This window comes from Triticum urartu, chromosome 6A, assembly GCF_056163025.1.
Source record: "Triticum urartu cultivar PI428250 chromosome 6A, HENAU_Tu73, whole genome shotgun sequence".
Classification (NCBI taxonomy): Eukaryota; Viridiplantae; Streptophyta; class Magnoliopsida; order Poales; family Poaceae; genus Triticum; species Triticum urartu.
The window spans coordinates 521504705-521575133 of NC_141878.1; the positions used below are offsets into that span (position 1 = coordinate 521504705).

General features: G+C 50.2%; 4 protein-coding genes across 4 annotated transcripts; 1 reads left to right on the plus strand and 3 right to left on the minus strand.

Moving 5' to 3' along the window:
- The first annotated feature begins 10625 nt into the window (after positions 1-10625).
- LOC125528742 (cullin-3A) lies at positions 10626-13986 on the plus strand. The gene is made up of 2 exons (XM_087528598.1): positions 10626-10963; positions 11770-13986. Exons 1-2 carry the CDS (start codon positions 10794-10796, stop codon positions 13808-13810), a joined length of 2211 nt encoding a protein of 736 aa, XP_087384724.1. The 5' UTR covers positions 10626-10793; the 3' UTR covers positions 13811-13986.
- A 2126-nt stretch (positions 13987-16112) lies between these two features.
- LOC125528741 (putative hexosyltransferase MUCI70) lies at positions 16113-19833 on the minus strand. The gene is made up of 8 exons (XM_048693181.2): positions 19553-19833; positions 18864-18957; positions 18723-18772; positions 18017-18372; positions 17609-17820; positions 17054-17310; positions 16799-16977; positions 16113-16662 (listed from the first exon to the last, which is right to left on the minus strand). Exons 1-8 carry the CDS (start codon positions 19722-19724, stop codon positions 16549-16551), a joined length of 1434 nt encoding a protein of 477 aa, XP_048549138.1. The 5' UTR covers positions 19725-19833; the 3' UTR covers positions 16113-16548.
- Positions 19834-24920: 5087 nt separating this feature from the next.
- On the minus strand, positions 24921-27342 carry LOC147966047 (sphinganine C4-monooxygenase 1-like). The gene is made up of 2 exons (XM_087528599.1): positions 26741-27342; positions 24921-25799 (listed from the first exon to the last, which is right to left on the minus strand). The coding sequence occupies exons 1-2, from the start codon at positions 26969-26971 to the stop codon at positions 25239-25241; spliced, it is 792 nt and encodes a 263-aa protein (XP_087384725.1). The 5' UTR covers positions 26972-27342; the 3' UTR covers positions 24921-25238.
- A 742-nt stretch (positions 27343-28084) lies between these two features.
- On the minus strand, positions 28085-33380 carry LOC147966048 (uncharacterized). Its single transcript, XM_087528600.1, has 5 exons — positions 33211-33380; positions 31911-32917; positions 30042-30158; positions 29578-29939; positions 28085-28564 (listed from the first exon to the last, which is right to left on the minus strand). Exons 1-5 carry the CDS (start codon positions 33344-33346, stop codon positions 28351-28353), a joined length of 1836 nt encoding a protein of 611 aa, XP_087384726.1. The 5' UTR covers positions 33347-33380; the 3' UTR covers positions 28085-28350.
- Between the last annotated feature and the right edge of the window lie 37049 nt (positions 33381-70429).

Below are 70429 nucleotides of genomic sequence, written 5' to 3' on the forward strand. Positions count from 1 at the left end.
CAAAATGAAAGCAACAAATATATTGACACTTCATTGCATGTGAGGGGTTACAAGGTTTGGAATATCTCCAACTCTTATGCCACGAGGGCACTGAATCCATGCCCTAAATCCTTTCTGACTTCACTACTTTAGGCGGTTCTGTAACGCGACCCACTTATGGTTTGGGATATCCCCAACTCCATCTTCGCCATTACAGCGACTAGGCCATTACAGATTGGTGGAAGACTACTATATCGTTTGGCAAGAATTGGGTGGAACGGTTCGCGTTCCATGGTCATCCTGGTGGCATGGGAGCTCTAGAAAGAGTGAAATGCCCGAGTCCTTCAAAAAAAGTCTTCCATGTTGTTGACCCTAGTTAGTGGTGTTAGGGGTGAGGTATCGGCTTGGATTATAGTTAGAGCAAAAGATCTCACTGGCTTATCAAGTGCTTTGTAACGTGGTCGTTCCTAGCGTCCCTGCAGCCTAGGGTGATTTTTACATTGACTTGCAATGAAAACTTATATACCATGAACACTTTGGCTTATGTTTTATCTGGGATTCACGGAGTTCTTAGGTCTGTCACTGCCGTGGAATGTTGGCTTGCCATGACAAATTGGTTTATTTGGTCTACGAAAAGTTCTTGGTTCGTCACTACCGTGTAATATTGGCTTGTCCTAACAAATCGGTTTTCTCTCTGCAATTGTTACCTCTAGACATATCTAAAATTCTGCTCTATTAATGAACGTAATGAGCCAAACTTTGACTTCTTAACGAAAAAATATATTGTATAGGATCGATTCTTGTATGAGCTATATTGTCATAATTTGAAGTTGATACTTATTATATTATAGACATATGTTAATTCGCCCCCACAAACACATAATTTGTACATGTAATAATCTCTAAACGAAAGCAACAAATATCCTGGTACTTCGCTGCATATGAGATGTTACGTCAGCGTCGTTGAGTTATGAACTATCAAAAGGGACTCTACCTATAAAGATTGTTAAACACAACCGAGAGTGATACCACATCTATACGTGGCAAGAAATCAATAATACACATGGCCAGTGCAATGTAGAGACATGACTCTTTGCTTCCCTTACCTGGCCATGGGCAGCCCGGCCCGACCCGACCTTGCCCATGGGCCGGGCCTGGGCCTAGATTTTGAGCCTGATGCCAGGCCATGCTCGGACTTGTCATTCTTGCAATTTAAGGAAGAGGCCCGGCCCAAGGCCCAACGGGCTTTTTGGCTGATGGGCCGGTCTTGGGCCTGAAAACTAGGCCCGATGTCTGGCCTAGGTCTGGGCCTAGGTTATCTACTTCGGGCTTTGTTAGGCCCGACCCAAAACCCGGCCCGACCACACCATGGCACGATGAACATAAGTATATAACAGAAAATTGTTGGGGAACGTTGCAGAAAACAAAAATTTTCCTACGGTTTCACCAAGATCCATCTAGGAGTTCATCTAGCAACGAGTGATTGGATTGCATCTGCATACCTTTGTAGATCACACGCGGAAGCATTCAAAGAACGGGGATGAGGAAGGCGTACTCGACGTGATCCAAATCACCGGAGATCCTAGCGCCGAACGGACGGCACCTCCGTGTTCAACACACGTACGGTCAGCGTAACGTCTCCTTCTTCTTGATCCAGCAAGGGGGGAAGGAGAGGTTGAGGAAGATGACTCCAGCAGCAGCACGACGGCGTGGTGGTGATGGAGCTGCAGTACTCCGGCAGGGCTTCGCCAAGCTCTATGGAGGAGGAGGATGTGTTGGAGAGGGAGAGGGAGGCACCAAAGGCGTGTTATGAGAGGCCCTCCTTTCCCCACTATATATAGGGAGTCCAAGGGGGGGGCACCGGCCCTAGGAGATCCAATCTCCTAGGGGGGTGCGGCCAAGGGAGGAATCCCTCCTCCCCAAGGCACCTAGGAGGTGCCTTCCCCCTTTGGGACTCTTCCCTTCCTTGAACCCTAGGCGCATGGGCCTCTTGGGGCTGGTGCCCTTGGCCCATATAGGCCAAGGCGCACCCCCTACAGCCCATGTGGCCCCCCGGGGCAGGTGGCCCCACCCGGTGGACCCCCGGGACCCTTCCGGTGGTCCCGATACAATACCGATGACCCCGAAACTTGTCCCGATGCCCGAAATAGCACTTCCTATATATAATTCTTTACCTCCGGACCATTTCGGAACTCCTCGTGACGTCCGGGATCTCATCCTGGACTCCGAACAACATTCGGGTTACTGCATATACATATCCCTACAACCCTAGCGTCACCGAACCTTAAGTGTGTAGACCCTACGGGTTCGGGAGACATGTAGACATGACCGAGACGACTCTCCGGCCAATAACCAACAGCGGGATCTGGATACCCATGTTGGCTCCCACATGCTCCTCGATGATCTCATCGGATGAACCATGATGTCGAGGATTCAAGCAACCCCGCATACAATTCCCTTCGTCAATCGGTATGTTACTTGCCCGAGATCCGATCGTCGGTATCCCAATACCTCGTTCAATCTCGTTACCGGCAAGTCACTTTACTCGTACCGTAATGCATGATCCCGTGACCAGACACTTGGTCACTTTGAGCTCATTATGATGATGCATTACCGAGTGGGCCCAGTGATACCTCTCCGTCATACGGAGTGACAAATCCCAGTCTTGATCCGTGTCAACCCAACAGACACTTTCGGAGATACCCGTAGTATACCTTTATAGTCACCCAGTTACGTTGTGACGTTTGGTACACCCAAAGCACTCCTACGGTATCCGGGAGTTACACGATCTCATGGTCTAAGGAAAAGATACTTGACATTGGAAAACTCTAGCAAACGAACTATACGATCTTCTGCTATGTTTAGGATTGGGTCTTGTCCATCACATCATTCTCCTAATGATGTGATCTCGTTATCAATGACATCCAATGTCCATAGTCAGGAAACCATGACTATCTGTTGATCAACGAGCTAGTCAACTAGAGGCTTACTAGGGACATGTTGGTGTCTATTATTCACACATGTATTACGATTTCCGGATAACACAATTATAGCATGAATAAAGACAATTATCATGAACAAGGAAATATAATAATAATCCTTTTATTATTGCCTCTAGGGCATATTTCCAACAGTCTCCCACTTGCACTAGAGTCAATAATCTAGTTACATTGTGATGAATCGAACACCCATGGAATTCTGGTGTTGACCATGTTTTGATCTAGGGAGAGGTTTAGTCAACAGATCTGCTACATTCAGGTCCGTATGTACTTTACAAATATCTATGTCTCCATCTTGAACATTTTCACGAATGGAGTTGAAGCGACACTTGATGTGCCTGGTCTTCTTGTGAAACCTGGGCTCCTTGGCAAGTGCAATAGCTCCAGTGTTGTCACAGAAGAGTTTGATTGGCCCCGACGCATTGGGTATGACTCCTAGGTCGGTGATGAACTCCTTCACCCAAATTGCTTCATGTGCTGCCTCCGAGGCTGCCATGTACTCCGCTTCACATGTAGATCCCGCCATGACGCTCTGCTTGCAACTGCACCAGCTTACTGCCCCACCATTCAAAATATACACGTATCCAGTTTGTGACTTTGAGTCATCGAGATCTGTGTCGAAGCTAGCATCGACGTAACCCTTTACGACGAGCTCTTCGTCACCTCCATAGACGAGAAACATTTCCTTAGTCCTTTTCAGGTACTTCAGGATATTCTTGACCGCTGTCCAGTGTTCCTTGCCGGGATTACTTTGGTACCTTCCTACCAAACTTACGGCAAGGTTTACATCAGGTCTGGTACACAGCATGGCATACATAATAGAACCTATGGCTGAGGCATAGGGGATGACACTCATCTCTTCTATATCTTCTGCCGTGGTCGGACATTGAGCTGAGCTCAATTTCACACCTTGCAACACAGGCAAGAACCCCTTCTTAGACTGATCCATATTGAACTTCTTCAATATCTTATCAAGGTATGTGCTTTGTGAAAGACCTATGAGGCGTCTTGATCTATCTCTGTAGATCTTGATGCCTAATATATAAGCAGCTTCTCCAAGGTCCTTCATTGAAAAACTCTTATTCAAGTAGGCCTTAATGTTGTCCAAGAGTTCTATATCATTTCCCATCAAAAGTATGTCATCTACATATAATATGAGAAATGCTACAGAGCTCCCACTCACTTTCTTGTAAACACAGGCTTCTCCATAAGTCTGCGTAAACCCAAACGCTTTGATCATCTCATCAAAGCGAATGTTCCAACTCCGAGATGCTTGCACCAGCCCATAAATCGAGCGTTGGAGCTTGCACACCTTGTCAGCATTCTTAGGATCGAGAAAACCTTCCGGCTGCATCATATACAATTCTTCCTTAAGGAATGCCATTTTGACATCCATTTTCCATATTTCATAATCATAGAATGCGGCAATTGCTAACATGATTCGGACAGACTTCAGCTTCGCTACCGGTGAGAAAGTCTCATCGTAGTCAACCCCTTGGACTTGTCGATAACCCTTAGCGACAAGCCGAGCTTTATAGATGGTCACATTACCATCCACGTCTGTCTTCTTCTTAAAGATCCATTTATTTTCTATGGCTCGCCGCTCAACGGGCAAGTCAGTCAAAGTCCATACTTCGTTTTCATACATGGATCCTATCTCGGATTTCATGGCTTCTAGCCATTTGTCGGAGTCCAGGCCCGCCATCGCTTCTTCATAGTTCGAAGGTTCACCGTTGTCTAACAACATGATTTCCAAGACAGGGTTGCCGTACCACTCTGGTGCGGAACGTGTCCTTGTGGACCTTCGAATTTCAGTAGGAGCTTGATCAGAAGTATCTTGATCATCATCATTAACTTCCTCTCTTGTCGGTGCAGGCACCTCAGAAACATTTTCTTGAGTTGCGCCATTTTCCGGTTCAAGAGGTAATACTTCATCAAGGTCTACTTTCCTCCCACTTACTTCTTTCGAGAGAAACTCTTTCTCTAGAAAGGACCCATTCTTGGCAACAAAGATCTTGCCTTCGGATCTGAGGTAGAAGGTATACCCAATAGTTTCTTTAGGGTATCCTATGAAGACGCATTTTTCCGATTTGGGTTCGAGCTTTTCAGGTTGAAGTTTCTTGACATAAGCATCGCATCCCCAAACTTTTAGAAATGACAGCTTAGGTTTCTTCCCAAACCATAATTCATACGGTGTTATCTCAACGGATTTCGACGGAGCCCTATTTAAAGTGAATGCGGCAGTCTCTAAAGCATACCCCCAAAAAGATAGCGGTAAATCGGCAAGAGACATCATAGATCGCACCATATCTAATAGAGTGCGATTACGACGTTCGGACACACCATTACGCTGAGGTGTTCCAGGCGGCGTGAGCTGTGAAACTATTCCACATTTTCTTAAGTGTGTACCAAACTCGTGACTCAAGTATTCTCCTCCACGATCTGATCGCAGGAACTTGATTTTCCTGTCACGTTGATTCTCAACCTCACTCTGAAATTCCTTTGAACTTTTCAAAGGTCTCATACTTGTGTTTCATTAAGTAGACATACCCATATCTACTCAAGTCATCAGTGAGGGTGAGAACATAACGATAGCCACCGCGAGCCTCAACACTCATTGGACCGCACACATCAGTATGTATGATTTCCAATAAGTTGGTTGCTCTCTCCATTGTTCCTGAGAACGGAGTCTTGGTCATTTTACCCATGAGGCATGGTTCGCACGTGTCAAATGATTCGTAATCAAGAGACTCTAAAAGTCCATCAGCATGGAGCTTCTTCATGCGTTTGACACCTATGTGATCAAGGCGGCAGTGCCACAAGTATGTGGGACTATCATTATCAATATTACATCTTTTGGTACTCACACTATGAACATGTGTAGCATTACGCTCGAGATTCATTAAGAATAAACCATTCACAATCGGAGCATGACCATAAAACATATCTCTCATATAAATAGAACAACCATTATTCTCGGATTTAAATGAGTAGCCATCTCGAATTAAACGAGATCCTGACACAATGTTCATACTCAAAGCTGGCACTAAATAACAATTATTAAGGTTTAAAACTAACCCCGAAGGTAAATGTAGAGGTAGCGTGCCGACGGCGATCACATTGACCTTGGAACCATTCCCGACGCGCATCGCCACCTCGTCCTTCGCCAGTCTCCGCTTATTCCGCAGCTCCTGCTTTGAGTTACAAATGTGAGCAACTGCACCGGTATCAAATACCCAGGAGCTACTACGAGTACTGGTAAGGTACACATCAATTACATGTATATCACATATACCTTTCGTTTTGCCGGCCTTCTTGTCCGCTAAGTATTTGGGGCAGTTCCGCTTCCAGTGACCACTTTCCTTGCAATAAAAGCACTCAGTCTCGGGCTTGGGTCCATTCTTTGGCTTCTTCCCGGCAGCTTGCTTGCCGGGCGCGGCAACTCCCTTGCCGTCTTTCTTGAAGGTTTTCTTACCCTTGCCTTTCTTGAACTTAGTGGTTTTATTCACCATCAACACTTGATGTTCCTTTTTGACTTCTACCTCCGCTGATTTCAGCATTGCAAATACTTCAGGAATGGTCTTTTCCATCCCCTGCATATTGAAGTTCATCACGAAGCTCTTGTAGCTCGGTGGAAGCGACTGAAGGATTCTGTCAATGACCGTGTCATCCGGGAGATTAACTCCCAGCTGAGTCAAGCGGTTATGCAACCCAGACATAGTGAGTATGTGCTCACTGACAGAACTGTTTTCCTCCATCTTACAGCTGAAGAACTTGTCAGAGACTTGATATCTCTCGACCCGGGCATGAGCTTGGAAAACCATTTTCAGCTCTTCGAACATCTCATATGCTCCGTGTCTCTCAAAACGCTTTTGGAGCCCCGGCTCTAAGCTGTAAAGCATGCCGCACTGAACGAGGGAGTAGTCATCGGTACGTGCCTGCCAAGCGTTCATAACGTCTTGTTCTGCAGGGAGAACAGGTGCGTCACCCAGCGGTGCTTGTAGGACATAATCTTTCTTGGCAGCTATGAGGATGATCCTCAGGTTCCGGACCCGGTCCGTGTAGTTGCTGCCATCGTCTTTCAGCTTGGTTTTCTCTAGGAACGCGTTGAAGTTGAGGACTACATTGGCCATTTGATCTACAAGACATATTGTAAATATTTTAGACTAAGTTCATGATAATTAAGTTCATCTAATCAAATTATTCAATGAACTCCCACTTAGATAGACATCCCTCCTGTAATCTAAGTATAACATGATCCGAGTTAACTAGGCCGTGTCCGATCATCACGTGAGACGGACTAGTCAACATCGGTGAACATCTTCATGTTGATCGTATCTTCTATACGACTCATGCTCGACCTTTCGGTCTTCTGTGTTTCGAGGCCATGTCTGTACATGCTAGGCTCATCAAGTCAACCTAAGTGTTTGCATGTGTAAATCTGTCTTACACCCGTTGTACGTGAACGTTGGAATCTAACACCCGATCATCACGTGGTGCTTCGAAACAACGAACTGTCGCAACGGTGCACAGTTAGGGGGAACACTTTCTTGAAATTATTATGAGGGATCATCTTATTTACTACCGTCGTTCTAAGTAAACAAGATGCAAAAACATGATAAACATCACATGCAATCAAATAATAATAGTGACATGATATGGCCAATATCGCATAGCTCCTTTGATCTCCATCTTGGGGCTCCATGATCACCGGCATGACACCATGATCTCCATCATCGCGTCTCCATGAAGTTGCTCGCCAACTATTACTTCTACTACTACGGCTAACGCGTTTAGCAATAAAGTAAAGTAATTTACATGGCGTTTCTCAATGACACGCAGGTCATACAAAAAATAAAGACAACTCCTATGGCTCCTGCCGGTTGTCATACTTCATCGACATGCAAGTCGTGATTCATATTACAATAGCATGAACATCTCATACATCACATATATATCATTCATCATTCATCACAACTTTGGCCATATCACATCACAGAACACTTGCTGCAAAAACAAGTTAGACGTCCTCTAATTGTTGTTGCAAGTTTTACGTGGCTGAAATAGGGTTCTAGCAAGAACGTTTTCTTACCTATGTGAAAGCCACAACGTGATTTGTCAACTTCTATTTATCCTTCATAAGGACCCTTTTCATCGAATCCGCTCCAACTAAAGTGGGAGAGACAGACACCCGCCAGCCACCTTATGCAACTTGTGCATGTTTGTTGGTGGAACCGGTCTCACGTAAGTGTACGTGTAAGGTTGGTCCGGGCCGCTTCATCCCACAATACCATTGAAGCAAGATAAGACTAGTAGCGGCAAGAAAGTTGACAACATCAACGCCCACAACAAATTTGTGTTCTACTCGTGCAAGAGAACTACGCATAGACCTAGCTCATGATGCCACTGTTGGGGAACGTTGCAGAAAACAAAAATTTTCCTACGGTTTCACCAAGATCCATCTAGGAGTTCATCTAGCAACGAGTGATTGGATTGCATCTACATACCTTTGTAGATCACGCGCGGAAGCGTTCAAAGAACGGGGATGAGGAAGGCGTACTCGACGTGATCCAAATCACCGGAGATCCTAGCGCCGAACGAACGGCACCTTCGTGTTCAACACACGTACGGTCAGCATAACGTCTCCTTCTTCTTGATCCAGCAAGGGGGGAAGGAGAGGTTGAGGAAGATGACTCCAGCAGCAGCACGACGGCGTGGTGGTGATGGAGCTGCAGTACTCCGGCAGGGCTTCGCCAAGCTCTATGGAGGAGGAGGATGTGTTGGAGAGGGAGAGGGAGGCACCAAAGGCGTGTTATGAGAGGCCCTCCTTTCCCCACTATATATAGGGAGTCCAAGGGGGGGGCACCGGCCCTAGGAGATCCAATCTCCTAGGGGGGTGCAGCCAAGGGAGGAATCCCTCCTCCCCAAGGCACCTAGGAGGTGCCTTCCCCCTTTGGGACTCTTCCCTTCCTTGAACCCTAGGCGCATGGGCCTCTTGGGGCTGGTGCCCTTGGCCCATATAGGCCAAGGCGCACCCCCTACAGCCCATGTGGCCCCCCGGGGCAGGTGGCCCCACCCGGTGGACCCCCGGAACCCTTCCGGTGGTCCCGGTACAATACCGGTGACCCCGAAACTTGTCCCGATGCCCGAAATAGCACTTCCTATATATAATTCTTTACCTCCGGACCATTCCGGAACTCCTCGTGACATCCGGGATCTCATCCGGGACTCCGAACAACATTCGGGTTACTGCATATACATATCCCTACAACCCTAGCGTCACCGAACCTTAAGTGTGTAGACCCTACGGGTTCGGGAGACATGTAGACATGACCGAGACGACTCTCCGGCCAATAACCAACAGCGGGATCTGGATACCCATGTTGGCTCCCACATGCTCCTCGATGATCTCATCGGATGAACCACGATGTCGAGGATTCAAGCAACCCCGCATACAATTCCCTTCGTCAATCGGTATGTTACTTGCCCGAGATCCGATCGTCGGTATCCCAATACCTCGTTCAATCTCGTTACCGGCAAGTCACTTTACTCGTACCGTAATGCATGATCCCGTGACCAGACACTTGGTCACTTTGAGCTCATTATGATGATGCATTACCGAGTGGGCCCAGTGATACCTCTCCGTCATACGGAGTGACAAATCCCAGTCTTGATCCGTGTCAACCCAACAGACACTTTCGGAGATACCCGTAGTATACCTTTATAGTCACCCAGTTACGTTGTGACGTTTGGTACACCCAAAGCACTCCTACGGTATCCGGGAGTTACACGATCTCATGGTCTAAGGAAAAGATACTTGACATTGGAAAACTCTAGCAAACGAACTATACGATCTTGTGCTATGTTTAGGATTGGGTCTTGTTCATCACATCATTCTTCTAATGATGTGATCTCGTTATCAATGACATCCAATGTCCATAGTCAGGAAACCATGACTATCTGTTGATCAACGAGCTAGTCAACTAAAGGCTTACTAGGGACATGTTGGTGTCTATTATTCACACATGTATTACGATTTCCGGATAACACAATTATAGCATGAATAAAAACAATTATCATGAACAAGGAAATATAATAATAATCCTTTTATTATTGCCTCTAGGGCATATTTCCAATAAAAATTGCATGGCGCCATGGAGACAGGCGTTATTTTTATCATTTCTTTGTGCGTGCAATCGTACTGCCATCATGCCCTTATTAGTTCTCATTAGTGGTACCAAATTCATTCTGAAATGCCAATTTTATACATGCACATACACTTACTTCTTATGAAGGCGTGCACATATTGTTTATCCCTACGAGTATCCCACATATTTTAAGTCTGACGAAGTGATCATAAATACATCATAGTGGATAAACACATCGTACCATTGAAAAAATAGCGCCAGAAAACTTGAAATAAATTCAGGAAATGGAATGCCAAAACAAGCCGTGCCTCTTTTGAGTTTGTCCCTGCAGCTGTCAGGGTTCGGTGGATTCGGTAAAATCACTTCTCATCATGGGTGTGTATAGGATTACCAAACTGTCTGTAAGACTGTAATAACTGACTGACCACTGCAGTGAAAATCCCCCTCCTTCCGAGGGGGGGAAATAACCCACCGTCCCTCCCTGGAAACAAACCCGAATCAGCACGGGACGGCCAGAGAGGCAGGAACGCCCTCGTTTTCTTTTCCCCCTTTTCCTCCGTCCATCGCCTCTGCTCCCCCACTCCCCCCGTCCCGTCCACCCACCCCGCGGGCCCGAAAACCCTAGCCAGCCGCCGGCGGCGAAGCGGGCGCACCGGCGGCGGCGACGATGAGCGGCGGAGGCCCGCCCAGGAAGCGCAACTTCAAGATCGAGATGTTCAAGCACCGGGTGGAGCTCGACCCCAAGTACGCGGAGCGGACATGGAAGGTCCTCGAGCACGCCATCCACGAGATCTACAACCACAACGCCAGCGGCCTCTCCTTCGAGGAGCTCTACAGGTCGGCCCCCAACCCCCCTTGCCCGCCCTAAGCTAGCCTGATTGATCTTGCCGGCGCTCGCTCTCGCTCCCGCTTGGTTAGATGATGTGCATCCGTCTCTGCCCGCGTGAATTCCGAGGAAATGCGGTTCCAGGGCAGATCGTGTGTGCAATTCGAACTGGCGCGTGATAGTATCGTGTGAAGAAAAAGGCTGGATGTTCGTATCCTGTGCAGTATACTCAGGAAGCGATCTATCAGAGAGGATTTCGTTCCAGTGTTTGTTGTCCTACCAATGTTACGGGAATAATTAGCTTCTTTTGTGGCCGAAGACCTTAGTTAACTGTTGATGCTATGCTCCACTAGGTGAGCAGTCAAGTAACAAAGCTCTTCTTAACTAGGAATTTCAAGGCAAATTTACTCTCCACCGTTTCGGCTATGGGCGTTCCATTTAAAACATGGTTTTCTAGTCTTTCATTTTTTGTTCTTCCCCGGAACATAAAATAGGGCAGACATGTTTCTGTCTGTATCAGTCTTTGCTGTCTCTGATGGATCAGCAAGCCGCAAGGCAGATTGGATCAGCATATTGTTAGCAGTTGATAGATATTTGTATGCAGATATTCATATGATTGATAATTGCTTGTCATATAAACGTTGAGTCATAGTGCTTGTTGAACTCTCATGTCGCCGAATTTGGATAGTTGGTAGTAAATTACTATTCTGCAAGAGCACAGGGTGCAGGGGGGGGGGGGGGGATCTAGTATAAAACCTACTAAGGGCTATTGTGTTGTCGCCTTACTCTAATTTGTGAATTCATTTTCCATGTGCAGGAGTGCCTACAACATGGTGCTTCACAAGTATGGCGAGAAGCTCTATAATGGCCTTGAGAGCACTATGACATGGCGATTGAAGGAAATATCAAAATCAATAGAGGCTGCACAGGGTGGTTTGTTTTTGGAAGAGCTGAATGCGAAGTGGATGGATCACAACAAGGCATTGCAGATGATCCGGGATATTCTAATGTACATGGATCGGACTTATGTCCCAACATCCCATAGGACACCTGTTCATGAGCTTGGTCTGAATTTGTGGAGGGATCATATAATTCACTACCCAATGATCCATGGTCGGCTGCTTGACACCCTTCTAGACCTTATTCACAGAGAAAGAATGGGTGAAGTGATCAATAGAGGCCTGATGAGGAGCATTACAAAGATGTTAATGGATCTTGGTCCTGCTGTGTACCAAGATGATTTTGAGAAACCATTTTTGGAAGTTTCCGCTAGCTTCTACAGTGGGGAATCTCAAGAGTTCATCGAGTGTTGTGATTGTGGTAACTACCTTAAGAAGGCTGAGAGGCGGCTCAATGAGGAAATGGAGCGTGTCTCACACTACTTGGATGCTGGCAGTGAGGCAAAGATAACTAGCGTGGTGGAGAAAGAGATGATAGCCAATCACATGCATAGATTGGTCCACATGGAAAACTCTGGCCTTGTTAACATGCTTATAGATGACAAATATGAAGATTTGGGTAGGATGTACACCTTATTCCGAAGGGTTCCTGATGGTCTATCAACAATCAGAGATATGATGACTTCATACCTGAGGGAAACAGGGAAGCACTTGGTGACAGATCCGGAGAGATTGAAAGACCCAGTGGAATTTGTTCAGTGCTTGTTAAATGAGAAGGATAAGCATGATAAGATCATCAATGTTGCTTTTGGCAATGATAAAACCTTCCAAAATGCTCTGAATTCATCCTTTGAGTTCTTCATCAACTTAAACAACAGGTCACCTGAATTCATATCACTGTATGTTGATGACAAACTCCGGAAAGGACTGAAAGGGGCAACAGAAGAGGATGTGGAGGGTATACTGGACAAAGTCATGATGCTGTTTCGGTACCTTCAGGAGAAGGATGTGTTTGAGAAGTACTATAAGCAGCATTTGGCAAAAAGGCTTCTGTCTGGCAAAACTGTTTCTGATGATGCTGAGAGGAGTATGATAGTCAAACTCAAGACGGAATGTGGGTACCAGTTCACCTCCAAATTAGAGGGCATGTTCACTGACATGAAGACATCTCAGGACACCATGCAGGATTTCTATGCCAAGAAATCCGAAGAACTTGGTGATGGCCCTACACTTGATGTCCACATCCTCACAACTGGCTCTTGGCCAACACAACCCAGCCCTCCCTGCAGCCTTCCACCTGAAATCCTTGCAGTATGTGAGAAATTCCGTGGATATTATCTTGGAACTCACAGTGGGCGGAGGTTAACATGGCAAACAAATATGGGAACAGCTGATATAAAGGCCACGTTTGGGAAAAGCCAGAAGCATGAGCTGAATGTATCCACTTACCAGATGTGTGTTCTGATGTTGTTTAACACCTCTGATGGACTTAGCTACAAAGACATCGAGCAAGCTACTGAGATACCTTCCACAGACCTAAAGAGATGTCTCCAGTCTCTTGCTTGTGTCAAGGGGAAGAATGTTCTCCGTAAAGAGCCCATGAGCAAGGACATATCAGAGGATGACACATTCTACTTCAATGACAAGTTCACAAGCAAGCTTGTTAAGGTGAAGATCGGGACCGTGGTGGCAGCAAAGGAATCTGAGCCAGAGAAGCAGGAGACCCGCCAGCGAGTTGAGGAGGACAGGAAACCTCAGATTGAGGCTGCCATCGTCAGGATCATGAAATCTAGGAGGGTCTTGGATCATAACAGTATTGTATCTGAGGTTACCAAGCAATTGCAAGCACGGTTCTTGCCGAACCCTGTTATCATAAAGAAACGCATAGAATCTCTGATCGAGCGCGAATTCTTAGAGAGGGACAAAGCAGATAGAAAATTATACCGCTATCTTGCATAAAAAGCCAGCATGTGAATGTTAAGAGATATTTCATGAGCAGGTGGCTTCCTTGTATTCCTGTAAACATTTCCCCTTGTGCTTGAGTTCAGTTTTATTTGTTGGGCACTGTCCACTGAAATCATAGCAGTTGTTGAATTTGGTTATCAACGGATTGAAATGGAGACTTTACCCAATCACTGCAACAGGTCTACTAGCCAAGCATTTATGTTATGCACACTTGTTCATTCAGAATTTCCTTCTCTTCTCTTTTCTTGGATATTGGATGTTGCATTCTCCTTCTCTTCTCTTGGATGCCGTGTTTCCTATAAAAAATCATTTGAATCAAGGAGGCCCTATTCTTTGTTCCACCAGCCATTTCACCTAGAAGATCTGCTAGTTTCTTAAAGTATCTGCAATTCTGCATCTAGTATTTGTATTGTACATGTAACTTTGACGGACCTGAATGCAAATTGTGTATGCTCCTGCACGCTAAGATGCACACACATGAGTGTGTGCACGCTTCTGTTCTGCCTCTGTCAAGATTCATCCCCAGCTTAATGATGTGGAATCTTTTTGCCAAATTGTTGAAGATAAACAGTGTGTCTGGATTCTTCTCTAAACATTTCCCAGTTGTGTCGCGGTTAATGTTCTGAACCATAAAGAACTGCATCAGGCTGTGATTTTTCTTCCAAAACGAAATGAAAAAAAGGCCAAGTTCTGGATTCAGTTTCATATGCACAATGCCATCTACATTGAACTGGTACTGGAACGGGAAATGCAGGCTGAATCTGAAAGAGATTACATAAGCTATGTTGAATCTGGGTAGTAATCAGTTTCATATTACATAGGCTATGCATAATTGGTTCAGAAAATATTATTGCTCTCTGCTTCTTCTGGAATTCAGTTTCATATGCACAATGCCATGTACATCGTTTTTTGTACCCAATCCATGATGCATTTATGTTATTGATCGGCTGAAATGGGGATTTTACCCAATCCATGATGCATTTACGTTAGGTTCATTCCGAATTTCTTTTCTCTCTTCTTGGATATTGGATGTTGTGTTTTCTTTCTCTTTTTTTGGATGTTGTGTTTCCTTGTCGGTTCTGATGCATGTGAAGAACGCCAGACACTATCAACGTTTACATTCGCTGCTTGTTTCATTGCGCTAGCATTTTAACACTAAAATTGGTTACTGTTGCTTCCAAGTTTGTTTAGAATAACAGAATGTACTGCCCATCCGACTGATCTTTGGCAAAGATCGGCCGGGCCGCAAATCGTCTGATGCCCGCCGTGTGATTGCCCCTCTCCTCTAGCCATCCCTCTCTCTTTTTATTTATTGGAATAAGGGATCGGGTTTGGCCATAGGAGTGGGTGTTGAACTGTTGACCCCACATTTCAATAGGAGTTATTTTTATTTATTAATTTTTTTCTGGATATTCATTGAGTTGCCCATGACCAAAATTTCATACTCATGTCCTACACATATACAGTATTATTTTATGGGGTCCATTACCCATGAATACAAAATCTTGTCATGTCTTACGCATGGGCAAAGCTGTCATCTTATGTGTGGATAAGGATATGCTGAGCGCGGGTGCTTTGAAAGAGCAGTGTGTGCGATTGATGCCCATCCAATGGCAGTGCGAGCACTTGATGTTTTTCGTGGATCAGCTGGCTGAGGAGAAACGTTTCCCACATCCAAATGCTACCTTTCGTGGAGCTGAGGCGCTTACATAAAATGGAAAACCAGTGCAATATTATACTTGTTAAAAGGTTTGCAATTGGCGCATGATTTTTTCCTGTTGAATACGACCAACAATCACTGATCCAAAAATTAGAAAGTACTTCCTCCGTTTTAAAATGTAAGACGTTTTTTAACACTAGCATAGTATCAAAAAAGGCGGGACGGAGAGACTACATACATTGATTAAAAAGAAGAAGATACAACTTCCGTCGTACTAAAAATAAGGAATCTCCAGGAATTATCTCTTCGTACACTGAAAATGATACCTGCTCTCCTACTCATACTCCCGTTCTTTGACTGAGCAATGACTATCAGAACATCAGTGAGTTGAAATTCACAACATTATCCTGCGGAAGTGAACGTTTCGCTCTTGGATGTAATTACACCCTTTTTTTAAGAAAAATAATAATTTGTAAGAAATTCAAAAAATCTGAAACATTTTGCAAATAAAGGAGATTTATTGTTGCCTTGTATAAAATCTTTCGTGAAGAAATGACTTTCATGTTGTTGTGGACGTAAAAAAAACAAATTTGTCGCTATATACGAGATACTGTTCATGCTATATGTCCAGGGCAATTTGTCATTTTTGTCAGAGAATATTTCATTACAGAATATTTTGGTACGACAGAAACGACAGCTCAAATTTGTTGGGAAGAAGTTTTGGAACGTTTTGACTTTTTCTGAATTTTTTAAAAATAAAATCATTTATCAGGTGTAATTACCACCATGTTCCAAAGGGTATTTTCCCCGATATGTATTTCTTCCACCAACGACTTTGCGAGTAAAAGCCTGCATGGTTGGAACCTGAAACTGCCCGTTTTCTGCTCCTCTGATCGCAGCAGAATACAGTGCTGCTCTGTAAGATTTCTCCCGCGTCTGGAAACTGTGGAAACCAGGAGGCAGCAGCGAAAAAGAATTCCATGTAGGGATGCAGGCGGCGGCCCGCTTCCTGTCTGCTAGCATCGAGATCTTCCATTAAAGGAGTTTAGCTTCTAGTTCGTCAATGGCAGTCTTAGCTTGGCATCGATGAATGATTTTTATCCGTACGAAGGTTTGTTGGGGGTGGATCTGTAGATCCATTAGTTCGGTGATGGAACAGTTTAGCTACTGCTCTTCTTTCACAGTCCTGTTTTAACAATAAGATGAAAAGAACCATATTAAGATTCTATGTACCCTGTGTAGGAATGAACTACCATTGACAGTAATTATTATCAAGTACGTATTAACTAAGATAAAATACAGCATATCAGGACATTTATTACCTTAAACATATTTAGTTGAAAATATCTTCCAGCGTTCATTCTCCTGAGCTTCAAGTAAGTGTATGTAAAACTCAATTGATCACGTGAAGTGAAACGGTTGACCTCATTGAACCAAAGGCATGAAAATAAATTAGACATTGGTGTATGGGCACGCACGATGAAAGATCCTTCGGGCACATCTGCAAAATTGTTATACACTCGATCAACTCATTTACTCATAGGAGAATTTATCAAACATAAGTAAATGCTACTTACAACTCGGTAGAACAGGATCGTGGCCAGAGGCATTAAACTTCACAAGGCCGTCAGACTGATAAAAGTAAAATTGCTCATCGATAGCAGTGTGATTGTACTTGTTTAAGCGCTTGTTCTGAAGCACCTCCTCCCAGACACAGGTGCGATCATAGTGCACTGAAATGGCGTACTCTGCTTTCTTTCTCCATAAGAAATACTCAATGATAAGCATTGGATCAGCATGAAGACGCAATTTGCTATCCAACCAGATGGAGTACCTAACAGGTAAAATGTGTTATGTTAGCCATGGAGAAGAAAATGCATGTAGTGGTAATATGTATAGGAAAATACATATATGTGCCAGTTAAAAGAAAGCTAATAAAAACTAAGATCCTAAACTACATTAGTAGTTGATGAGATGACATACATCAGCAATCAACCAGCTAATAAGTAGTAACGAACTAACTCCGCGTGCTTTAGAATTTATATAATTTTATTCTGCAAGGAGTATAGAGTACTATACAGAATCTCCATGCAACTAGATATTATGGACAAATACATCAGCAAAAAACTTACAAGGCAGATGGGAAGAGTCGGTGAGCCAGAAGTTTTGGCACCTTTCCTGCTCTCCGCATATCTTTGTAGGGTAAATTCTTAACTACAACAATTCTCCAAAGACCAATGGATCCATTTTCATCAGGGACGTGTCCTTCAGAGGAAAGGGTTGTCAACGTTAGCTCATCCAGGAACATGATGAAGCACACATTCTTCTTAGAGTATGAGCCAATCTGTGAGATTTTTAAACTGGTAAATGATAATGTTTCTGAAACAGTGTAATAAAGAGAGAAAAGCATGCAATCACCATGAGATTGAAAAAACACAAAGAGATTGCCAAGGAGGAAATGATGGTGACTTGCCATTTTGCATCTGAAAAACATGGTACTTGTTAAGAATGCATGCACAAAAAAGGAACAAGAACATTACTCTGCTTTTAGTTGGTCTCCTTAAGTAATCAGAGCCTCCAAAAATGCATGATGACACCACCACACGGCAGGTAGCCATATAAGCCCTGTCATGTTCATCCAAATCAAATCCACTACTGGGGTAACCCTCTGGACCATCTACAAAACCACAGTGAAGACTTTGGTTTTTTGCATAATATGTTTCCTCTCTTTCCCGAAGACTCTGGTGCCCAGCAAACAATGGTTCAAAAAATCCATTACCAATCAAATGTCCCTCATTCAAGATATACTTCAACAAGAACTGTGTAAAATTGCTGTAGTCAGCAGGCTCCACAAGATTGTCAACCGACGGCAAAAACTCAATTTCACAGGGCCCATCTGCAATATTACATTATGTATGTAAGTTGACAACAAAAGTAACTAATATAGAACCGAGAAACATGCAAAAATTAATATCATTTACATGGTTCCATTTAGCAAATAAATAGGTTAGGAAATGCCTAGTGTCAGGCTTTGTGTCAAGTTTGAGCTATGAACAGCATTAATCAAGGTAGAAAATATGAGAGTAGATATTTTGAATGTAGAACCATGAGATCTTATCAACATGTTTGTTCCAACTGAGTACATCCAAGATAAAAATTGGATAACAGATTTATCTTACAAAGGTTTAAAATGACAATGTTGTAGGAACTCAACGTTTAGAGAGTAGAGTCCAGAGTATCTCTTACAATGCTTTTTCTTTCTTCCTTTGATGAAGGGTTCTGACTTGTCTATAGTCCTGACATAAAGGCAAATCTGATGATACCCGAAGGTATGCGCATATACACAAGTACATATTGACATATGGAAAATGGTAAATGTGCACTTACATAGAGATATTTTCCTTGACAGTGGTATTGCGTTTGTCTCTCTTATCCATTCCCTTTCCAACATTCTCCCTGTTGGCCGGACCTTGGTGTATCGCTGCATAGCAGAACATTGTCGATTTGTGAGAAGTTTGGAAATATTGTTAACCAAAAATGCCTGTGTCACTCCAACAAGTATCTGAGTTACACGAAGATTCTAGATAGCGGGGTTCAGCAGTAAAATTCCTCATTACACAATTTTGTTTTTCTTAACTGAATTACTCAATTTTGCCGCACTTAAATCACATGATGACAATGGATAATTTCATAACCTGGTAAGTGACAACACAAAGAGGTGGAGCCAGTTGCAATTTATTTCGTACAATTAAGTACACCATGTAGCACTGAATTTCACCACACTTCTACTGACTTGACCGCAACCTTAAGAGCTAGACATGATACAAATATTTAGTACTCCCTCCGGCCCATAATATAAGATCGTTTTGCAAGCTAAAACAGCTCGTACATCTACGCCTTGACGAATCCGAGTGTATATCCAAAACTCTGATGCTGCCCATGCCATCAGATTGTCTAATTGCTTCCCCGCAATGGCAAATTATAGAGAACAATGATCCCGTGAATTATCAATCGCGGTCTGTTCGCCTACATTGCAGCAAACCGCACTTGTGCAGGGTGGCGGGAGGAGAGCTTACTGTGGAAGGGGAGGCTGGCGTGGGAGGAGAAGGAGAGGTAGGCGAGGGAGAGGAGCGCCAGGGCGAAGGTCGGGGGGAGGAGCAGGCGGCAACGGCGCCGCGGCCGTCGGGAATGGCGGCGGGGCCCGGCCGCGGGGGGCGGGCCGGTTGTCGGCAGGCGGTGCTCCGCCATATGCCCCAGCGCGGCGCTCGCTCCGGTGGGTCGCGAGCGGCGGCGAAATCCCCTCCCTGCGCGTTTCTCTTGCGGCTGTTCCCGTGTCTTCCGCCCTGTTTCTCCCTATTTTGGGGGGCGCGACAGCGCGCCCGATTTCTCGTCAACAGATATTTTCGGATACGATAATGTGCATGTAACTACTTCCTCCGTCACAGTTTAGAAGGCGTGTTTAGAAATCCTCTGAAACCTAGGTGGTTATTTATTGGTTGTGAGATGGGCTAAAAAATAGTATTCACATTACGCATGCATATAGAAATAGTATATCGGAGTACTAATTAACTATGAGAAATAAATGCAATGCGTCCTAAACCTTATCTACTGTGGAAACGCATATAAATTTAACTGTACTTTCTAAACTGTGACGAAAGGGAGTACTTGCTCTGATTTTCCTTTTGGGAAAAGCTGTATGCTCTGGTATGATTTGGCCTGATGTTTTTCTTTTCCGATCTCACGGTGTTACAATACGTGACAATTTATTTATTTTTGAAAAAGAGGCAAAAGATTTGCCTTATTTATATATTGAATAAGAAGAAGAAGAGTTTGTTACAATACACACCTATGTTACGACATGACAATTATTCTTGCAATAATAAAAGACCCTAATTTCTTTACCCTCGCTTTGATCCAAAGGTTTGCGTCGTCGACAATGATGTTGAGCAAAATTTGCGGAGGTGCGCTCTTTTGCCTGAACACTCTTACGTTACACTCATTCCAAATGACCCACGATGCCAGCATGATAATCGATGCCTTTGCTTTTCGGTCGGCGATGCCCACAACCAGGGCCGGCTCTAGGATTCCAGAGGCCCTAGGGCAAACTACCAGTGGGCCCCATAGTGAAAAAAGTTGACTGAATACATGAGTGCATAAAATAATTGTAAAGCCATAAACACTGATAAACTTTAATTAGCATCAAATATTTGATAGGTATTCTTGTCTCTTTTCTAAAGACTATTCGAATTGGAGACAAAGCCTTCATTTTTGTACTTCTCAAAACATCTACTGCGAGTGTGCGGCAGTGCATCATTGCGTGCTTGCAATTTTTTTCAGGTTCCGTGCGTATTTGCTACAGACTTGAACCTTGCCGTGCGTGTATAATTGATAGATGGGCCTTCTTTTCTCTACTTACGTAGCAGATATGGGCCCCTAGTTTGTCTGGCCCCAGGCCGTCGCCCCTCTTGCCCCGGGCCAGAGCCGGCCCTACCCACAACGCTCGTGCTCGCCCACCACGCATGAACAGAGTCGAAGAAGTGCCATGCAGACGTGTCCATGTCGTAGATGCGACATTTTTCTAAATAACCATACTCCAAAGCCTGAGAGTGAAGCGGCATCCAAACCATTTGGTCCATGGGGGAGAGGACCAAGCCCAAAAACTGCGCCCTGTAAGCAAAGGCCGCAGAGTAGTGGCCAGATTCTATGTGCTTCCATATGATCTCATCCTCAACAAGCTCATCAAGGGGCACCTCATGAAGTAGCATCCAAAAGGTTGAAGAATTGTGTGACATGCTCGATGGAAAATGATGCGGTTAGTCTAATTTTGGGGATCCACGCGTTTTCGTCTGATTTTGAGGATCCACGTGTTTTCCTTGAGGGCCCCCGTATCTTCCAGTGCTTCCGGGAGGAAGCCTCGTAAATGAGCGGAGCAATGTCTTTGAACTTGTGTCCAAGAAGCCAAGAGGAGCCCCAAAAAGGAGTTATCGTACCATTCCCGATCGTGATGGTGGTACATGCATAGAAAAAGTTGAGGTCTTCCTCATCACACGGGTTCCTCTCCCGACCCACAACTTTGTGGGCTCCTTCCACTCTTACCAAGGCCATCGCAAACGCAAGGCCCGCGTGAACTTCTTGGTGTTGAGGGCACCAAGTCCATCATAGGCAAGCGGTCGACTCACAATGTCCCAATTGACCTTGTTTTTGCCCCGATTGTCTTATCCGACCATGACCATAGGAAGGCCCACTCAAGCTTGTCGATGTTTTGCAGGATGGTGGGTTGTATGACAAGCAGCGCGATGAAGTAGACCACTTGGGAAGCGAGAACCGACTTGACAAGTGTTGCACGCCCAATGGTAGTGATGTTTTGACCCTCATATGTTGTCAATCTGCTTGCCACCCTATCCACAAGAAATTGCAGGTCAGCGAGCTTCAGTTTCCACACACAGAGCGAAGTCCCCAATAACAAAGCAGAAAGGAAGCCCTAATAGCTGGTAGCCCTTGCATGATGCGGCCCAAGTCGAGATTGCTGCACTGAATGGAAACCATCGAGCTCTTATGGAAGTTAGTGCACAGGCCGGTGACTTCACCAAAACCTCTCAGAATGGCCGCGAGGTTGTCCATATCTCTTTTGATCGGCACTACAAACACAGCTGTCGTCCGCATAGAGAGAGGTTCGCACCATGACTCCTCTCCCTCGAATCTTGAGCAATAGGCCCTTCCTTCACTAGTAGAAAAACGGAGCTTTAAAACCGGTTCGTAAGGGCCTTTAGTGTCGGTTCTGTAACCGGCACTAAAGTGTGGGCGCTAAAGGCCCCCCCCCCATTAGTACCGGTTCGGCGCGAACCGTCACTAAAGGCCCACCACGTGGCGTGAGCTCACGTCGTGGCATGGGGGACCTTTAGTACCGGTTGGTGTTACCAACCGGTACTAAAGGTTTTTTTTTTAAAATTTGGAATTTTTTGATTTTTTTTTTCGATTTTCAATTTTCTGAATTGAATTATTTGATGATTTAGTGTCTAATCACCCCTCTTAACTGCTCAAGTGTGGATCACTCATTCCAAATCGTCTAACTTTCCGGTCGGTCACCCATCCTCTCACTCCCCCAGCCTGAGCACGCTTAACTTCGGAGTTCTATTCCCCCTACTTTCCAAGTCTGCACTTGTTGTTTTCCTGACAAATGTAAGCTGTCAATCCTATTAACCCTCAACAGTTTAGCTTGAGCATTAGGTCACTCGTTTCACCATTTGAGTTTGAAACTATTATTCTAAAAAACAGTAATTATTTAGCAACACTAATATTTCTTGAATAAGTTTGACCATAGTTTGACCAGATTTGACCAAAATTCAAAAAATTGAAATAATTATTTAGTAACACTAATATTCTTGAATAATTACGTAGTAACATTAATACTTCTTGAATAAGTAGTTTGACCATAGTTTGACCAAAATTAAAAAAACTAAAATTTGAGCACATCTTTTTTTCCTTTTGGAATTTGAGGATTCTAAAAAATTGCAAACAAGCCGTAGGCGGTCAAAATCGGATGCGGATTTTCGTGCTGAATTTTTTGATATATTATATATTTTTTTCCGACATCGTATGCAAAAGTTATAGCCGTTTTACATTTTCCCTACACTTTTTGCAAAACATGTCCAAATTTAAGTTTTCAAATTTTCATAACTAGTAGGTGTAGTAATATAACTACCTCTCGAAAGATTTTATTTTCTGAAGTTTTTATCATTTTCTTTTGATTTTTTCAAAACTAAAATGGCGATACACGGGGGGGGGGGGGGGGGGAGGGGTGGTAGAGTTTGAAAATTGCCCTATAGTCCCGGTTTGTGTCTCCAACCGGGACGATAGGTCAGAGCCCTTTAGTCCCGGTTCATGGCATAAACCGGTACTAAAGGTTAGCCCTTTAGTACTGGTTTGTGTCACGAACCGGTGCTAAAGGGGTGGTGGCAGGCTGGCGTCAGGCCGGGGCCCCATGGTGCTAAAGGTGATCATGGGGCCCCGGCCTGACGCCAGCCTGCCACCACCCCTTTAGCACCGGTTCGTGGCACGAACTGGTACTAAAGGTTCAACACGAACCGGCATTAATGCATAGCCGTTCGAACCGGCACTAATGGTGCCATTAGTACCGGGCCAAAATCAAACCGGGACTAATGTGTCTCACATTAGGTCCTTTTTCTACTGGTTCTTGTCGCCACGTCGAGGATTTGCTTCAATGGGTCAATAGCTATGACAAAAAGGAGGGCAGAGGTAGGGTCCCCTTGCCGTAGTCCCTGGCCATGCTTGATGGGAGTACTAGCTAACCCATTCAAGAGGAACCTCGAAGATAAGGAACATAGAAGAGCCACAATTCATTCTTCAAATTTGCTTCGAAAAGCTACGGAGGTCAAGCAAATACTCTTATTTGACGGAGTCAAAGGCCTTGCGAATGTCTAGCTTGAATAGGAAAGACTGAGAGAGGGAGTCTTCTCTTGTGCAGGCGACGCGCAAGGTTTCTAACCTATGTGACAATTTATATGTTTGATGTAGATGACGCTTCCAAGTTGGCGTCGATGATCCGGTTGTGTTTTTTTTGGCGAGGGGATGATCCGGTTGTGCTGTTATCGGTGTCGATGATCCGGTCGTGTTGTTATTTGTGCCAAGATCTTGTCAGTGGTCAGGTCACTCCGCGGTGCGCTAGCTTTGTAAATTATAATCTACTACTCCCATTGATCAGACAAATCTTTGCCTCATTGAAAAAAAAGCTTTTATGAACTTCTCACACTGGCGTTAACCAAGGTTTCAGAATTTCAGAGCATTTGCTCGACTTTCTGGTTCATGTTCTAGGCATATTTGGGTTGAGGTTTTGGCTCAGATGATCGTAGTCATAGAGCACACACGTTTCAGCTGCCAATAGATTAATCTTCTAGTAAACCTGCCACTTCATGGCAAGAAGTATGCGTAGTAATTAGATTGTGAAACTGTGATGTCCTGTAAGCAGTAGTTAGTTCAGCTATTTACAGATAAGCTTCTGTTGCAACGAACAAACAAAATTCAGTTTAGTCCTGGACCGGCGACGCCACAACATAGCCCGAGTGCCTGACAGCAGAACTACATAACTGAAACACTAAGCTGCAAGGGCATCCCCGCACGCTTTACAGATGTTTCTGTGGTAAAAAAAAAGATGATGATGATCAGCAGAAACAAAACTACTGTATTTCAGCACAGCTCACTGGTGGATCACCTCCAGAAACAAAACTATATTTCAGCACAGCTCACCGGTGGATCATCTCCAGAAACAAAACTATAGTTCAATAAAGCTCACTGGTGGATCATCTCCGCAGGTTATTATACACAGCAGAAAGAAGGCTTATATGTCCAACATTCATCCAACACAACACACGAATGAAAAAGAAGACAACGAAATGAGCAGGACAACACGATGCTGCATACTGCGTGTAGTGTTAATATCATCCTTCTTTGTTAACATCACCATGTGGATGGAAGTACAGACCGATCCAGAGGAGACAAATCCAAGTGGATGCCGAGTATTCTTTCGTACAATACAATATTTTACCCGCTATACCTTACCTTGATACAAGATGGGACTCCCAAACCAAATCAAAAGAAAGAAGTATCAGAAAACACGAAAAACCCTCACTATATGAACCAGGACATAAGACTTCTACAGCATTTTCATAGTTAGAGAATCAGGCGGCGTGATAGGACAGTGTGTATCGGATCTAAGCAGAACGAGAATCAGATAATATGCACGTATTAATCAGCCTTGGTCTGCTCTACTGACTTAACTGGCCGGGACTCGAACCCACCCCCTTTCCGGTTCTCGAGAGAGTAGGGCATGTATGTCCCCAGAATCTTATCCCAAAGGACGAAGAAAGGTTGCGAAAAGTTGTATTTATTGCCATAGAGCTGGTGGTGGATATCATGGTAAGCAGTGTTGTTGTTGAACAACGCATGGAGGATGTTACCGGGAAGCCACAGCCCGCAGTGGTCATCCACCGTCTTGATGGTCGCAAAAGAGAAAAAGAATATGGATGTTCGTGGTGTCATACCAGAGAGGAGGAAGGAGAGAGCACCGCCGATAGTGTCCAGAATAAGGCCCTCGAGAGGGTGGTTGTAAAGAGCCCCAAAGGAATAAGGGACTACAAGAGTGTGGTGCTTGGAATGGATGTGCTTATACAGAAACTTGTTGATGTGCATGTATCTGTGCATGAAGTACTGCCATGTGTCCATGACAAACATGGCGATGATAAATTGCAGCACTATCACCACAGCAGAAGGCTGCTTCGGTGCAATACCACTCTCATCGCCGATAACCTGCAGTTCATGGAAATTTAACCGTGTTAGAAACTTGTGTATAAATGAAGCTATCAGGTAAGCTCCATAAGAATTGTTAAGGCCTGGTATTACTTCAAAAAACTGCTCGTTAAATTGGGCATTCCTGCATATCAAATTTTCCCCATGAGAAGCTATGTTGTTATACTTTCAGTCAACATAAAGTGTAGCTTGTGTTGCATCAATTTTGAGGTTTGTAACATGTTGTATGCTATTGTACAAATATATAACTGCTTCTCAGCAGCAATACTAGAATCAGCTCCTCACTACTATAATTCAGAGGGTCAGATTTCTTTGTTAGCAATGGTCAGCTTCTTATCTTCCATAGCAACTATGTTTTTAAGGCGACGCCTTACCGCCTTAGGGAGGGGGGGGCGCTTTGGCGCCTAGGCGACGCCTAGGCGGGCGCTTTGGTCGATTTTCCAAAGCGGAGGGGGAGCGCTTCGACGCCTAGGCGTCGCCTTAGGGACGCTTTAAAAACATAGCATAGCAAGTATAAACGCAAAAACGTAAGGCTGAGCAACTCTCCAGCAACCAAACTGCAGTTATAAGCATGGCATGCTGATTTCCTTTACTTAATATTTCATTTCATCACAGATAGTCAGGTCCCAAAAGTTTGCTCTATGTGGAATGCGGTAGTTACATGCCAAAACAATCCAAGACAAGGTCGTCCTAAGCCAGTCACTTCAGCTCCAAATCAGGATAGATAGCTTATCAAGCGTCTCTCTATCTAGTATCTACTAGTGCCATTTATGGAGAGGCAAAGAGAAAAGGCACTTTGCAGCTCAAAATCATGGTTGCCAATACAGCAAAGGCCTTAAAATCATTGTTGCCACTACAGCAAAGGCCAAAGCTACGTATTCAGGTGGCCTATCTGCAGACCAGAAGGGATATAGACAGGAAAGGGCGAGGAGGAGGATTACCGCGAAGAGCGTGAGCGCGACGACGACCTGGAAGGCCTGCTGGACGAGGACGCCCCTGACGACGGCACCCCTGGAGACGACGTTCCGGGCGGCCTCCTCGCCCCTGGGGTGCAGGCGGTAGGCGTCGAGGCGCTCCACGCCGTCCAGCGCGACGTAGAGCCCCGAGTAGAGCCAGTAGACGGCGATCGGCACGAAGGTGCCGAGCAGCTCGTCCGACACCCCAATCGGCATCCCGCCTCCCTCCCTCGCCCCCTCCCGAATCCCCGGCGAGGCGAGACGAGGCGACGGAGGAAATGCGCGCGCGCGGGCGCGAGGCTTCTTCCGCCCGACGCCCGTGGACGGCGCGCGGATTCGGGGGCGGGGGGCGGCGGGATTGGGGGCAGGCGGCCCGGATCTCTCCGACGGGCAGGGAGAGGGGGGGCTCTGGGGTTGGAGGACTTTTCAGCGGAGGCTGGCGGCTGCGCTGGGGGAGGCGGGTGGAGGCTGGAATATAGGCGCGGTGGGCGGTGGCCCGGCGGGCGGGGCCCGGCCGTCGCCGTCGGTCCGTGCGACGACAGGGAGGGAGGGGGGAGGAGACGAGGGGAACGGCGCTGGCCGCATCCTCGCAGAGGGGCCGGAGGTTATCAAACGGCCCGCGCGAGCTAGCGAGCACGTACGTGTACGTGTACGCCACCGTGTGGATCCACGGCGCCAACGGTGGCGATGTTGTGGCGTACCCCGTCACGGGAAGTTTCTGTGGATCTTCGTGTCAAATATCGTGAAGACCACGACAGTAGATAGATTTTCCTTCCTGCGCAGTAGAGCGGTAGCCTCCTAGCCCGAGTCCATTCCTTTTCGCGGCGTTGCTCGTTTGACCCAAGGCTGGCTTTAGCCGGCGGGTTTGTCTAAAACACATCTAGATGTGACATAGTTATATTACATCGACGTGACATAGTTATGTCACATCTAAACTGATTTTTATTCTATTTGTGATCTATTTTTTTTGTCTTAGTTTTTTTTGTTTCTTGTTGATGTATTTTATACTTGTGAGAGCTTAAATGTGACATCCTTAAAAAATATCTAGATATGAATTAGACAAACTGTTAGCCGGCCGCCCAGAAGATTGCGACGGAACTTGAAGGCTCCTTCCTTCCTGCCGGACTTGACCAGGAACCACTTTCTTACGGAGGCATGTGACCAGATTACGCTTAAAAATCAGCTAAAATAGTACCACCGCTGTAAACTAATGTAAGACGTTTTAGATCACTATATCTAAACTGCAGATTTCGAAGATGGATCAACCGAATTTCTACGCACTACCAGCTACCGACATTCATATCATATAACAAACAAAACAGACCACACTTGCAAGACCACGGCAGCACTTGTCAGGAAAGTCACTTGTTTAACAGCCAACGACACGTTCCAGCACCACACTTGTGGCAAACGACACGTTCCAGGTACCACACTTGTGGCAAACGACACGTTCCAGTACCACACTTGTGGCAAACGACATCCAAGTCAGGGATCCAACAAACGACTACAGTATGTATCAGAAGACGACGCTAGCTACACCACCAACCAGCGAATCATGCTGGTCAGGACCGGTTTCAGAGCAGGCGCTGCAGCGTTCATCTGTACGCCGGTGCGCCGGCGAAGGAGTAGAGGGAGGACACTGGCACCCTTGAAGCAGCAGGCCCCTGGAGGTTTGCCGGGTAAGCAGCTGGGTAAGCACCACGGTAGATCTCATCAGCGTAGCTTGGGGGTGCGGCGACCTCCTGTGGCGGCACCCTGTAGTCTCTTGGAAGGAATGGATCCACCCTGTTGGCGGCGTCAGCTAGAGCCCTGGGAGCAGAATTCAAGTTCAACAAGGTCAGAAGTCATCAAGCATCCGAGCATATGTGTATGTATGATTAGATAACAATTAAATCAAAACATCTTTTTGTGTTGTTGTAATGCACGCTTTACACTTGTCGAAGACCGCGGTTCATCAAGACAGCGTGCTATAAACCTTGAAGCATGCTCCGTGTTATTTCCACAGATGTCAAAAACACCCTCAACTACATGTTCAAATATTAATACATGCCAATTTTGCTTTTTGTTCCTAAATGTTTTAGTCTGTTCATAATTAATTGCCAAACAAATATGCAAATTCTAGAATCATGACGGAAAGGTTCTGACAAGAGGGTAAAATTCTTATTTCTAAAAAAGAGAAAATTGAGGGCCATGAGCATGTAATGAAGTGCCAGTAAGGTGCCTAAACTGTAGGGGCCTCCAGTGCATTAATCCTTTCTTTGATGAGTCAGACAAACTTTTGGAAAGAATGAACAGGTCTCCTAGATTCAACAGTTCTTTTCTTCTGAAATGAAATCCCAGATTCTCATAAAACAGCTTTTACTAGGGTAATCAGCACTCCTATATGAATCATAATAGTCTACAGCTATTATCGTATATTTTTTAGAAACAGGTGAATTGGTTAGCTATCTTAAGACTCAGCACCAAACTAAAGAATCCACAGAAACAGCCCATTGAACAAATAGTTTGTGGGAAGGAAATTCTGCATTCAGAGTAACAAAGTGCCCCACTAAAGGATTACAAAAGAATTACGACCTTCTAATAATTTCACAATTAAACATCAACGGACACAACTTATCAAACATACTTCCATAAAATGGACGAAAATATGGTGAAAAGCTATGTTCACTGCTCATAATTCAATTAGGAAGCAGCCAAAAAGTTGTACTATTAAATTGACAGCCATGCTTGAAAATATATTGATTAAAAATATTGTCTGTTATAATAAATGAAATTAGCACACAAATTACAGTATATGAACATATAAGATAATGACAACTCACCTTTCATAAATGATATTAGCTTGATGTGGATGGTATGAACCGTGAGGAGCAGGAGCAACATAGTATGTAGGTGGCTGAGCTTCTTCAACAAACTGTGGGCGTCGAATTTCTTCAACATGGAGTGATGGTCTTCTTTCTTCATAATCATAGGCTAATCTCCTTTCTTCAGCAAATTGTGGGTGTTGCATTTCTTCACGATATCGTGGCAGCCTCCTTTCTTCATAATCATATGGCTGTCGCCTTTCTTCAACATAGTGAGGCATGCGCCTTTCAACACGGTTTGTCCGAGGAACTTCTTGAACATGTTGGGAAGATGGCTGTTGTATGTTAATTGGCTTGTATAGTGCCAGTAGCTTACGGACCTACAAAATAGAACCATAAATTACATCATGAACATGCAAAATGTTATTTTAGTTTTGGATACATTTCAAATTGCACAATTTAGAATAATTGTCATGGCTTACTTGTCTCGAATTGAGCTCTTGGGTGAATTTTCCCTTTGAATTGTAGTTCTCCTTAATGGCATGCTTGAAACTACTCTCAGGAAGCGGAAGACAATCTTTATCAATCCTGAATTTGACCTGCATCAAGTGCACGAATTAGTTAAAATAATAAAATGTCCTTAGCATCATCTCCTTTGACCCATCATTCATCTTCATGAAATATGAAAACAATGCTAAAAGAAGCTCCATGTTAGCTTTCCAAGGCTAAAACATCCCACACTAAATGGATAAAAGATATTAAAAGAACAAGATCACCACAGATTTTGGCAAACACAAAATGTAACAATGCAAATTAATCAACATGGGATATAAAGAGAAATTAGAATTCCACAGCAAACATAAGGTGTGTTTGGAACTTTGGATGGTGACCAATACCAACCATACTAACCTTTTTGGTCATACCCAAAATTTTGGCTCTTGCTTGGATGGTTGCCAAATTTTTTGGAATGCCCAAGTGCTCTAGTCAACTCTAATTGATTTTTTTTTTTGCCAAAATTGGCCAAAACATGGGCAACCAAAACCTTAGCCAATATTTTGGCTAGCAAAATTTTGGTGATGTTCGGCTCAAACCAAACACACCCATAGCTCTATTATAGAGATCTGTGCATAATATTGCTTTCGCAAGGGATTCGTTATAGATGATCAGTAGTGTTTGCATACGCATGTTCCAATACCATTTTACTCGCTCCCTCCACACAATTAATCCTTGCCATCTACCAGTACTCATCATTAATATGTTTTGCTAGGTATATCATTACAAACATGGGCGTAACCGTGTAAGGTCATCCGCCGATTTTTCTTCCGATGGCCAGACAAAACTATTGAACTAATTACCAAAAAAGATTAGGCCGGAAACTCAAAGACGAACAGCTATTTCTTTCTACTTAGCCTGAGATCACCATTAATTCGGTTACTGTGCAAAGTGCAAACATATACCTTCTTAACAGAAATCAAAACATTTTGAAGGGAACAAATGGTTTACTTTGCCTCTACTAATTAAAGATAGTTCAGGACATGTGGCATTCTCTCATAAAAAGATCATGTGTGTTTCCTAACTTGATCGGAGGTGTCCTATCTACCATCATTTCGAGAAGACTTCCACCTCACCCTTTGCCACGTAACATCATGTATGCTAGGACGTGCTCCAATATACCACGACCTTTGCACCCTCTGCCACTCTAGCAAAGACTTACCGACGCAACAAACGACAACTCCCACATGATCAATGCTAGACCGCCATGGACATTTAATGATTAAGGAAACTAAAATAAGAATTAGTACTCACTAGTAACCGTTCTGATTCGTTATGAAAAAATTGAAGCAAAAGCCTTGTAAGAAAATAAATTTAGCCTAAATAACTATTTTAAGTTTAATGACGTAAAAAGTTGCCAAGTGAGACAAGAAAAACATGTCGCTTTTCTCTTCAATAAGCATACACGCATATCCAAACTTTGAGTTTGCATGCCATCGGAATCAACATGAATTTCAACACATCACTAATGAGCCTTTCAAAGGATCAGTAAAAAAATTATCAGGCCATTGTCTGCGGTATTAACTTGTGCGGCTTTCTACATACCCTAACCATACGATATAGCACATAATATCTTCAGGACAGGTTGTATAATAATACTAGTTAATAGTAAACAGGATACTTCTACTACCATAATAATGGGCCATAAGCACGCAGACAATGACCAAGAATTACCTGAGCAGGGAATTTCCCATAATATCTTCAGGACAGGCTGTATAATAATACTAGTTAATAGTAAACGGATACTTCTACTACCATAATAATGCGCCATAAGCACGCAAACAATGACCAAGAATTACCTGAGCAGGGAATTTCCCGTTGAACGCACGCCGCACAAGATCCATCCCTCCTCTTGCTGTTGCCTTGTACACCCCATAGAGAAGCTTCAGGTCAAAGTCATACAGGAACAGCTTCGCCCCTGGTCGGATCTTCTCCACCACATCTATCTTCCCCTTGGGCAAGCCAAACACGCTGTTCTGGAAGCACTCCGGCTTCGTCTTTCCGTTGCACATGAAGATAAACCCAGCACTGCCCCTCTCCTCCCCCGCTGCGCCGTCCTTCTTCTCCTTCTCCTCAACCTTCGGGTTCACCCTCCCCTGTCCTTCCCCCTTCTCCCTCCCCCTCATCTTATCCTTCCTACCCCTCTTCCTGTCAGCACTGCTGTTCCCAGTGCCCATCTTCCTGTCAGCACTGCTGTTCCCAGTGCCCATCTTAATGCCATCACCCTTGTTCTCGGCGACGGACTTGCTGCCATCACCCTTGTTCTCGGCGACGGACTTGCTGCCATCACCCTTGTTCTCGGCGACGGACTTGCTGCCATCACCCTTGTTCTCGGCGACGGACTTGCTGCCACCACCCTTGTTCTCGGCGACGGACTTGCTGCCATCACCCTTGTTCTCAGGGACGGACTTAGTGCCATCACCCTTGTTCTCGGCGACGGACTTACTGCCACCACCGTTGTCCTTGGCGACGGACTTATCGCCATCGCCGTTGGTCTTGGCGACCATCTTCCCGTCAGCGCCGCCATTCTCGGCGACCACAAGGGCGGCCGAAGTGCCGACGTCGGCCGGGGCGGGAACCACCGGCGTGGGCCCCGAAGCAGGCGCGTCGGCGGAGGCCGCGACTGCAGCGGCGGCGGCCGCCTTCAGCTTCTCCGGATCGGCCTTCTTCTTCTTACACGCCCTCTTGCGCCTGACCGATCCGGGGGTGACCTTGGACGGCGGCGTCGGCGCGGAGGCGGAGGTCGACGCGGCGCCCTTGCCCTTGCCCTTGGCGCCCGGAGTGGCGGGCGCCTCCTTCACCATGGCTGATTGGAGCGGCCAGATCAGGGAAAAATTGCCACGAAAATTAAGAAAAACTTTGCTGAATCTACTCGTGAAAAAATCGAACTGAACTGCGCTGAATCTACTCGCGAAGATCGAACTGAGCCGCGCTGAATCTACTCGCGAAGATCGAACTGAGCACGGGCAATCGCTCGGCTCGATCTCGTCGATGGGTAGGGCACGCGACCGGCTACGATGCGGGGAGAATTGAGGAAGTGGTAACTGAAATCAATCCAGGTCCGGATGACGGAGGTGAGGAGGGAGCGTGTGCGCGTACCTTCGGTAGCGAGAAAGGGGATGACTGTCAGGGGGGTGTCACGGCGGGCGAGCCTGATGTGGCCTCCGCTCCGCGTCAGGGGTGGGGGTTTATAGGTGTGGGGAGACAGGGAGGGGAGTCGGTCGATGGACATCATCCGGTGCGGACTGCGGACTGCGGACCCCGAATCCTTTGTTTGCCGGTTCGCTTTTCGACCCTACGGACGGCTCGGCTGTCTGGATCGAACGCCGTGGAGGAAATATAGGCAGTATTTTTCGTGGTCAATTTTATGCCCGATTGGGTAAACATGCCCACTTTCTGAAAAAAGGACACACACTCGTGTATACTTTTGTCAAAAAAAGGACACACACTCGTTCTAGCACGTCTCGTTCTCTTGTGGCAAGGAGCCAGGACCTGTGGATCCCTATACTATTGCAATTTAACAAACTTTATACAGTATATTCAACAATCAAATGGAGTTACAAGGAAAAGACTGTGAATCATGGGGCGGCTCCCACAGCTTAAACATGGCGACACACTGTTTTTGACGTCTGCTAGTGGTGCGCACGTACGGCTCCTCTTTTGTGAGTTTTAAAGAGGATGAACGGTTTAATGAAAACGGTTATATATGGAACATGTTGTTTTTATGCGTAGTGTCGTTACTGCTCGTGAGTTTAAATGTGTGTCGGTAGTGCGCACGTACGGCTTTTCTTTTTTCAAGCTTTGTCGAGGATAACGATTTAGCTTCGATGGTTACCGGTGGAAGCCTTTGCTTGTCGCGCCTCCATTGCTCTTGAGTTCTGGCCGTTTGTGGGTGGTCATACGTACAGCTTCTTCTTTGTGATCTTTGTTTAGAATAAACGGTTTGATTATACCTATATCTAGTAGAGTAAACAAAGCTTATAAATATAGCAATGTCAACAACATTTCGTAGGGTCAAAGTTTAATAACAGAGATACTCATTTGAACATGCGTCGTATACTCTTTGTCACTTAGTATTAGCGTGGTCGTATGTTTTTCAATGTAAACTCCATCTACTCCTTCTATATGGAAATTTAAGGTGAGATGAACAATTTTGCAAAATCAAGGCAGCACACACATGCAAGGCAACCCTTATGATCTTCTCCAAAACCTTTCAATTAATGTATTAACTCTCCAGCTCCCATGTAATCTGTTAACCAACGAGCACGTATGCCGCCAATCTTCGTGAAAGCTAACCATCTGACGGTCGCACTGAGGCAAACTAGCGCAACACAGTTGCTGCCGTCAGATCAGGGCGCGAAGATCATGCGGTCTGTAGTACGCCAGCTGGCATAGATGTATTGACTCTTCAGCTCCCATGTAATCCACTAACCGACGAGTATCTATGCCGCCAACCTCCGTGAAAGCTAACCATTTGACGATCGCATTGAGGCAAACTAGCGCGATGCGGTCGCTACCGTCAGATCGGGGTGTGAAGTCACGCGGTCTGTAGTCTGCTAGTTGGCATAGAACAGTTAGGAAGAAGGGGAAATTGCAAATTCATCATGGTTATCCTCTCGTTGGGAGAGGCCATTTCCAAGAGGAGCTGACATGCTCGTTCAAATCCCCACATGTCTCCTGGATAGCTTCTTCCTTCCCTCCCTGTGTGATGGTCTCCGTGGCGACTGCCGACCGATGCGGTTGATCTTGCCGCCCTGCGTGTGATCTCGGTTTTGGCGACTGCTCACCATCGAGCTCGACCATGTCTAGGGACAATGGACCCCTCCATCCCCGGTTATGGTAGGAGTGCGATGCGTCTAATTGCCACCTTCATCTCCGTCGCATTCTCGAGTCTGCTTGTGTTGGTCATTATCGCTCCCTTGTGTGCCGTTAGCAGCGGACTCTTCCATGACTACTTGTTGTCATGGTTGACCTCGTTACCTCACGCTTGATGTGGGTTTCTGCAGGTGCTCACCATCGAGCTCGACCTAGGCTACGATTGCTCGATCATTCAATTCACCAGTTGATATAGGAGTCCATTGCGTCTGGTCACCATCGCCATCTCTGTCGCGCTATGGAATCTATTGGTGCTGCTTGTCGCCGCTTCCCTCGTCTTCTCTTTGTTTCTTTCGCATAGAATGGCACGCGTGACAACCACCAGCGAGGGACGGCGCGAGGCGGTTTGGTGGTCGCCTACGCGAGGCAGCATGGCCGCAGGTGGCGACGCGGACACGAGGTGGCCACCGAGGAGGGGTGGCATGGCAGCTCGGCGAGCGGCGGCGGCATCAGCGGTGACACGTTGGTGGACGGCAGCAGGAGCGGCGGGTGGCAGCACGATAATCTCAGTCCGCAAACTAACATTAGCATTTTTATGGCAAATTCATTAGTGTTATCATGGAAATTTTATTATTATCAACATTGCGAATCTTTTTATTTAATGATCATGGCAAATTTGGTTACAATTTGCATGGAAATTTTCCAATCAAGTTTTCCTCAACTTCATGATTACCTAAGTCCAAAAAGATACCATTACTTTTATGACAATTCATTTGTGCAAGCATAGCAATTTTATTACAATCAACATGCAAGTTTAAGTTTCTATTTTTATTTCAGGGAAGTATCTAATATAGATGCAGTAAGTAGGGGAAACTAGGTAGCAGATAAGCTAGTTGGGCCTGATCCTTTTCACGACTGTAATAAAAATAAAAAACAGTAAACAAGGCAACTAGTTTTTTTATAAAAACTCCTTATCTATTCTTCTTCAATCATGGTAGTAGAACGAACATCAGAAATAGTAAAAATTATATTCAGATTCGTAGGCCACCTAGCGATGACCAGAAGCACTGAAACGAGTGAAGGTGCGCCGCCATCATTGCCCCTTGTCTACTGCTCAACTTTATTCTTGTAGACTTTGTTCACTACAAAAATTGCTCTATTCAGTGACAAAAACTCTGGTGACGAAACATGAACCGTCACCTAAAATTATTTTCTGTGATGGTCCACCGTCACGAGGTATTTTCCTCTTGGGCAGTGCCCTAGCCAACTTTGGCGACGTTCTGGCCTGATTTTTGGCGACGCATTTGGGTGTCACTACAATGTCCATTTTCTGAGACGGTTCGTAGTGTCACATAAAATGTTTGGTGTCACAAAAAATGGTCGGCTGGTTAGAAAAATAATTTAAAAAACGGCGAGTTGGTGTTCAGAATGTAGTACCTTATAATTTCTGCCATACGGAGTTTATAGGTGTGGGGAGCCAGGGAGGGGAGTCGATGCACATCCGGTGTGGACTGCGGACCCCAAATCCTTTGTCGGTTCAACACTTTTCGACCCTACGGCCGACTCGACTATCTAGATCAAACGCCATGGAGGAAATATAGGCAGTATTTTTTCCTGGTCTATTTTATGCCCGATTGGGTAAACATGCCCACTTTCTGAAAAAAGGGCACACACTCGTTCTAGCACTCTTTCTTGTGGCAAGGAGCCAGGACCCGTGGATCCTTATACTGTTGCAATTTAACAACCTTTTATGCAGTATATATTCAACAATCAAATGGATTTGTATGGAAAAGACTACAAATCCTGGCTCCCACAGCTTAAACATAGCGACGCACTGTTCTTGACGTTTGTTAGTGGTGCGCACGTACGGCTTCACTTCTGTGAGTTTCAATGACGGTAAATGGTTTAATGAAAACAATTATCTGTGAAACATGATGTCTTTATGTGTAGTGTTGTTCCTTCTCATGAGTCCTAAATGTGTGTCGGTAGTGCGCACGTACGACTTCCCTTTTTCCGAGCTTTGTGGAGGATAACGGTTTAGATTGGACGGTTATCGGTGGAACAAGTTGCCTTTACCTGCCGCGCCTTCATTGCTCTTGAGTTTTGGCCGTTTGTTGGTGGTCTTATGTACGGCTTCTTCTTTATGATCTTTGTTTAGAATAAACGGTTTGATTACAAATGTCATGGTGCCTATATCTAGTAGCGCAAAGCTTATAAATATAGCAATATCAACAACATTTCGTAGGGCCAAAGTTTAATGACTGAGATACTCATTTGATCGCTTATTATTAGTGTGATCGTATGTTTTTCCAATGTAAACTTCATCTACTCCTTCTATATGGGAATTTAATGTGAGATGGACAATTTTGCAAAATCAAGGCAGCACACGTATGCAAGGCAACCCTTATAATTTTCTCCAACACCATTTAATTAATGTAATAACTCTTCAGCTCCCATGTAATCCGTTAACCAACGAGCACGTATGCCGCCAATCTTCGTGAAAGCTAACCATCTGACGGTCGCACTGAGGCGAACTAGCGCGACGCGGTCGCTGTCGTCGGATTAGGGCGCAAAGATCACACGGTTCGTAATACGCCAACTGGCATAGAAGTATTGACTCTTCAGCTCCCATGTAATCCACTAACCGACGAGCATCTCTGCCGCCAACCTCCATGAAAAAAGCTAACCATTTTACGATCGCACTGGGGCAAACTAGCGCGACACAGTCGCTACCGTGAAATCAGGGTGTGAAGATCACACGGTCCGTAGTCTGCCAGTTGGCATAGAACAGTTAGGGAGAAGGGGAAATTGCAAATTCACCATGGTTATCCTCTCATTGGGATAGGCCATTTCCAAGAGGAGTTGCCATGTTCGTTCAAATCCCCACATGTCTCCTAGATAGCTTCTTCCTCGCCTCCCCCGTCATGTGATGGTCTTCGTCGCGGCTGTTGGCCGACGCGATTGATCATGCTTCCCCGCGCGTGATCTCGGTTTTGGCGGCTGCTCCCATTGAGCTCAACCATGTCTAGGGGCAATCGATCCCTCCATCCCCGGTTATGGTAGGAGTGTAATGCGTCAAATTGCCACCTTCATCTCCGTCGCATTCTGGAGTCTGCTTGTGTTGGTCATTGTCGCTCCCTTGTCTCCTCTAGTCTTCATCGTGGGTTGTGTGCCATTAGCAGCTGACTCCGCCATGACTACTTGCTGTCATGGTTGACCTTGTTACCTCATGTGTCGGGGGTTTGGTGCGACATATGCCAAAGGATGGCTTATCATGGTGGGGGCGAGTAGAACGTCGCCGGTGCCTGGAAACGGGATGAGGCGAAGACATGCACGCCAGCGAATCTTACCCAGCTTCAGGGCTCTCCGAGGAGATAATACCCCTACTGCTGCTCTACGGGGTCTCCGCATGATCACTATGGCAAAGTGTTTACACGGTTGCTCCTTGAGCTATTTCTAGGGGGTAGGAGAGGGCAAGGCTAGCTCTCTCCCTTCTATATGATCTGGTCTAGAGCTAATGGGTTCCAACCCTTTGCATGGGTGCCCTGGGGGGTTTATATAGGCCTACCCCCCAGGGGTACAAGGGTAATCCGGCTGGACGCGGGCCCAGTCGTCAGCGCCTCTGACCTCCGTCTTCTCTGCCGACCGCTGGGGCCCGCCGACTGGTGGGCCCCGCTGACTGGCCTAGTACGGAGCCGACAGGCCGCGTCCGCCGCGGGCGGGTCTTGCCGGCTGCTGATTACTGTAGTCGTGCTTTGATGACGCGGGCTTGATCATGAGGTCGTGGCAACAGCCCCGCCGCCTGGCGGGCGATCACTATTGCCACTCCCCATCACATCTTGATTAATGGCGCGTGGGCCCTGAGGGAGGGCTCAGCCGACTCCCAGGGGCTGACTCCCGACGGGTTCGACTGGTGGTCCTCTTGCCGTCTCCTAGGGTCTCACTGACTGGTGGAGCCCGCTGCCTCTAGGCCGTACAGACAAGCCATCGTGGGTGCAGGATTCGGCCCTGCGGTGCTGATGTCAGGGCTGGCATGGCAACAGTGCCACGCCACACGGAGATCTTCCAGGGTACGGCGTGCTGTGGCCGTGCCTGCCCTTGGTAAGGGGCAGGGGCGGGCTTCATCGTTGCCACTCCCCTGCCCCGTCCCACTTGATGAGGTCGTGGGGGGTGTTGGAGTCGCAGGCCGACTCCCCAAAGCCGGCTTCTCTGGAAGTCGCCAGTCGGGTGTCGGCTTTCCCCGAAGTCGTCTCTAGGACTCGGCCATGAGTGGTTAGTTGGCCATCTTGCTGCTGGCCTCTTGAAGGCGGCTCTTCGTCCTGGGGTCTTGAGGGGCGCAGCCTGCCCCGATGTCTTGAAAGGTTCTGGGGCTCGGGTTGGCCTACCCGTGGCCCATTACTCCGACAGTAGTCCCCGAAGCTGGTGAGGCGCCGCGGACGATCGGCCGGGAATCCTCAGCAGTTTCTCTTTCCGGGTGCTCAGCACATGGTCTTTGATTGACTTCTGCCGGGCCGACTAGAAGGAGTCGGACTCGCCTGTTGGGGAACGTTGCAGAAAACAAAAAATTTCCTACGATTTCACCAAGATCCATCTATGAGTTCATCTAGCAACGAGTGATCGGATTGCATCTACATACCTTTGTAGATCACGCGCGGAAGCGTTCAAAGAATGGGGATGAGGAAGTCGTACTCGACGTGATCCAAATCACCGGAGATCCTAGCGCCGAACGGACGGCACCTCCGTGTTCAACACACGTACGGTCAGTGTGACGTCTCCTCCTTCTTGATCCAGCAAGGGGGAAGGAGAGGTTGATGAAGATCCAGCAGCACGACGGCGTGGTGGTGGATGCAGCACTCACCGCAGCAGGGCTTCGCCGTTCTTCTGTGAGAGGGAGAGGTGTAGCAGGGGAGAGGGAGGCGCCAAGAGTCAAGGGTGCGGCTGCCCCTCCCTCCCCCCTTTATATAGGCTCCCCAAGGGGGGGCGCCGGCCCTAGGAGATGGGATCTCCTAGGGGGGGCGGCCAAGGGTGGAGTGGCCTCCAAGGCAAGTGGGCGCCCCCCACCCTAGGGTTTCCAACCCTAGGCGCAGGGGGTGGGCCAAGGGGGGCGCACCAACCCACTATGGGCTGGTTCCCCTCCCCACTTCAGCCCATGGGGCCCTCCGGGATGGGTGGTCCCACCCGGTGGACCCCCGGGACCCATCCGGTGGTCCCGGTACAATACCGGTGACCCCCGAGACTCTCCCGATGGCCGAAACTGCACTTCCTATATATAATTCTTCACCTCCGGACCATTCCGGAACTCCTCGTGACGTCCGGGATCTCATCCGGGACTCCGAACAACTTTCGGGTTACTGCATATTCATATCTCTACAACCCTAGCGTCACCGAACCTTAAGTGTGTAGACCCTACGGGTTTGGGAGACATGTAGACATGACCGAGATGGCTCTCCGGTCAATAACCAACAGCGGGATCTAGATACCCATGTTGGCTCCCACATGCTCCTCGATGATCTCATCGGATGAACCACGATGTCGAGGATTCAAGCAACCCCGTATACAATTCCCTTTGTCAATCGGTACGTTACTTGCCCAAGATTCGATCGTCGGTATCCCAATACCTCGTTCAATCTCGTTACCGGCAAGTCACTTTACTCGTACCATAATGCATGATCCTGTGACCAGACACTTGGTCACTTTGAGCTCATTATGATGATGCATTACCGAGTGGGCCCAGAGATACCTCTCCGTCATACGGAGTGACAAATCCCAGTCTTGATCCGTGTCAACCCAACAGATACTTTCAGAGATACCCGTAGTATACCTTTATAGTCACCCAGTTACATTGTGACGTTTGGTACACCCAAAGCACTCCTACGGTATCCGGGAGTTACACGATCTCATGGTCTAAGGAAAAGATACTTGACATTGGAAAAACTCTAGCAAACGAACTATACGATCTTGTGCTATGTTTTGGATTGGGTCTTGTCCATCACATCATTCTCCTAATGATGTGATCTCGTTATCAATGACATCCAATGTCCATAGTCAGGAAACCATGACTATCTGTTGATCAACGAGCTAGTCAACTAGAGGCTTACTAGGGACATGTTGGTGTCTATGTATTCACACATGTATTATGATTTCCGGATAACACAATTATAGCATGAATAAAAGACAATTATCATGAACAAGGAAATATAATAATAATCCTTTTATTATTGCCTCTAGGGCATATTTCCAACAGTCTCCCACTTGCACTAGAGCCAATAATCTAGTTACATTGTGATGAATCGAACACCCATGGAATTCCGGTGTTGATCATGTTTTGCTCTAGGGAGAGGTTTAGTCAACGGATCTGCTACATTCAGGTCCGTATGTACTTTACAAATATCTATGTCTCCATCTTGAACATTTTCACAAATGGAGTTGAAGCGACGCTTGATGTGCCTGGTCTTCTTGTGAAACCCGGGCTCCTTGGCAAGTGCAATAGCTCCAGTGTTGTCACAGAAGAGTTTGATCGGCCCCGACGCATTGGATATGACTCCTAGGTCGGTGATGAACTCCTTCACCCAAATTGCTTCATGCGCTGCCTCCGAGGTTGCCATGTACTCCGCTTCACATGTAGATCCCGCCACGACGCTCTGCTTGCAACTGCACCAGCTTACTGCCCCACCATTCAAAATATACACGTATCCGGTTTGTGACTTAGAGTCATCCAGATCTGTGTCGAAGCTAGCATCGACGTAACCCTTTACGACGAGCTCTTCGTCACCTCCATAAACAAGAAACATTTCCTTAGTCCTTTTCAGGTACTTCAGGATATTCTTGACCGCTGTCCAGTGTTCCTTGCCGGGATTACTTTGGTACCTACCTATCAAACTTATAGCAAGGTTTACATCAGGTCTGGTACACAGCATGACATACATAATAGAACCTATGGCTGAGGCATAGGGGATGACACTCATCACTTCTATATCTTCTGCCGTGGTCGGACATTGAGCTGAGCTAAATTTCACACCTTGCAACACAGGCAAGAACCCCTTCTTAGACTGATCCATATTGAACTTCTTCAATATCTTATCAAGGTATGTGCTTTGTGAAAGACCTATGAGGCGTCTTGATCTATCTCTATAGATCTTGATGCCTAATATATAAGCATCTTCTCCAAGGTCCTTCATTGAAAAACTCTTATTCAAGTAGGCCTTAATGCTGTCCAAAAGCTCTATATCATTTCCCATCAAAAGTATGTCATCTACATATAATATGAGAAATGCTACAGAGCTCCCACTCACTTTCTTGTAAACGCAGGCTTCTCCATAAGTCTGCATAAACCCAAACGCTTTGATCATCTCATCAAAGCGAATGTTCCAACTCCGAGATGCTTGCACCAGCCCATAAATTGAGCGTTGGAGCTTGCACACCTTGTCAGCATTCTTAGGATCGACAAAACCTTCCGGCTGCATCATATACAATTCTTCCTTAAGGAAACCATTAAGGAATACCGTTTTGACGTCCATTTGCCATATCTCATAATCATAGAATGCGGCAATTGCTAACATGATTCGGACGGACTTCAGCTTCGCTACCGGTGAGAAAGTCTCATCGTAGTCAACCCCTTGAACTTGTCGATAACCCTTAGCGACAAGCCGAGCTTTATAGATGGTCACATTACCATCCGCGTCTGTCTTCTTCTTAAAGATCCATTTATTTTCTATTGCTCGCCGCTCAACGGGCAAGTTAGTCAAAGTCCATACTTTGTTTTCATACATGGATCCTATCTCGGATTTCATGGCTTCCAGCCATTTGTCGGAATCCGGGCCCGCCATCGCTTCTTCATAGTTCGAAGGTTCACCGTTGTCTAACAACATGATTTCCAAGACAGGGTTGCCGTACCACTCTAGTGCGGAACGTGTCCCTGTGGACCTACGAAGTTCAGTAGCAACTTGATCTGAAGTTTCATGATCATTATCATTAACTTCCTCTCTAGTCGGTGCAGGCACCTCAGGAACATTTTCTTGAGTTGTGCCATTTTCCGGTTCAAGAGGTAATACTTCATCAAGTTCTACTTTCCTCCCACTTACTTCTTTCTAGAGAAACTCCTTCTCTAGAAAGGATCCATTCTTGGCAACAAAGATATTGCCTTCAGATCTGAGGTAGAAGGTATACCCAATAGTTTCTTTAGGGTATCCTATGAAGACGCATTTTTCCGACTTGGGTTCGAGCTTTTCAGGTTGAAGTTTCTTGACATAAGCATCGCATCCCCAAACTTTTAGAAATGACAGCTTAGGTTTCTTCCCAAAACATAATTCATACGGTGTAGTCTCAACGGATTTTGACGGAGCCCTATTTAAAGTGAATGCGGCAGTCTCTAAAGCATAGCCCCAAAATGATAGTGGTAAATCGGTAAGAGACATCATAGATCGCACCATATCTAATAGAGTGCGATTACGATGTTCGGACACACCATTACGCTGAGGTGTTCCAGGCGGCGTGAGTTGTGAAACTATTCCACTTTTTCTTAAGTGTGTGCCAAATTCGTGACTCAAGTATTCTCCTCCACGATCTGATCGCAAGAACTTGATTTTCCTGTCACGTTGATTCTCAACCTCACTCTGAAATTCCTTGAACCTTTCAAAGGTCTCAGACTTGTGTTTCATTAAGTAGACATACCCATATCTACTCAAGTCATCAGTGAGGGTGACAACACAACAATAACCACCGCGAGCCTCAACACTCATCGGACTGCACACATCAGTATGTATGATTTCCAATAAGTTGGTTGCTCGCTCCATTGTTCCTGAGAACGGAGTCTTGGTCATTTTATGCATGAGGCATGGTTCACACGTGTCAAATGATTCGTAATCAAGAGACTCTAAAAGTCCATTTGCATGGAGCTTCTTCATGCGTTTGACACCTATGTGACCAAGGCGGCAGTGCCACAAGTATGTGGGACTATCATTATCAACCTTACATCTTTTGGTATTCACACTATGAATATGTGTAGCATTACGCTCGAGATTCATTAAGAATAAACCATGCACCATCCGAGCATGACCATAAAACATATCTCTCATATAAATAGAACAACCATTATTCTCGGATTTAAATGAGTAGCCATCTCGAATTAAACGAGATCCTGATACAATGTTCATGCTCAAAGCTGGCACTAAATAACAATTATTGAGGTTTAAAACTAATCCCGTAGGTAAATGTAGAGGTAGCGTGCCGACGGCGATCACATCGACCTTGGAACCATTCCCGACGCGCATCGTCACCTCGTCCTTCGCCAGTCTCCGCTTATTCCGCTGCTCCTGCTTTGAGTTACAAATGTGAGCAACTGCACCGGTATCAAATACCCAGGAGCTACTACGAGTACTGGTAAGGTACACATCAATTACATGTATATCACATATACCTTTCGTTTTGCCGGCCTTCTTGTCCGCTAAGTATTTGGGGCAGTTCTGCTTCCAGTGACCACTTTCCTTGCAATAAAAGCACCCAGTCTCGGGCTTGGGTCCATTCTTTGGCTTCTTCCCGGTAGCTTGCTTGCCGGGCGCGGCAACTCCCTTGCCATCCTTCTTGAAGTTCTTCTTACCCTTGCCTTTCTTGAACTTAGTGGTTTTATTCACCATCAACACTTGATGTTCCTTTTTGACTTCTACCTCTGCTGATTTCAGCATTGCAAATACTTCAGGAATGGTCTTTTCCATCCCCTGCATATTGAAGTTCATCACAAAGCTCTTGTAGCTCGGTGGAAGCGACTGAAGGATTCTGTCAATGACCGCGTCATCCGGGAGATTAACTCCCAGCTGAGTCAAGCGGTTATGTAACCCTGACATAGTGAGTATGTGCTCACTGACAGAACTATTTTCCTCCATCTTACAGCTGAAGAACTTGTCGGAGACTTCATATCTCTCGACCCGGGCATGAGCTTGAAAAACAATTTTCAGCTCTTCGAACATCTCATATGCTCCGTGTCTCTCAAAACGCTTTTGGAGCCCCGGTTCTAAGCTGTAAAGCATGCCGCACTGAACGAGGGAGTAATCATCAGCACGTGTCTGCCAAGCGTTCATAACGTCTTGTTCCGCAGGGAGAACATGTGCGTCACCTAGCGGTGCTTCTAGGACATAATCTTTCTTTGCAGCTATGAGGATGATCCTCAGGTTCCGGACCCAGTCCGTATAATTGCTGCCATCGTCTTTCTGCTTGGTTTTCTCTAGGAACGCGTTGAAGTTGAGGACAACGTTGGCCATTTGATCTACAAGACATATTGTAAATATTTTAGATTAAGTTCATAATAATTAAGTTCATCTATTTAATTAACTCCCACTCAGATAGACATCCCTCCAGTCATCTAAGTATAACATGATCCGAGTTAACTAGGCCGTGTCCGATCATCACGTGAGACAGACTAGTCAACATCGGTGAACATCTTCATGTTGATCGTATCTTCTATACGACTCATGCTCGACCTTTCGGTCTTCTGTGTTCCGAGGCCATGTCTGTACATGCTAGGCTCGTCAAGTCAACCTAAGTGTTTGCATGTGTAAATCTGTCTTACACCCGTTGTATGTGAACGTTGGAATCTATCACACCCGATCATCACGTGGTGCTTCGAAACAACGAACTGTCGCAACGGCGCACAATTAGGGGGAACACTTTCTTGAAATTATTATGAGGGATCATCTTATTTACTACCCTCGTTCTAAATAAACAAGATGCAAAAACATGATAAACATCACATGCAATCAAATAATAATAGTGACATGATATGGACAATATCACATAGCTCCTTTGATCTCCATCTTGGGGCTCCATGATCATCTTGTCACCGGCATGACACCATGATATCCATCATCATGATCTCCATCATCGTGTCTCCATGAAGTTGCTCGCCAACTATTACTTCTACTACTATGGCTAACACGTTTAGCAATAAAGTAAAGTAATTTACATGGCGTTTCTCAATGACACGCAGGTCATACAAAAAATAAAGACAACTCCTATGGCTCCTGCCGATTGTCATACTCATCGACATGCAAGTCGTGATTCCTATTACAATAGCATGAACATCTCAAACATCACACATATATCATTCATCATTCATCACAACTTTGGCCATATCACATCACAAAACACTTGCTGCAAAAACAAGTTAGACGTCCTCTAATTGTTGTTGCAAGTTTTACGTGGCTGTAATAGGGTTCTAGCAAGAACGTTTTCTTACCTACGTGAAAGCCACAACGTGATTTGTCAACTTCTATTTACCCTTCATAAGGACCCTTTTCATCGAATCCGCTCCAACTAAAGTGGGAGAGACAGACACCCGCCAGCCACCTTATGCAACTAGTGCATGTCAGTCGGTGGAACCGGTCTCACGTAAGCGTACGTGTAAGGTTGGTCCGGGCCGCTTCATCCCACAATATTGCTGAATCTAAATAAGACTAGTAGAGGCAAGAAAGTTGACAACATCTACGCCCACAACAAATTGTGTTCTACTCATGCAAAGAGAATTACGCATAAACCTGGCTCTGATACCACTGTTGGGGAACATTGCAGAAAACAAAAATTTTCCTACGGTTTCACCAAGATCCATCTATGAGTTCATCTAGCAACGAGTGTTCGGATTGCATCTACATACCTTTGTAGATCACGCGCGGAAGCGTTCAAAGAACGGGGATGAGGAAGTCGTACTCGACGTGATCCAAATCACCGGAGATCCTAGCGCCGAACGGACGGCACCTCCGTGTTCAACACACGTATGATTAGCGTGACGTCTCCTCCTTCTTGATCCAGCAAGGGGGAAGGAGAGGTTGATGAAGATCCAGCAGCACGACGGCGTGGTGGTGGATGCAGCAGTCACCGCAGCAGGGCTTCGCCGTTCTTCTGTGAGAGGGAGAGGTGTAGCAGGGGAGAGGGAGGCTCCAAGAGTCAAGGGTGCGGCTGCCCCTCCCTCCCCCCTTTATATAGGCTCCCCAAGGGGGGGCGCCGGCCCTAGGAGATGGGATCTCCTAGGGGGGCAGCGGCCAAGGGTGGAGTGGCCCCCAAGGCAAGTGGGGCGCCCCCCCACCCTAGGGTTTCCAACCCTAGGCGCAGGGGGTGGGCCAAGGGGGGGTGCACCAGCCCACTATGGGCTGGTTCCCCTCCCCACTTCAGCCCATGGGGCCCTCCGGGATGGGTGGTCCCACCCGGTGGACCCCCGGGACCCATCCGGTGGTCCCAGTACAATACCGGTGACCCCCGAGACTCTCCCGATGGCCGAAACTGCACTTCCTATATATAATTCTTCACCTCCGGACCATTCCGAAACTCCTCGTGACGTCCGGGATCTCATCCGGGACTCTGAACAACTTTCGGGTTACTGCATATTCATATCTCTAGAACCCTAGCGTCACCGAACCTTAAGTGTGTAGACCCTACGGGTTCGGGAGACATGTAGAAATGACCGAGATGGCTCTCTGGTCAATAACCAACAGCGGGATCTGGATACCCATGTTGGCTCCCACATGCTCCTCGATGATCTCATCGGATGAACCACGATGTCGAGGATTCAAGCAACCCCGTATACAATTCCCTTTGTCAATCGGTACGTTACTTGCCCGAGATTCGATCGTCGGTATCCCAATACCTCGTTCAATCTCGTTACCGGCAAGTCACTTTACTCGTACCGTAATGCATGATCCCGTGACCAGACACTTGGTCACTTTGAGCTCATTATGATGATGCATTACCGAGTGGGCCCAGAGATACCTCTCCGTCATACGGAGTGACAAATCCCAGTCTTAATCCGTGTCAACCCAACAGATACTTTCGGAGATACCCGTAGTATACCTTTATAGTCACCCAGTTACGTTGTGACGTTTGGTACACCCAAAGCACTCCTACGGTATCCGGGAGTTACACGATCTCATGGTCTAAGGAAAAGATACTTGACATTGGAAAAACTCTAGCAAACGAACTATACGATCTTGTGCTATGTTTAGGATTGGGTCTTGTCCATCACATCATTCTCCTAATGATGTGATCTCGTTATCAATGACATCCAATGTCCATAGTCAGGAAACCATGACTATCTGTTGATCAACGAGCTAGTCAACTAGAGGCTTACTAGGGACATGTTGGTGTCTATGTATTCACACATGTATTACGATTTTCGGATAACACAATTATAGCATGAATAAAAGACAATTATCATGAACAAGGAAATATAATAATAATCCTTTTATTATTGCCTCTAGGGCATATTTCCAACATCGCCCAATTCGGACTCACTCAATTCCGACTCGCACAATATTTCGAACGTCGCGGCGGGATCCAAGTAGCGTGCTGGCTAAGCCTCCAGGCCGCCGCCCGTTCTAGGCCTGTCATGCGACGACACGTGGCTGGGCCGTCCTGCCAGCCTACGTGAGCGACGGGACATGCCCATAGGCGGGGCCCGCCACTACCGCGCCTCGGCGCCCGAGCGGATCCGCTGCGGCCCCGGCGGACGGTTGGGATTCCCGTGGAGTTACTACGCGCAGTAACTTTATCGTGGAGCTTGGGGGTCGTGGGGCCGTGGGTGCAGTAAATCCCCATGCCCGCCCCCTGGGCTTCGCAGCCCACGGGGCTATAAGTAGGGGGAAGAGGGGGGCACGCGCGCCCCTCCTTCCCACCACTCCTCGCTTTCTTCCTCCTCACTGCTCCTCGCTCTCCTCCTTCTTCTTCTTTGCTCCGCCGCGCGCCCAAGCTCCGGCGAACGCCGCGGTGATCAGCTCGCGATGAGTTCTTCCCCCGCCGCCGCGCCTCCCCCGATGCGCTCCGGCACCTGGGACGGCTCCGAAGTTCATGATGACCACATCGAGTTTCTCCGCCGGACTCGTCGGCTCCCCAGCGAGGATCACGTGCAGGTGCGTCTTGCGCCGAAGGGGGAGATTTCCCCCGCGCCACAGGAGGGCGAGCGGGTCATCTTCCGCTCGCACTACCTGCGCGGGTTGGGGCTACCGGCGAGCAGTTTCTTCCGATCCTTCCTGGAGTTCTACGGCCTCCAGCCGCACCACCTCACCCCCAACACAGTGGTGCTGCTGTCCGCCTTTGTGGCCTTGTGCGAAGGCTTCCTCGGAGTCCTCCCCACCCTCGAGCTCTGGGGGGAGTTCTTCTTCTCCAAGCTCGGCACCTAGGCCACGGGCCTGCCGGCTCAGTGCGGCGCTTTCATCGCCGTGCGAAGGTTGGGGGCCGACAATCCCTTCCCCTCCGTCTTGCTGATATTGTCAGTGAGGATGTGGCAGAGATCCTACTTTTACGTCAGGAACGTCTCCGCAAGGGGGGACTAGGTCAACCTGCCGGCTTTCGAAGCCGGCCCGCTGGCTGGGCGACTGCCCAACTGGTCGTACCGGGCCAAGTCGCTGACGCCTGCGGGAGCCGGCGCCATCGCACGACTCCGAGTGCTGACGCAGTCGGAGGGTTTGACTGGTCCAGACCTGCTGGCCGCCTTCGTGGCGCGCCGAGTTCTCCCACTCCAAGGCCACCCCCACATGATATGCCAGATGAGCGGGCACCGCGACCCGAGTCGGATGTGCACCAAGGACATGCCTCACGAAGAGGTGGCCTTCATGGTGAACTACCTCTCGGACAGCAAGCTCCTGGAGGATTGGCGGTTCGGCAAGGAGCCGTACTCCCACGCCAACCCCCCGCCCGTGGTAAGTTGCCTTTCCCTTCTTTCTTTAGATTGTCTTCTCTCTCACCGAGTTTGTTTTGACCAGTCAGCTTTGGCCAGAATCCCCTCCTCCACCCGCCAGCCGGCACCTCGGGGCCGGCCCGTGAGTTCCTCGCCGATCGGGCGGAGAGCGATGACGACGACCCCGATTTGGGGGTTGCGGCTCTGGAGGACGACGCCGAGGGAGGAGGAGGAACAGCAGGCGACTTTAGGCCTTCCGCTACTTTCGCCGACTGGCCTGACGACGACGCCGAGGGGGAAGTCGCCCCCCGCCATCGGCCAGGAGCCAGCCAGCCTGGCGCGGGCTCTTTTGCCGCGCCGGGTGCTCCAGGCGGCGGGAAGAAGCGCAGGGCCGTGCCGACCTTGTTCGGCAGTCGGCCGAAGAAACCCAAGGGTTCGGCTGCGGCGACCCGGCGGGACGTGGCAGCCGCGAAGGCCATCCGCTTCCATAAGGAAGTGAAGAAGCCGCCATTGGTCTCCGCGTGAGTATTCTGACTCAATGCTTTATTCTTTCTTTGTGACTCTGTCTAAGTATTTACTTGCTCCACTTGCTTCAGGGCTCCCCTCACTCTTGAGAGGGTGACCGCCGCCTCCGTCATGGGGTCAGCGGAGACGTCCGCCACCACTCGGCGGATTGACCCCGCTGCCGACCTCTAGGAGGCGACAGAGCGGAATGCGCAGGAGAAGCGCAACGAAGAAGAGGCCGTTCGCCTGGAGAAGGCGGAGGCTGACAGGGCGGAGGCCTCCGTCAAGAAAAAACTGGCGGAGGCCGAAGCCGCCGCCGCGACGAAGCGGCAGGCTGAGGAAGCCGCACGCCGCCAATCGGCGGTGTTCGTCACCCCGTTGGACTCTGCGCCGCCGCCTCCAGAGTTCACAGGGCAGACTGGAGAAGCCAGCGGGGAGAACCCCGTCGTGGAGAGGGAAGGCGGCGACCCCTCTACGCCGGACGTGAACGTTCCGCCGCTGCCTCCGCCGCCGTCTGAAGGTGCGCAAGGCAAGCAGCCAACGGACCCTCCGGTGCCGCCGACCGAAGACGAGGCCGTGGCGAGGCTACTCCTCCAAGTCGGCTCGCCAACGTGCCGCCGTCTGGAGAAGGCGACTTCGGCACCCCGCCCCCTGGAAGCCGGCACCGCTAGCTCGGCGATCCCAGACGCCGAAGCGATGAGCGCCGCGCCCATTGGGTGGGTGCAAGGAGGTGGCACAGGGCCGCTGAACCAGGCGCTTCTGGACGTCCAGGCGAAGCTTCATGCCGAGGGCGACGCTCTCCAGAATTGCACCAAGGCGTACCTGGCGTCGCGGGCAGCCGCCGGGTATGTTTTTCCTTTGGTCTTTGTTTTCTTGTTCCTCTCTGTGGGGGCGCGCCAGCGCACCCACTCGGTGTAGTGCCCGAGTTTCGGGCTGGCTGCTGAGCAGGTGGCCCGGAACTCCAATTGATGAACTCTGGGTATTAACATTTTGTCTGAAACGTTTGTCGCAGGACTACCACAACCTCCGCGTTACTGCCTTCAACCGTAACGTTGAAGAGCCGGGCAAGCAGACCGCCAATTTGTCGGAGAGCCGGAGTAAGTCTTTTTCCTTCTTTGCGGGGGCGCGCTGGCGCACCCGCGGGCTGTAGTCGCCGAGATTCGGGCCGACTGCTAAGCAGTCGGGCCGGATCTCCCCGACGACCTTCTTTACCTCATGACTTAACGCTTTTTTTCTTCCTTCTTTTCAGGAGCCAACGCTGCTCTTTAACAGCAGCTGAGCGACGCCAACTCCGCTTTGCGCGCCAAAGAGGAGGAGTGCAGCAAGCTCGCCACGGAGCGCGACCTGCTGGCCACTCAATTGGCAGAGCAGAAGGAGCTGCTTGTGAAGACGTAGAGGGAGGCGGAGGAGACAGAAACCATCCTCCTGGCCGAGTTCGCGAGCGAGCGCTCCTACTGGTCTGACAAGGAGGCGATGCTGGCCTCCGGCTTCCATGAGATTGAAGACATCGTTGATGGTGAGTTTCTTTTTTACTTTCTTTCTTCGAGCTGCCGATTTAAGTCGTGCCGACTCCTGGTTTTCGACTTGCTTCTTTGTTTCTTCTTGTCTTTGCAGACTTCTTTCCTGGGCACTCGCAGGCCGCCATCCAAGCCATCGAGGCTAACCGTGAAGGTCGGAGGGCGGAGGGTGCAGAGATTGCCGCCGACGCCCCCGAACTCTTGACGAGGACATCTTGAGCATCGAGTCTCGCCTTCGGCCGGCTCACCGGATGCTGCGCCGGCTTCAGCGTGTTGGTGCCCAGGCGATTGCCGCCCTGTGGCCGGACATGCAGGCTCCGCGCACCCCCAGCCTGATGGCCGACTGGCTAGAGGTTGCGGCCGGTCGTCCTGAGGCCTGGAAGGACTCTTTGGCCCGAGATGGAGCGCGCCGGGCCTTGGAGTTCGTCAAGGCATGGTATCCGGGGCTGGATCTAGACCGGCTGGCCACGCTTCGGTCGAAGGCCCAGCCGGAGCTGGCAGCTGCGGAAGACGCCCTCGTCAAGCGTGCTGCGGCGATCGCCGAGTACACCGACACCAGCATCTTCGTCCTCGAGCGGTCTGAAGACGGCGAGGAGGTACCGCCGGAGTGGTTTGGGATGAACCCAGACTACGGCGAGGACTCGGCGGAGGTGATTGGCTCCAGCGTCGAGGAAGAGGGCGAGGCGGAGGACGGAGGTGATTGGCTCCAGCGTCGAGGAAGAGGGCGAGGCGGAGGACGGAGGCGAGGCGGAGGCACCAGAAGACAGAGCAGACGGCCAGCCTCAGCTCGACCGCGCCTCCAGCAACGAGCCGCGTGTGACCGAGTCGACTGCCGCCGGAGGCGATCAAGCCAAGACTACCCAGCCGGCCGCCCCAACGCCTGACGCTGGCGCCTCCTCCGACCCTCTGAATCCGTCTGCTGCTTCCTAAGCTGCCGCTGTATCTTTGTTTTGTCTGCTTCAGTAGTCTTTGAAGAACTTGTTAATTTGCACAATTCCACCCGCGGGGTGTATTTTGAACTTCTGCTCGAAGATTCGGCCAAGGGCCTATGTTATGTAAATATATTTATCCGAGTTCTATCTTTTCTTGCTCGTTTCTCTTTTGGCTTTTTTCCTTTGCTGCTTTCTCTTAGTTGCTTGCCTTGCCAATCGGACTGCCGCTCTGCGGACTGCCGCTGGATCAAATGCTTGGCTACTTTGGGAAGGCAAGTACTTAGCCGTTTTTAAGAGTTTTTTGAGCAAGTTGAATAGAAGACGGTAATCCGACTATTCGAGAGTCGGTTTGCGAGAAAGGCTGGAAGCTGTCTTGAGCTATGTTTTATGCTTTGAGTCCTTAACCATTTTTCATGCGAACGCCCATTCTACCTTACCTCTGCCCACCGTACAGTCGCTCTGCGAGCTGCGGCTTCTGACAGAAGACGGTTTGGGTGTTACACACAACTTGTCCGGCTGCAGGAAGCATTTCATAGTGCAAGGCGGCAAGTCCTCGGGCCGACTTGTCGAGCTCGGTGCCAAGCGGCATGACAAAGAATAACATACTTGTAGGCATGATTTTTATCATACAGACAAAAGAGGGCAGTCCCCGAGCTCGTCTCGGGGGCCCGAAGTCTTGGTACTTTAATACAAAAGGTAGCGTGGTACATACTGCATCAACTGTAAAATCTTCGGAGGAGATTTGCATTCCATGGCCGCTCTGTCTCCTTGCCGGAGTCATCCCTCTTGCGTGCTCGGGGCTTCTGAGTGTCAATCAGGTAGTAGGAATCGTTGCCCAGTACTTTGCTAATGATGAAAGGGCCTTCCCAAATCGCCGACAACTTGTGCTGGCCGGCTGTTCGTTGGATCAGCCGGAGCACAAGGTCGCCTTCTTGGAAAAATCTTGGCCCGACCTTCCTGTTGTGGTATCGGCGCAGGCTCTGCTGGTAGATGCTGGACCGGCTGAGTGCCAACAGCCGGCCCTCTTCCAGCAGATCGACGCCATCTTGTCGTGCTTCTTCTGCTTCCTCCTTGGTGTACATGGTGACTCGTGGGGAGTCGAACTCTATGTCCGTTGGGATGATGGCTTTGGCACCATAGACGAGGAAGAAAGGCATGAAGCCGGTTGACTTGTTTGGAGTCGTGCGGAGGCTCCAGAGGACGGCTGGTAGCTCATCGAGCCAGCAGCCAGCCGAACGCTCCAGAGGCTCGATCAGCCGAGGCTTGATGCCGGACAGGATGAGGCCGTTTGCTCGCTCCACCTGGCCGTTTGACTGCGGATGGGCGACGGACGCTAGGTCCAGTCGGATGCCCTGTGTTGCGCAGAAACGGGCCAAGGCGCCTTTGGCGAAATTTTTGCTATTGTCGGTGATGATGCTGTGTGGTATGCCGTACCGAATTGTGATATCGGCGATGAAAGTCAGTGCAGTTGGACCGTTCAGCTTCTTGATTGGTTTGCTTCTATCCACTTGGTGAACTTGTCCACTGCGACAAGTAAGTGAGTTAAGCCACCTCGTGCTATCTTGAATGGTCCCACCATGTCTAGACCGCAAACTGCGAAAGGCCAGGCAATGGGGATGGTCTTGAGTGCAGAAGCTGGCTGGTGCGGCTTGGAGCTGAACTTCTGGCACCCTTTGCATCTTTGGACCAACTCCTTGGCCTCTTCCAAGGCAGTTGGCCAGAAGAAACCGTGTCAAAAGGCTTTGGCGACGAGTGCTCTTGAAGCCGCATGGTGGCCGCACTCGCCTTGATGGATGTCTTTGAGAATCGCTTGGCCTTGCTCTGGCTCTACGCAGCGCTGGTAGACACCAGTGACGCTGCGCCTGACCAGCTCTCTGTTGACTATGGTGTAGGTTGCCGCCCGGCGTTGTATTTGCCGAGCTGAGGTCTCATCAGTCGGCAGCTCTTTGTTCACCAGGAATTTGAGGATGGGCTGGGCCCACGAGGGTGCTGCTATTTCTTCGACTGCCAGAACTACGACTTGGACGAGGGCGGTTGGGCTGGGAGGCGGCGTGATGGAGTCAACAACCGCTTGCTGGGTTAATGAAGTCCCCAGGCCGACTGGCACGGCCCTTGGGTCGAGTTCTGGAGTCTTCAAGTCCGCTGCCGCAGTCCCCGGGCCGGGTTCAATTGTGGCAGCTTTGGAGTCATCCGCCAAAATCCCCGTACCGACTGCCGGAGCTCTGGAGTCGGATCCAACATCTTCGGGAGGAGGCGGCACAAAAATGGAGTCTGATTCTGGTGAAGGCTTGACAGACGGCTTGAGGAGGCGTTGAAGGGCGACGCCAGATGGTATTGCTTGGCGGGTGGAGCCGATTCGTGCCAAGGCATCTTCTTGGTCGTTGTCGTTTCTTGGCACATGGAGAAACTCGCACCCTTCGAAATACCCGCTGAGTTGCTGCACGAGGAAACGGTAACTCGCCATGTTTGCATCTTTCGCGTCCCAGTCGCCAGATGATTGCTGGACCACTAAGTCCGAGTCGCCATAACACAAGATCCGGCGGATGCCAAGTTCTTTGGCAAGCCGGAGCCCGTGAATGAGCGCCTCGTACTCGGCGACGTTGTTGGAGGCGGCAAAGTGGATTTGCAGCGCGTATTTGAGCTTGTCGCCTTTGGGAGAGGTGAGGATGACGCCGGCTCCCAAGCCAGTGCGCATCTTGGAGCCGTCGAAATGCATCCGCCAATGGGTGGAATCAGGTGCTGGAGGTAGGTACTGGGTCTCGGTCCAGTCGACGAGGAAGTCGGCAAGTGCTTGTGACTTGATAGCGGTGCGGGGCTGGTAGTGGATGGTGTAGGGAGCCAGCTCTATGGCCCATTTGGCCACTCGGCCAGAAGCATCTCGGCTACCAATGATCTCGGCAAGCGGGGCCGTGCAGACCACCGTGATTGGATGCTCTTGAAAGTAAGGCTTCAATTTCTTGGCAGCAAAGTGTACGCCATAGCACATCTTCTGGTAGTGGGGGTAGTTCTGCTTGGAGGTCGACAATACCTCGCTCAGGTAATATACCGGTCTCTGGATAGGTAGCGCCTTGCCTTCCTCCTTGCGTTCCACTACAATGACCGTGCTAACTACCCGGCTGGTGGCGGCGATGTACAGGAGCATAGGTTCCTTGGGGGTCGGAGCCGCCAGGGCGGGTGGAGTAGTCAGCATCTTCTTCAACTGGAGAAAAGCTTCGTCTGCCTTATGGTTCCACTCGAAAAAAGTGGTCTTCTTCATGAGTTGGTATAAGGGGAGAGCTTTCTCTCCCAGCCGACTGATGAATCGGCTGATGGACGCCAAGCAGCCGGTGAACTTCTGCACATCCAGCAGTCGGCTGGGTACCTCCATTCTCTCAATGGCCTTGATTTTTACTTGGTTGCATTCTATGCCGCGTTCAGAGACCAAGAAGCCTAGGAGCTGGCCGGCTGGTACTCCGAAGACACACTTCTCGGGGTTGAGCTTGATCTGGAATCGGCGCAGGTTCTCAAAGGTCTCCTTGAGGTCTTCCAGTAGTGTTCCACGCTTTTCCGTCTTCACCACCACGTCGTCCATGTAGACGTGGGCGTTCCTGCCGAGCTGCTTGAGGAGGCACTTCTGCATGCAACGCTGAAAGGTGGCGCCGGCATTCCTTAAGCCGAACGTCATGGTGAGGTAGCAGAAGGCTCCAAACGGCATGATGAAGGCGGTCTTCAGTCTGTCAGCCGGGTTCAGCTTGATCTGGTGATATCCTGAGTATGCATCCAAAAAACTCAACAGCTCGGATCCGGCTGTGGAGTCTATCACCTGATCGATTCTTGGTAGAGAAAATGGGTCCTTGGGGCAGGCCTTGTTGAGGCTCGTGTAGTCAATACACATTCGCCACTGCTTGTTCTTCTTTAGTACCAGGACCAGATTTGCTAGCCATTCTGGAAAGAACACTTCCATAATGAAGCCGGCTGCTAGGAGTCGGGCTATCTCTTCTCCGAAAACTCTTCTCTTCTCTTCTGATAGGCGGCGCAGGGGCTGCCTGACCGGCTTTGCATCAGATCGGACATGTAACTTGTGCTCGACGAATTCCGTCGGTACACCTGGCATGTCTTTGAGGGACCATGCGAAGATGTCCCGATTCTCACGGAGGAAATCGACGAGCTCGCCTTCCTATTTGCTGTCGAGGTTTGCCCCTACGACGGCGTACCTCTCTGGGTGCTCCGGATCCAAGGGTATCTTCTTTGTCTCTTTGGCCGGCTTGAACGAACCCTCAGCCTCTGACTCTTTTGGGTTGGGCGATACCTCAGGCTGCTTGCCGGCCATCGCCACAACTCGCTCAAGGAGCCGCTTCTCGGCCGCGATTATTAGGTACTCGGCCAGCCGACTGCTCTCAGCCGCGCAAGCTGACGACTTCCGGTAGTCTCCAGCCACAGTCAGAATTCCCCTGGAACTGGGCATCTTCATCTTGAGGTAGGCGTAGTGGGGGACTGCCATGAACTTGGCCAAGGCGGGTCGACCAAGTAGCGCATGGTATGGGCTCTCAAGGTCCACCACCTCAAACCAAACAGACTCTCTACAGAAGTGATCTTTGTCTCCAAAGAGGACGTCCATCAGGATCTTGCCGATTGGCGAGCAGGAAAGCCCAGGAACAGTGCCGTGGAACACAGTTCGGCTATTCTGAAGCTGTCTTTGCTTGATTCCTAACTTCTCCATGGTGTCCTTGTACAGGATATTGATGTTGCTGCCTCCGTCTATCAGAACTCGCGAGAAATGCGCGGCTCGTCTGTCTGTAGAAAAGGTGGCGTCCAGGACTAAGGCATAGGAGCCCGGACTCGGCATCACTTCTGGGTGGTCAGCCCTGCTCCAACTGATGGGCTTCTCGGACCAGTGCATGAACTCTGGCGTCTCCGATGCTACTGCATTCACCTCTTGTCGCTGCAGCCGCCTACTGCGTCGATCATCAGCCACACTGGTGAACACCACGTAAGCTCCGTGCTCTTCAGGGTATTCATCTTGTACCGTGCCGACTGGCCTGACAGCCGGCTGCTTGGGCAGCGGCGGAGGCGGCTGCCCAGCAGGTGGGGGAGGCAGGAGGCCGTCTCCCTTGGCGATCCTGGTGAGCCAGTGGCACTTCCGGGTGGTGTGATTCGACAGCTTCGCGCCGCTATGGAACTTGCAAGGTCCATCCAAGGTCTGCTCACAGGAGAAGGCCGACAACCAGTTTGGCTTGCCGCCTTTCTGTCGCTTGGGCGGGGGCTGCTCATCTGGCTGCTGGGCTTCAACGGTCGCGACCTGCCGGCTGCTTGAAGCCGGCTGCGGGGCCTTGCGCTTGTGGTCGCCCTGCTGTTGTCGCCGGCTGGCGTCTGCCGCCGGAGTTCTTGGAGCTTGAGGAGCCACTTTGCCAGTTGTGCTGATTTGAATCTCCGCCTTCATGGAGGAGTCGGCCGTGGCGTACTTGTCCGCTATGATCAGCAGCTCATCGAGGGTTTCTGGCTCATCGCAAAGGAGCTTGTGCTTGAGGAGGGTGCCTTCTCTACACCCGGCTGTGAAGTACTCGATGGCCTGCACCTCGTGCACGCCCTCACAGGAGTTCCGAAGCTCGGCCCAACGTGTGAGGTAATCGCGAGTTGACTTGTCGGGGCCTTGCACGCACAAGGAGAGCTAATGAGGCTTGGGAGGACGCTTGTACGTGCTGGTGAAATTGCGGACGAATGCTTCGGTGAAGTCGACCCAGCTGTTGATGCTGCGGGGCTTTAGGCTGTTCAGCCATGTCCGGGCCGTGCCCTGGAGCATGAGCGGAATGTACTTTATGGCGACACGCTTGTTGCCGTTTGCTATGCTGACAGCCGTGGAGTAGTCGACTAGCCAGTCTTCCGGCTTCACGGAGCCGGTATAGTTGGGCGTGTCTCTTGGAAGCGTGAACCCTCTGGGAAAGGGCTCGTCCCGAATGCGGGGCCCGAAATAAGGCGGACCCAGCTCGTCTTCTTCTTCCAGCTCTAAGGATCGGTGAAGTCGGTCGATCCGGTGGCGGGTGTCATTCTCTCCAACTCCCTCTCGGCGGTCAAGGCGGTCGCCGAGAGTCGGATGGTCAACAGGCGGCGGGGAGACTCGCCTCTCCTTGCGGGGAGGGGAGGCGGACAGTCGTCCCGTCGTTCCACTGCTCTCGGGCGGCTGTCTCGGTCGCGCTCTATGGTAATGCGAGTCCGATTGTGGCTGACAGCCGGCTCCTTGTCTCTTCTTCCTCGGGCACCGCCAGTCGGCGTCCGAGACGTCGCGCCCTGATCTCGGTGAAGGTCATCGTTTGGCCGCTGCGGCGCCTCCGTCTGGCAGCCAGCCTCGTTCTGCGCGGCGGCAGCATCGAGGAGCCACTGGACTCGCTCCATCATGAGGCGGCGCTCTTCGCCCTCGAAATTGTCCAGCTCATCCGCCGCTGCCTGGCCGGCTCGGATGTTCTCCGCTGGTGTAGCGTACACAGGGCGGCTTGCCCCAAACAGGTTGGCGATGGCTACGCCGCGCTGCTGGACCGCGCCAAAGCGGCTGGGCCCCGCCGGGGCCGGCGAGCCACCGACGACGCGATCCATCTCCCGCTGGTAGGCTCTTGACAAGCGCCTCATGCTGCCCAGCTTCTTCACGCCTTCAACGAGCTGAAGGCGGCGCGCCTCCAACGTCTCTGCGTCAACGTCTTCCAGAATGTGCGTAGTTAGGTCTTGCAGCGCCGCGCCGAGTGAGTCGTGCGCTCCTCCACCGGGGAGCTCGTCATGACTAATGACTAGCACCTCGGTGACGGTGCTTCCGTTGCTCTCCGCGCGAGGGAGAGGTTCGTCGTAGACCACCACATTGGTGGGGAATGCGTCGAGCGACGCAGTGTCGGAGTCGACCAGCATCGGGTCAGTGGAGCCTACGGACTCCAAGTCTACGGCAAGCTCACCGGAAACGTGGACTTGATCGAGGAGGCCTGCGAGGAGGTTCTCGGGGCCGCCCGTGCCTGGTTGGACGCAGGTTCGTCGGAGAGGCGGCCCTCGCCGACAAGTTCGGCCAAGGAGCTGGCCGCGCAGGCGATCTCAACACCGCTTAGCGTGTCGGTGCAAACTCCGTCTGGCGTGCCTGGCTGGCTGCGCTCGCCAGGGAGGAAAAGGGTTCCTGTCCAGAACAGATCTCCGGACGGCGGTGCACCAGGCCCCACAGTGGGCGCTAAATGTCGGGGGTTTGGTGCGACATATGCCAAAGGATGGCTTATCATGGTGGGGGCGAGTAGAACGTCGCCGGTGCCTGGAAACAGGATGAGGCGAAGACATGCACGCCGGCGAATCTTATCCAGCTTCAGGGCTCTCCGAGGAGATAATACCCCTACTGCTGCTCTGCGGGGTCTCCGCATGATCACTATGGCAAAGTGTTTACACGGTTGCTCCTTAAGCTATTTCTAGGGGGTAGGAGAGGGCAAGGCTAGCTCTCTCCCTTTTATATGATCTGGTCTAGAGCTAATGGGTTCCAACCCTTTGCATGGGTGCCCTGGGGGGTTTATATAGGCCTACCCCCCAGGGGTACAAGGGTAATCCGGCTGGACGCGGGCCCAGCCGTCAGCGCCTCTGACCTCCGTCTTCTCTGCCGACCGCTGGGGCCCGTCGGCTGGCGGGCCTCGCTAACTGGCCTGGTACGGAGCCGACAGGCCGCGTCCGCCGCGGGCGGGTCTTGCCGGCTGCTGATTACTGTAGCCGTGCTTCTGATGACGCGGGCTTGATCATGAGGTCGTGGCAACAGCCCCGCCGCCTGGCGGGCGATCACTATTGCCACTCCCCATCACATCTTGATTAATGGCGCGTGGGCCCTGAGGGAGGGCTCGGCCGACTCCCAGGGGCCGACTCCCGACGGGTTTGACTGGTGGTCCTATTGCCGTCTCCTGGGGTCTCACTGACTGGTGGAGCCCGCTGCCTCTAGGCCGTACAGACAAGCCGTCGTGGGTGCAGGATTCGGCCCTGCGGTGCTGATGTCAGGGCCGGCATGGCAATAGTGCCACGCCGCACGGAGATCTTCTGGGGTACGGTGTGCTGTGGCCGTGCCTGCCCTTGGTAAGGGGCAGGGGCGGGCTTCATCGTTGCCACTCCCCTGCCCCGTCCCACTTGATGAGGTCGTGGGGGGTGTTGGAGTCGCAGGCCGACTCCCCAAAGCCGGCTTCTCTGGAAGTCGCCAGTCGGGTGTCGGCTTTCCCCGAAGTCGTCTCTGGGACTCGGCCGTGAGTGGTTAGTTGGCCATCTTGCCGTTGGCCTCTTGAAGGCAGCTCTTCGTCCTGGGGTCTTGAGGGGCGCAGCCTGCCCCGATGTCTTGAAAGGTTCTGGGGCTCGGGTTGGCCTAACCGTGGCCCATTACTCCGACAGTAGTCCCCGAAGCTGGTGAGGCGCCGCGGACGATCGGCCGGGAAGCCTCAGCAGTTTCTCTTTCCGGGTGCTCAGCACATGGTCTTTGATTGACTTCTGCCGGGCCGACTAGAAGGAGTCGGACTCGCCCAATTCGGACTCACTCAATTCCGACTCGCACAATATTTCGAACGTCGTGGCGGGATCCAAGTAGCGTGCTGGCTAAGCCTCCAGGGCGCCGCCCGTTCTAGGCCTGTCATGCGACGACACGTGGCTGGGCCGTCCTGCCAGCCTACGCGAGCGACGGGACAGGCCCATAGGCGGGGCCCGCCACTACCGCGCCTCGGCGCCCGAGAGGATCCGCTGTGGCCCCGGCGGACGGTTGGGATTCCCGTGGAGTTACTGCGCACAGTAACTTTATCGTGGAGCGTGGGGCTCGTGGGGCCGTGGGCGCAGTAAATCCCCACGTCTGCCCCCTCGGCTTCGCAGCCCACGGGGCTATAAGTAGGGGGAAGAGGGGGCCACGCGCGCCCCTCCTTCCCACCACTCCTCGCTTTCTTCCTCCTCACTTCTCCTCGCTCTCCTCCTTCTTCTTCTTCTTCGCTCCTCCGCGCGCCCAAGCTCCGGCGAACGCCGCGGTGATCAGCTTGCGATGAGTTCTTCCTCCGCCGCCGCGCCTCCCCCAGTGCGCTCCGGCATCTGGGACGGCTTCGAAGTTCACGATGACCACATCGAGTTCCTTCGCCGGACTCGTCGGCTCCTCGGCGAGGATCACGTGCCGGTGCGTCTTGCACCGAAGGGGGAGATTTCCCCCGCGCCACAGGAGGGCGAGCGGGTCATCTTCCGCTCGCACTGCCTGCGTGGGTTGGGGCTGCCGGCGAGCAGTTTCTTCCGATCCTTCCTGGAGTTCTACGGCCTCCAGCCACACCACCTCACCCCCAACACAGTGGTGCTGTTGTCCACCTTCGTGGCCTTGTGCGAAGGCTTCCTCGGAGTCCTCCCCACCCTCGAGCTCTGGGGGGAGTTCTTCTTCTCCAAGCTCGGCACCCAGGCCGCGGGCCTGCCGGCTCAGTGCGGCGCTTTCATCGCCGTGCGAAGGTTGGGGGCCGACAATCCCTTCCCCTCCGTCTTGCTGCTAAAGTCAGTGGGGATGTGGCAGAGATCCTACTTTTACGTCAGGAACGTCTCCGCGAGGGGGACTAGGTCAACCTGCCGGCTTTCGAAGCCGGCCCGCCGGCTGGGCGACTGCCCAACTGGTCATACCAGGCCAAGTCGCTGATGCCTGCGGGAGCCGGCGCCATCACATGACTCCGAGTGCTGACGCAGTCGGAGGGTTTGACTGGTCCAGACCTGCTGGCCGCCTTCGTGGCGCGCCGAGTTCTCCCACTCGAAGGCCGCCCCCACATGATATGCCAGATGAGCGGGCACCGCGACCCGAGTCGGATGTGCACCAAGGACATGCCTCACGAAGAGGTGGCCTTCATGGTGAACTACCTCTCGGACAGCAAGCTCCTGGAGGATTGGCAGTTCGGCAAGGAGCCGTACTCCCGCGCCAACCCCCCGCCCGTGGTGAGTTGCCTTTCCCTTCTTTCTTTGGATTGTCTTCTCTCTTGCCGAGTTTGTTTTGACCAGTCAGCTTTGGCCAGAATCCCCTCCTCCACCCGCCAGCCGGCACCTCGGGGCTGGCCCGTGAGTTCCTCGCCGATCGGGCGGAGAGCGACATCATCGACCCCGGTCTGGGGGCGGCGGCTCTGGAGGACGACGCCGAGGGAGGAGGAACAGCAGGTGACTTCAGGCCTTCGGCTACTTTCGCCGACTGGCCTGACGACGATGCCGAGGGGGAAGTCGCCCCCCGCCATCGGCCAGGAGCCAGCCAGCCTGGCGCGGGCTCTTCTGCCGCGCCGGGTGCTCCAGGCGGCGGGAAGAAGTGCAGGGCCGTGTCGACCTTATTCGGCAGTCGGCCGAAGAAACCCAAGGGTTCGGCTGTGGCGACCCGGCGGGACGAGGTGGCCGCGAAGGCCATCCGCTTCCGTAAGGAAGTGAAGAAGCCGCCATTGGTCTCCGCGAGAGTATTCTGACTCAATGCTTTATTCTTTCTTTGTGACTCTGTCTAAGTCTTTACTTGCTCCCCTTGCTTCAGGGCTCCCCTCACTCTTGAGAGGGTCACCGCCGCCTCCGTCATGGGTTCAGCGGAGACGTCCGCCACCACTCGGCGGATTGACCCCGCTGCCGACCTCCAGGAGGCGACAGAGCGGAATGCGCAGGAGAAGCGCAACGAAGAAGAGGCCATTCGCCTGGAGAAGGCGGAGGCTGACTGGGCGGAGGCCTCCGCCAAGAAAAAACTGGCGGAGGCCGAAGCCGTCGCCGCGACGAAGCGGCAGGCTGAGGAAGCCGCACGCCGCCAATCGGCGGTGTTCGTCACCCCGTTGAACTCTGCGCCGCCGCCTCCGGAGTTCACAGGGCAGACTGGAGAAGCCAGTGGGGAGAACCCCGTCGTGGAGAGGGAAGGCGGCGACCCCTCTACGCCGGACGTGAACGTTCCGCCGCCGCCTCCGCCGCCGTCTGAAGGTGCGCAAGGCAAGCAGCCAACGGACCCTCCGGTGCCGCCGACCGAAGACGAGGCCGTGGCGAGGCTACTCCTCCAAGTCGGCTCGCCAACGCGCCGCCGTCTGGAGAAGGCGACTTCGGCACCCCGCCCCCTGGAAGCCGGCACCGCTAGCTCGGCGATCCCAGACGCCGAAGCGACGAGCGTCGCGCCCATTGGGTGGGTGCAAGGAGGCGGCACAGGGCCGCTGAACAAGGCGCTTCTGGACGTCCAGGCGAAGCTTCATGCCGAGGGCGACGCTCTCCAGAATTGCACCAAGGTGTACCTGGCGTCGCGGGCAGCCGCCGGGTATGTTTTTCCTTTGGTCTTTGTTTTCTTGTTCCTCTCTGTGGGGGCGCGCCAGCGCACCCACTCGGTGTAGTGCCCGAGTTTCGGGCTGGCTGCTGAGCAGGCGGCCTGGAACTCCAATTGATGAACTCTGGGTATTAACATTTTGTCTGAAACGTTTGTCGCAGGACTACCACAACCTCCGCGTTACTGCCTTCCACCGTAACGTTGAAGAGCCGGGCAAGCAGACCGCCAATTTGTCGGAGAGCCGGAGTAAGTCTTTTTCCTTCTTTGCGGGGGCGCGCTGGCGCACCCGCGGGCTGTAGTCGCCGAGATTCGGGCCGACTGCTAAGCAGTCGGGCTGGATCTCCCCGACGACCTTCTTTACCTCATGACTTAACGCTTTTTTTTCTTCCTTCTTTTCAGGAGCCAACGCTGCTCTTTAACAGCAGCTGAGCGACGCCAACTCCGCTTTGCGCGCCAAAGAGGAGGAGTGCAGCAAGCTCGCCACGGAGCGCGACCTGCTGGCCACTCAATTGGCAGAGCAGAAGGAGCTGCTTGTGAAGACGTAGAGGGAGGCGGAGGAGACAGAAACCGCCCTCCTGGCCGAGTTCGCGAGCGAGCGCTCCTACTGGTCTGACAAGGAGGCGATGCTGGCCTCCGGCTTCCATGAGATTGAAGACATCGTTGATGGTGAGTTTCTTTTTACTTTCTTTCTTCGAGCTGCCGATTTAAGTCGTGCCGACTCCTGGTTTTCGACTTGCTTCTTTGTTTCTTCTTGTCTTTGCAGACTTCTTTCCTGGGCACTCGCAGGCCGCCATCCAAGCCATCGAGGCTAACCGTGAAGGTCGGAGGGCGGAGGGTGCAGAGATTGCCGCCGACGCCCCCTGAACTCTTGACGAGGACATCTTGAGCATCGAGTCTCTCCTTCGGCCGGCTCACCGGATGCTGCGCCGGCTTCAGCGTGTTGGTGCCCAGGTGATTGCCGTCCGGGTCGGGCCTTGGAGTTCGTCAAGGCATGGTATCCGGGGCTGGATCTAGACCGGCTGGCCACGCTTTGGTCAGAGGCCTAGCCGGAGCTGGCAGCTGCGGAAGACGCCCTCGTCAAGCGTGCTGCGGCGATCGCCGAGTACACCGACACCAGCATCTTCGTCCCCGAGCGGTCTGAAGACGGCGAGGAGGTACCGCCGGAGTGGTTTGGGATGAACCCAGACTACGACGAGGACTCGGTGGAGGTGATTGGCTCCAGCGTCGAGGAAGAGGGTGAGGCGGAGGACGGAGGCGAGGCGGAGGCACCAGAAGACGGAGTAGACGGCCAGCCTCAGCTCGACCGCGCCTCCAGCAACAAGCCGCGTGCGACCGAGTCGACTGCCGCCGGAGGCGATCAAGCCGAGACTACCTAGCCGGCCGCCCCGACGCCTGATGCTGGAGCCTCCTCCGACCCTCCGAATCCGTCTGCTGCTTCCTAAGCTGCCGCTGTATCTTTGTTTTGTCTGCTTCAGTAGTCTTTGAAGAACTTGTTAATTCGCACAATTCCACCCGCGGGGTGTATTTTGAACTTCTGCTCGAAGATTCAGCCAAGGGCCTATGTTATGTAAATATATTTATCCGAGTTCTATCTTTTCTTGCTCATTGCTCTTTTGGCTTTTTTCCTTTGCTGATTTCTCTTAGTTGCCTGCCTTGCCAATCGGACAGCCGCTCTGCGGACTGCCGCTGGATCAAATGCTTGGCTACTTTGGGAAGGCAAGTACTTAGCCGTTTTTAAGAGTTTTTTGAGCAAGTTGAATAGAAGACAGTAATCCGACTATTCGAGAGTCGGTTTGCGAGAAAGGCTGGAAGCTGTCTTGAGCTATGTTTTATGCTTTGAGTTCTTAACCATTTTTCATGCGAACGCCCATTCTACCTTACCTCTGCCCACCGTACAGTTGCTCTACGAGCTGCGGCTTCTGACAGAAGACGGTTTAGGTGTTACACACTACTTGTCCGACTGCAGGAAGCATTTCATAGTGCAAGGCGGCAAGTCCTCGGGCCGACTTGTCAAGCTCGGTGCCAAGCGGCATGACAAAGAATAACATACTTGTAGGCATAATTTTTATCATACAGACAAAAGAGGGCAGTCCCCGAGCTCGTCTCGGGGGGCCCGAAGTCTTGGTACTTTAATACAAAAGGTAGCATGGTACATACTGCATCAACTGTAAAATCTTCGGAGGAGATTTGCATTCCATGGCCGCTCTGTCTCCTTGCCGGAGTCGTCCCTCTTGCGTGCTCGGGGCTTCTGAGCGTCAATCAGGTAGTAGGAATCGTTGCCCAGTACTTTGCTGATGATGAAAGGGCCTTCCCAAGGCGCCGACAGCTTGTGCTGGCCGGCTGTTCGCTGGATCAGCCGGAGCACAAGGTCGCCTTCTTGGAAAGATCTTGGCCTTACCTTCCTGTTGTGGTATCGGCGCAGGCTTTGCTGGTAGATGCTGGACCGGCTGAGTGCCAATAGCCGGCCCTCTTCCAGCAGATCGGCGCCATCTTGTCGTGCTTCTTCTGCTTCCTCCTCGGTGTACATGGTGACTCGTGGGGAGTCGAACTCTATGTTCGTTGGGATGACGGCTTCGGGACCATAGACGAGGAAGAAAGGCGTGAAGCCGGTTGACTTGTTTGGAGTCGTGTGGAGGCTCCAGAGGATGGCTGGTAGCTCATTGAGCCAGCAGCCAGCCGAACGCTCCAGAGGCTCGATCAGCCGGGGCTTGATGCCGGACAGGATGAGGCCGTTTGCTCGCTCCACCTGGCCGTTTGACTGCGGATGGGCGACGGACGCTAGGTCCAGTCGGATGCCTTGTGTTGTGCAGAAACGGGCCAAGGCGCCTTTGACGAAATTTGTGCTATTGTCGGTGATGATGCTGTGCGGTATGCCGTACTGAATTGTGATATCGGCGATGAAAGTCACTGCAGTTGGACCGTTCAGCTTCTTGATTGGCTTTGCTTCTATCCACTTGGTGAACTTGTCCACTATGACAAGTAAGTGAGTTAAGCCACCTCCTGCTGTCTTGAATGGTCCCACCATGTCTAGACCCCAAACTACGAAAGGCCAGGCAATGGGGATGGTCTTGAGTGCAGAAGCTGGCTGGTGCGGCTTGGAGCTGAACTTCCGGCACCCTTTGCATCTTTGGACCAACTCCTTGGCCTCTTCCAAGGTAGTTGGCCAGAAGAAACCGTGTCGAAAGGCTTTGGCGACGAGTGCTCTTGAAGCCGCATGGTGGCCGCACTCGCCTTGATGGATGTCTTTGAGAATCGCTTGGCCTTGCTCTGGCTCTACGCAGCGCTGGTAGACACCAGTGACGCTGCGCCTGACCAGCTCTCTGTTGACTATGGTGTAGGCTGCCGCCCGGCGTTGTATTTGCCGAGCTGAGGTCTCATCAGTTGGCAGCTCTTTGTTCACTAGGAATTTGAGGATGGGCTGGGCCCATGAGGGTGCTGCTATTTCTTCGACTGCCAGAACATCGACTTGGACGAGGGCGGTTGGGCTGGGAGGCGGCGGGTTGGAGTCAACAACCACTTGCTGGGTTAATGAAGTCCCCAGGCCAACTGGCACGGCCCTTGGGTCGAGTTCTAGAGTCTTCAAGTCCGCTGCCGCAGTCCCCGGGCCGGGTTCGACTGTGGCAGCTTTGGAGTCATCCGCCAAAATCCCCGTACCGACTGCCAGAGCTCTGGAGTCGGATCCAACATCTTCGGGAGGAGCCGGCACAAAAATGGAGTCTGATTCTGATGAAGGCTTGACAGACGGCTTGAGGAGGCGTTGAAGGGCGACGCCAGATGGTATTGCTTGGCGAGTGGAGCCGATTCGTGCCAAGGCATCTGCTTGGTCGTTGTCGTTTCTTGGCACATGGAGAAACTCGCACCCTTCGAAATACCCGCTAAGTTGCTGCACGAGGAAACGGTAACTCGCCATGTTTGCATCTTTCGCGTCCTAGTCGCTAGATGATTGCTGGACCACTAAGTCTGAGTTGCCATAACACAAGATCCGGCGGATGCCAAGTTCTTTGGCAAGCCGGAGCCCGTGAATGAGCGCCTCGTACTCGGCAATGTTGTTGGAGGCGGCAAAGTGGATTTGCAGCGCGTATTTGAGCTTGTCACCTTTGGGAGAGGTGAGGACGACGCCGGTTCCCAAGCCAGTGCGCATCTTGGCGCCGTCGAAGTGCATCCGCCAATGGGTGGAATCAGGCGCTGGAGGTAGGTACTGGGTCTCGGTCCAGTCGACGAGGAAGTCGGCAGTGCTTGTGACTTGATAGCGGTGCGGGGCTAGTAGTGGATGGTGTAGGGAGCCAGCTCTATGGCCCATTTGGCCACTCGGTCAGAAGCATCTCGGCTACCAATGATCTCGGCAAGCAGGGTCGTGCAGACCACCATGATTGGATGCTCTTGAAAGTAAGGCTTCAATTTCTTGGCAGCAAAGTGTACGCCATAGCACATCTTCTGGTAGTGGGGGTAGTTCTGCTTGGAGGTCGATAGTACCTCGCTCAGGTAATATACCGGTCTCTGGATAGGTAGCGCCTTGCCTTCCTCCTTGCGTTCCACTACAATGACCGTGCCGACTACCTGGCTGGTGCGGCGATGTACAGGAGCATAGGTTCCTTGGGGGTCGGAGCCGCCAGGGCGGGTGGAGTAGTCAGCATCTTCTTCAACTGGAGAAAAGCTTCGTCTACCTTATGGTTCCACTCGAAAAAAGTGGTCTTCTTCATGAGTTGGTATAAGGGGAGAGCTTTCTCGCCCAACCGACTGATGAATCGGCTGATGGACGCCAAGCAGCCGGTGAACTTCTGCACATCCAGCAGTCGGCTGGGTACCTCCATTCTCTCAATGTCCTTGATTTTTACTGGGTTGCATTCTATGCCGCGTTCAGAGACCAGGAAGCCTTGGAGCTAGCCGGTTGGTACTCCGAAGACACACTTCTTGGGGTTGAGCTTGATCTGGAATCGGCGCAGGTTCTCAAAGGTCTCCTTGAGGTCTTCCAGCAGTGTTCCATGCTTTTCCGTCTTCACCACCACGTCGTCCACGTAGACGTGGGCGTTCCTGCCGAGCTGCTTGAGCAGGCACTTCTGCATGCAACGCTGAAAGGTGGAGCCGGCATTCCTTAAGCCGAACGTCATGGTGAGGTAGCAGAAGGCTCCAAACGGCGTGATGAAGGCGGTCTTCAGTCTGTCAGCCGGGTTCAGCTTGATCTGGTGATATCCTGAGTATGCATCCAAAAAACTCAACAGCTCGGATCCGGTTGTGGAGTCTATCACCTGATTGATTCTTGGTAGAGCAAATGGGTCCTTGGGGCAGGCCTTGTTGAGGCTCGTGTAGTCAATACACATTCGCCATTGCTTGTTCTTCTTTAGTACCAGGACCGGATTTGCTAGCCATTCTGGAAAGAACACTTCCATAATGAAGCCGGCTGCTAGGAGTCGGGCTATCTCTTCTCCGACAACTCTTCTCTTCTCTTCTGATAGGCGGCGCAGGGGTTGCCTGACCGGCTTTGCATCAGATCGGACATGTAACTTGTGCTCGACGAATTTCGTCGGTACACCTGGCATGTCTTTGGGGGACCATGCGAAGATGTCCCGATTCTCACGGAGGAAATCGACGAGCTCGCCTTCCTATTTGCTGTCGAGGTTTGCCCCTACGACGGCGTACCTCTCTGGGTGCTCCGGATCCAAGGGTATCTTCTTTGTCTCTTTGGCCGGCTTGAACGAACCCTCAGCCTCTGACTCTTTTGGGTTGGGCGATACCTCAGGCTGCTTGCCGGCCATCGCCACAACTTGCTCAAGGAGCCGCTTCTCGGCCGCGATTACCAGGGACTCGGCCAGCCGACTGCTCTCAGCCGCGCAAGAAGACGACTTCCGGTAGTCGCCAGCCACAGTCAGAATTCCCCTGGAACTGGGCATCTTCATCTTGAGGTAGGCGTAGTGGGGGACCGCCATGAACTTGGCCAAGGCGGGTCGGCCAAGTAGCGCATGGTACGGGATCTCAAGGTCCACCACCTCAAACCAAACAGACTCTCTGCGGAAGTGATCTTTGTCTCCAAAGAGGACGTCCATCAGGATCTTGCCGATTGGCAAGCAGGAAAGCCCAGGAACAATGCCGTGGAACACAGTTCGGCTGTTCTGAAGCTGTCTTTGCTTGATTCCTAACTTCTCCATGGTGTCCTTGTACAGGATATTGATGCTGTATCCTCCGTCTATCAGAACTCGCGAGAAACGCGCGGCTCGTCTGTCTGTAGCAAAGGTGGCGTCCATGACCAAGGCATAGAAGCCCGGACTCGGCATTACTTCTGGGTGGTTAGCCCTGCTCCAGCTGATGGGCTTCTCAGACCAGTGCATGAACTCTGGCATCTCCGACGCTACTGCATTCACCTCTTGTCGCTGCAGCCGCCTGCTGCGTCGATCATCAGCCACACTGGTGAACATCGCGTAGGCTCCATGCTCTTCAGGGTATTCGTCTTGTACCGCGCCGACTGGCCTGACAGCCGGCTGCTGGGGCGACGGCTGCCCAGCAGGCGGGGGAGGCAGGAGGCCGTCTCCCTTGGCGATCCTGGTGAGCCAGTGGCACTTCCGGGTGGTGTGATTCGACGGCTTCGCGCCGCTATGGAACTTGTAAGGTCCATCCAAGGTCTGCTCATAGGAGATGGCCGGCAACCAGTTTGGCTTGCCGCCTTTCT

Bases quoted from the DNA above. Each gene is read 5' to 3' on its own strand.
- LOC125528742 (XM_087528598.1), top strand. From the start codon at position 10,794: ATGAGCGGCGGAGGCCCGCCCAGGAAGCGCAACTTCAAGATCGAGATG. The intron at 10,964-11,769 runs GTCGGCCCCCAA...TTCCATGTGCAG, and splicing joins TCCTTCGAGGAGCTCTACAG to GAGTGCCTACAACATGGTGC.
- LOC125528741 (XM_048693181.2), bottom strand. From the start codon at position 19,724: ATGGCGGAGCACCGCCTGCCGACAACCGGCCCGCCCCCCGCGGCCGGG. The intron at 16,978-17,053 runs GTAAGTAGCATT...ACAATTTTGCAG, and splicing joins CGATCCTGTTCTACCGAGTT to ATGTGCCCGAAGGATCTTTC. The intron at 16,663-16,798 runs GTAATAAATGTC...TTGTTAAAACAG, and splicing joins TTCAACTAAATATGTTTAAG to GACTGTGAAAGAAGAGCAGT.
- LOC147966047 (XM_087528599.1), bottom strand. From the start codon at position 26,971: ATGCCGATTGGGGTGTCGGACGAGCTGCTCGGCACCTTCGTGCCGATC. The intron at 25,800-26,740 runs GTAATCCTCCTC...CATGAACTGCAG, and splicing joins TCGCGCTCACGCTCTTCGCG to GTTATCGGCGATGAGAGTGG.
- LOC147966048 (XM_087528600.1), bottom strand. From the start codon at position 33,346: ATGATGTCCATCGACCGACTCCCCTCCCTGTCTCCCCACACCTATAAA. The intron at 32,918-33,210 runs GTACGCGCACAC...CGCTCCAATCAG, and splicing joins CCCCTTTCTCGCTACCGAAG to CCATGGTGAAGGAGGCGCCC. The intron at 28,565-29,577 runs GTGAGTTGTCAT...TTCTGCTCCCAG, and splicing joins GCTAATATCATTTATGAAAG to GGCTCTAGCTGACGCCGCCA.